Source organism: Zingiber officinale, chromosome 3B (genome assembly GCF_018446385.1).
Source record: "Zingiber officinale cultivar Zhangliang chromosome 3B, Zo_v1.1, whole genome shotgun sequence".
Lineage (NCBI taxonomy): Eukaryota > Viridiplantae > Streptophyta > Magnoliopsida > Zingiberales > Zingiberaceae > Zingiber > Zingiber officinale.
In genome coordinates this window covers 92,140,651-92,212,739 of record NC_055991.1, presented here as the reverse complement: position 1 = coordinate 92,212,739, position 72,089 = coordinate 92,140,651, and the positions used below count along the sequence as shown (strand labels likewise).

Here is a 72,089-nt window from a genome sequence, read left to right as displayed (position 1 = left end):
TCCAGTGACCGATCCAAGCTTCCTTATCAGAATTCCTGAATTTCTTTTACCCGAAATTCAGAAACCCATAAACAGTTCAAGAAAATTTCAAAAATTGTGAAACTTTGAGGATACACTCCTCATACCATATACTATCAAGGAAAAATAGTTCTCTATGAAAATAGTTTCCATTTTCAAATCTTGATACAAAATTCGAAAACTTTGAAATAGTTCAAGTTTAACTCAACTTTGTATCACAATGTTCAATGATGAATGCTATCACTAGGAAAGCTTCATCAAGGTTTTTCAAATCAATTTTAAACCCTTTAATTTAGGATCATAATCTTAGGACTATATGTACATGACTTGTACACAAGTTTTCCCTATGATCCCCAATTTCTTGAATTAGAGTCATCTAGGTACAAGGACAATGCACCTTGATCCTAACTCATGATCCTAATATCTCACACACATCTAAGGTGTATCAAACCACATTCAAGTCAATTTGATGTGAGATATGGGTTAAGATCAACTTAGGCTAAGTTCTCATGCATTTTCTAAACACCAATTTGATCTCAACATCAAATTATATGTTTGTCCTTAAATCAATTTCATTGATTATAATGCAAGAGATGATGACATGGCATATAATGATATCATAAGTAAAAGTATGTGCCAATGTCATGATGTCATGGCATAAAGTTTGAAAACTTAAATAAAGCATGACATATAAACTAGCCTAAGCATTATCATGACATTTCAAATGATAATAAACTAAATATGATGTCATGGCATGACATATGGCAACCAATCATGGCAAGTTAGCACAAATAAAATACCTAAATTCCCTATCTAAGTATCCTTAGCCTTAGCTAACTTAAAATCTAACCCTAGATTGCCCATATATCCCTAAGAGAAAACCAAAATCCCAATTATGGTATTTCTCTAGGTTTTCTTAAATTGTGCCAAATAAGATTAAAATCGATATTTTTCAAATATGGCACAATTTACTCTTCAAGGAGTAAATAATAATTCTTTTTCATTTTCAAAGGTTATCAAAACCTTGAAAATGCTCCTTGAGTGTCAATTTCCTCAAAGTTGGGTTAACTACCCTTCTAATTGGAGTTGACACTCTCTAACCCATCTATGGGGTAGAGAAGATGCTCCTAGGAACCCAATACCTATTTGAGCTCATTGGGTTCACTAAATATTCACTAGGGATAACTTCCCTAGCAACCCTCCTAATGACCCTCTTAGGCTTTGAAGCCTTGGTCATTTGGGATTCATCAAGATCAACTCTAGGGGTGACTCCCCTTGTGACCTTGGTGGTGGTCTTCCTAGCCCTAGGTTTTGTTCCATAATCGAATGGAACATTATGATAAGTGGGTTTGACCATTTGGGACTTAGGTTTGTGACCCAAACCTTTCTTGTCCTTGGACTTGGGTTTTTGACTCTTAAACCCTAGAGATGACTTCTCCATGTTTTTAAAAGCCTTTTCTAAATTATCAAGTCTTGACCTCAAGACTTGATTTTCCTTCTCTAATACCTCAAGCTTTAATTTGTCATTCTTTCTTGAGGTGTTCCTAGGCATGTGTCTAGTTGATTTAGGGTTTCTACCTAGGTTTTCCTTAACCTTAGATGAGTTAATCCTAGTGTTATCATTTCTAGCATTGTCCTTACCTAGACTAACATGCTTGGCACCTAAGCACATATATCGATTTCTAGTGTTAACATGCTTATCATTATTGACTAATGCAATAAAATTACTAGCATGTATCCTACTAGAATTGCACGAATGAGCCTTAAAAGATACCTTAGGGTTTGCCTTAGCTCCCCCTATCGATGTGCATCCCTTGTCCTTGTGAGGTTTCCTCCCCTTCGGACATTGGCTCCTATAGTGTCCCCGTTGCTTGCATTGAAAGCACACCACGTGCTTCTTGCCTTTGCGTGTTGGGGCGCCGGCTTCCTTGACCTTTGGTGCCGGTGGAGTCTTTCTAACCTTCTTTGGACATTTACTCTTGTAATGTCCATACTCCCTACACTCAAAGCACATTATGTGTAATTTATTTGGAATTGAAATGCTTGAGTTACCTAGGGTTGAGGTGGGATGTATGCTTTCTTCTTCATCCCTTCCGGAGATAGAAGCTTCTTCCTCTTGCTCCATTCTTGAAGAAGAACTCTCCTCCTCTTCTTCCTTAGATGTTGAGTAGCCCTCAACTTCTAATTCCTCTTCTCCATGATGTGAGCTACTTGGCTCACTTGACTCCTCTTCATGGCTTGAAGTGGAGTTCCCCTCATGGAACTTAGCCAAGTTGGTCCACAACTCCTTGGCATTGTTGTATCCATCTATCCTACACAATATATCGTTAGGTAATGAGAATTCAAATATTTTCATTACCTCGTCGTTGATTGTGGATTGGTGGATTTGCTCCTTCGTCCACTTCTTCTTCTCAAGAGATTTTCCTTCTTTATCCATCGGAAGAGTGAAACCTAATTGTACACAAGTCCAATTTTCAATGTTAGTCATAAGGAAATACTTCATCCTTACCTTCCAATACGCGAAGTCGTCGCGATCGTAGAAGGGTGGAATGGTGATGTCTTCTCCGAGTTGATCCATCTCTAGCTTGTGCTCCCTCGGGTGTTAATCCGGCGAAGAGCGATCTTGCTCTGATACCACTTGTTAGGATCCTTTGTACTCGGCTAGAGAGGGGGGGTGTGAATAGCCGACCCCAAATCTTTGCTCGTTTCTTCCTACAATTCGTTAGCGCAGCGGAAAATACAAAGAAATGAAAGAGAAGAAAACTAAACCTTAACACAAGGATGTAACGAGGTTCGGAGATGAAACTCCTACTCCTCGGCGTGTCCGTAAGGTGGACGAAGCCTATCAATCCGTCGGTGGATGAGTCCCCGGAAAACCGGCTAATACAATATACTCCTTGTGGGTGGAGAAACCTCGCCACAATATTCTTGCAACAGCAAGAAAGGAATACAACAAGAAATACAAGAAGACAAGAACAATGAATGTAAAAACACAGGTTTTCTTGCCTCCTCGCCGACTGGATTCGTTGAAGCAGCAGCTCCTCAGAACACCTACAACAGCAGGATATCCCAGTCGAGAAGCTCACGCGAAGCTTGCGAAGAAGAGCTCAACAAAGCTCAAGCACCAGAACAGCAGCTCTGTAGCAGAAGGGAAGAGGAAGAAGTTGTAATGCAGCAGCAGCCCTCGACCCCTTTATACCTGCGAAGAAGACAGCGAAGAAACTAGCCGGCGTCATGGCTAGAACCGATCGGTCCGCACCGATCGGGAAGAGGTGGATCGTCATCGATCGGTCCGGACCGATCAGCTCTGTCTGATCGGTCCCGGATCGATCCCAGCTCTCCCGCTCTTTGTGAGAGACCGATCGCTTTTCGTCTCGATCGGTCGTGGAGACCGATCAGCATCACTGATCGGTCCTCGGACCGATCAGAGCTTTTCAGCGTTGATCGTTGCCCGATCGGTATGTGGACCGATCAGAACCCACAGATGCTACCGAGTGGAATCTGATCGGTCACCGGACCGATGGACCGATCAGGCTCTATCCTGATCGGTCCCCAGACCGATCCAACTCCTAGGTTTAGAGTGCCCTCTCTAACCTAGTTCGGAGAACGAGCTACCGAGCCCTCTCCGACTCCATATGCCAAGCTTTACTCACTTGGACTTCTCAACACCAGATGTCCGATCACCCTTGATCCATATGGATTTTCCCTTGCCCGGCTTCACTCACCAGGACTTTCCACCTGACTTCACTCACCAGGATTTCCACACTGCCTAACATCCCAGTTAGGACTTTCTACCTGCCTGGCTTCACTCACCAGGACTTTCCAACTGCCTAACATCTCAGTTAGGACTTTCCCTCGTGCCAAGCTCCCTGCTTGGACTTCTCCGTGCCAAGTCTCCATACTTGGACTTTTCCAGTGCCAAGTTTCCATACTTGGACTTTTCCCGTGCCAAGTCTCCATACTTGGACTTTTCGCGTGCCAAGCTCCCTGCTTGGACTTTTCCAGTGCCAAGTCTCCATACTTGGACTTTTCCAGTGCCAAGTCTCCATACTTGAACTTTTCCCGAATCAGGTCAACCAGGTCAACCTTGACCTAAGGTTGCACCTACAATCTCCCAAACACCTATTCTTGTCAAACATCAAGGATACAACTCTCTCACGAGTGTCAAACATCAACATGCAACTCAACTAGGTCAACCTTGACCTAAGGTTGCACCGACAATCTTCCCACGTCAAACATCAAAATACAACTCGAGTCAAGTCACCTCGAGTCGGGTCAACCAGGTCAACCTTGACCTAAGGTTGCACCAACAAATATTACTTACATAGTTTGAAAATATAATTATTCTTTGTTTGACATGATTAACCATGTTGGAAATGTTATTCCCATTAGGATACAATGTATATGAACAAGGGTTGGATGTATAATAAGTTAGATAATGGATTTAGCAATCAAGAATTTTTTTGCTAGGTTGAAGAGTTTGTGAGTTTTACTAAGTCTCATCCAGAATATTTGAATGGTGTTTAGTTAAAGTATCTATGTAATCAACGCAGATGTAGAAATAAAACTTTCCGTGATGAGGATACAATGAAAACCCATATATATAGGTATGAGTTTATTCCAAATTATTACAACTGGTATTGTCATGGAGAGTCATATGTATTTGACCAAATTGGACCTCAGGGGATTCATCAAGGCATGTGAATGCAATGCAATCAATGGTTTATAACTCAATGAATGCATATGATTAATTGAGTATAGAGGAAACACCTACGCCCGAAGTTCAGAAAATATATAACATGTTGAAAGCTAGTGAGAGAGAATTGTGGGAAGACATTTCTTCTAGCCATTCTCAACTATTAGTCACCACAAGATTACTGAACATGAAAGCAGAACATCATTTCTCTTAACGATATTATGATGGCATCTATCAATTGATGTTATAGTTGCTCCTCGCTGGTAACTACATGACTGGTAACTTTTACAATACAAAGAAATTTATTAGAGATTTGGGTTTGCAGTAGAGAAGATTTATTGTTATATCAATAATTGCATGATCTTTTGAAATGAAGATAGTGAACTGATGAAATGCAAAATGTGTAATCACCCTCATTATAAGCAGAGTAGTCACATGTTTGGGAAGAAGAAAAAAAAAATATTCCCTTGAAAGTCATGTATTACTTCTCATTAATTGCTAAGCTCCAACGTTTGTATGCATTTGCCACAACAGCAAGTCACATGAGGTGGCATTAAAACCATGTACACGAAGGAGATATAATGTGTCATCCTTGTGACTCACCGCGTGGAAACATTTTGATATAATATTTTTCTCTTTTTCAATAGAATCGCATAATGTGAGACTTAGACTTTCTGCAGATGGATTTCAACCATTTGAAAGTTATGGACAACAATATTCATCTTGGCTAGTTATATCAACACCATATAACTTACCTCCATGGATGTGCATGAAAGACGAATTCATGTTTCTTACTATGCTTATTTTAGGTCCTAAGAATCCAAAGGGGTAAATAGATATTTTTTTACAACCTTTGATTGTTGAGCCAAACAATTTAGGAAATATAGGGTTTGAGACTTATGATATTGCAAGTAAATCAAACTTTACAATGCATGCTACTTTGTTATGAATGATTAGTGATTTTCTAGCATACTCAATGTTGTCAGGATAGAGCATGACTGAGAAGTTAGCATGCCCACATTGAATGAGTGAGTCTAATGTATTTTTATTGTTTGTAGTAGAAAGATATCTTGGTCTAATAATCATCAAAAAATTTTATTATTTGATCACCCATTTTGAAGAAATAAGAAAATTTTCAAAAGGAATGAAATGGTTAGGAAACTTTCTCTAGTATCGAAGACAGGTGAAGAAATTCTTTACGAAATTGATAGTTATGGATTTCTACTAGTATATTAGGATGGTTCTGATGATTAAATAAGTACATTGTTAGAGTGAACAAGTGTAGTTGGAGAAAAAGAAGCATATTTTGGGAGCTGTCATATTGGAAGTATTTACTCATTCGACATAATTTAGATGTGATGCATGTTGAGAAAATTTTATTCGATAACATCTTCAATACTGTGATGAATGTTAATGGGAAAACTAAAGATATAACAAAATCATGCGAGGAATTAAAACAATTAGTAAATAGACCTGAGTTGTATTAGAATAAAACAACTGGTAAATATCCGAAAGCATGTTATACATTAAACAAAGAAGGTAAGCAAGCATTATGTACTTGGTTGAAAGCAATCAAATTTCCTGATGGATATCCCTCGAATATGTCTCGTTGTGTTGATATGAATAGATTAAAAATATTTGGAATAAAAAGTCACAATTGTGACATGTTCATGCAAAAACTAATTCTAATAGCATTCCATGACTTACTTCCTAACAATGTTTGACAAGTACTTACATAATTGAGTCTCTTTTTTAGGAATTTAACTTTAAGGGTTATTATGACATTCGATATACTTCAGCTTTAGATATACATTCCAATGATACTTTATAAGCTTGAACGAATATTTCCACCTAGGATTTTTTTATTCTATGGAGCATTGACCTGTTCATTTACTTTATGAAGCACAACTAGCTAGGTGGTCTTGTGCATTACAGATGGATATATCCATTTGAAAGATTTCTGAGAAAATTAAAAAAAAACTGTTCATAACAAAGTAAGAGTTGAGGGATCAATATGTAATGCATATTTGGTTGAAAAAGAAACTTCTTTCTACTCTTATTATTTTGCTAATAATGTAAAAACCAGACATCATAAGTGTCCTCGAAATTCTGATGATACTCAACCAACAAACCCAGAGATACTTTCTATTTTAAGTTTCATGGTAAGACAATAGGTGTAACTATTTCTAAATGGTTAAATGAACATGAATATCATACTACTAGGACATATATACTCTTGAACTGTGAAGAGGTCAAACCATACATAAGGTAATAATTCAAGTATAGATATAATATAGTATTGAAGAATATTTAACATGTTATCTAATATGTCCTCAAATCACCTTCTTTGACAGCTTGTACAAATAACAACTATATCTACAAAATCTATCAATAAGTGCAAGTGAGGTAGATACCAAGTTAGAGGATGAATTTACATATTGGTTTTAAATTTATGTAAGTTAGAGATTAAATTATTTATTGCAATGCAACTGCATATATATGCATCTAATTTATATAATCACTAATGTTATAGGCAAATGACCATAGAATATCAAATGTGGAAGACAAAAGACTAAAAAATCTTGCATAAGGACCTCTCCATAACATAATAATCTATTCAAGTTATTATATTAATAGATTCAGATTTCACATGACCCAACACGATTCACAAAGGTTTATGTATATTTTTAGTGTTTGCATAAAAAGATCTACAAACAATAATGATACTCAATTTGATTATTATGATAGACTTGAGGAAATCATCGAGATTGAGTATCCAACTTTACCTTTAAAAGGTGTGTATTGTTCAAATGCTCATAGTATAATCCAACTCCAAGAACATGTACTAGAATATATCATTTCTATAATTTTGTTGAGGTTAACACAAACAAAAGATTTAACAAATTGAGTCTTTTATCTTTGCGGTACAAGCTGGTCATGTATTCTATCTTAATTACCCAATAACTAGAAGAAGACCAAATGAATGGTTAGTAGTGTCTTAGATGAAGCCTTTGTCAACTATAGAAATACTGAACATCATAACTACCCAAAACCATGATACATATCAAAATGAAGAAGTCAAGATATACTCAGTTGATTCAGAAATACAATCTGTTGGTGTAGCGGGGTCAGTAAGAAGGGGGTGAATTGCCTGTTAAAAATAAAGCGAACCTTTCTCGTTCTTTCAACTTTAGTTAGTAGCATAAGTATACTAAACAGAATAATAAAACTAAACAAAAAGTAAGAGGACAATCTATTTACTTGGTTACAACCTAGGTGGTTGTTAATCCAAGGTATTGAAGAAAGCTCCACTAGAAAAAACCCCTTTGTTGAAGGCAGAGTAGCCCCTTATAGACATTTACAGCTCATAGAATGACAAAAAAGTGAATACAAGACTTGCAATTCAGTTATTGTATTTTTCCTACCTCCAAGGGTCTTTTTATAGTCCCTAAAAAATCGTATTCGAGGCTAGAAGACGCCTTCAATAGGGTGGAAGGTGCCTCCAATGTGGCAAATCCTATCTGTGCAAAGATAAAATTTATCTTCGTAAATGGTCACTATTTGAAGGCGCCTTCCATAGAGGGGCGAAGGCGCCTTCAAGGGTTGAAGGTGCCTCCCTCCCGAAAGGCGCGAGGGTGCCTTCAATACCATGTGCCTTTAGCAATTGCTACCAAGCTCCAAATTTTTCCTTTGACTCTTCCGCTGCTCCGCTTGCTTGGGTGATTTTGACCATCCAGAATAGGGCTCACCCGAATCCATTTTTTGACCTTCTCCTCGAGCAGGCTTCCTCCCTGGCTTCTCATCCCTCGAACGTTGCTCACGTTCTTCTCATCCACCGGTGTACTCTTCCGCAGCACATTGTCCCTCGGATGCACTGAGCCCGTCAACTCCTTTCCCATGTCATCCTTCTCACTAGCTACAACTTCCACTCAACTTCTTGTGTTTCTAAGCTCATGCACACTTAGACACAATGATTAAACACAATATAACCTAACTGAACTTGATTAACCACATTAAAACTACCCCAAGGTACTTACAATCTCCTCCTTTTTGATATGCATCAACCCAAGTTCAAGTTAGGGAAAAATTATAATTAAATAAAAGTGATAACAAATTGCTTGCAAAATAAGTAAAAAAAAATTCTTGCAAATAAATAATTAAAAAATCTAAATCCTACCTCCCCTGAACTTGTACCTATTTCTCCCCCTTTGATCATATAAAAAAATAAAATTTAGACAAATAAAATAAACTTTTAGAAAATTTTGAAATATTTTTCTAGGGGTAGTCTACTCAAATAACTGGAAAGAATTTTTAGCAGAAGTCTAAGAGATAGAAAAAAATCAAGAAGTTTTTAGAATTTTGAAAAAAAAATCTAAAAATTTTTATGCCAGTTGATAAAAAAATTTAAGCAATATTAAAATTATTTTAAGTGAAAAATAAAGACTAAAAAAACTTTTATTTTAGTTAGTTAATCAAATATTTATTTCAATAATTGACTTCTAAGCTATGGTGAAACACTATGCCTTATTAGATATTGGAACAACAACCACTTCTAGGCAAAGTCTTTTTAAAAAAATTAAATATTCAACTTTCTTCCTGAACATTCTAGATCTATCTTTTAAACATAACACTTTAATCTAAGCATATTTTTGAAACCCAATATAAGTTCCTCCCTACAGCGTTAATTAAAAATTTCTGAAGGATATATTTCTATGATATTTTTTAATTTGGCCCTAGTTATTTCTAATGTACCAGTTGATTTTACTATAATTTTTAAATCTTGGTTTTTGATAGTAATTAGAACATGCATGGTTATATTTCAATCTCTCTATTTGTGTTTTTGATTTTATTTTATTTTATTTTTGAATTTCAAATTATCAAACAATTCTAGTGGACATGCATTGGCTAATTGTCTTTTTAAGTCTATATTTTCTTTTTCTAACTTTCACATATTTTTAGAAAGAATTTTGACAAATTCAAAAGATTGCTTGGAATATAGTGCACGTACCTCACTTACCTCGTATTCTGATGCTCCCCCTTAATCACTACTTTCTAAAGAGGTTCCTCCCCCTTCGTCGATGCTCATCTTTGAGGAACTTTCAATGTCCCTTTGGTGATTTGCCATCAGGGCTAGTCTGGCGTAGGCTTCAATCTTAGACTCGGAGGACGATGATTCATCCCATGTGACCTTCAAATTCTTGAGCTTCGATCTTGTTGGTCTTTTTCCCTTGTCCTTCTCCTTTTTCTGTAGTTCTAGGCAGTCATCTTTGATGTGCCCTTCTTCTTAGCAGTTGTAGCATCAGACCTTTCTTTTGCTCTGAAAGTGCCTCTTTACCTACGATTTATTAAATTTATTAGATTTAATGAATTTACTAAATTTTCTTATCATTAGAGCCGCTTCATCTTCATCAAGTAACGCTTCAGAGTCTGGATCATCCGTTCTTGCCTTCAAGGTAATGTTCTGACTAGGCTCTCTTGTCATCTTTGCACATCTAGATTCATGAAGTTCAATGGTGGAAAAAAAAATTCTAATGAACTAACTTCGAGGTCTTTAGATATATAAAACGAGTTGACTATAGAGGTCTACACGGGTGTCCTAGGAAATACATTTAAACTGTACCTTAATGAATCTCGACTCGTTACCTTTTCTTTGAGATTCATGAGTTCGGTAATGAGTTTTTTGATCCTCGAGTGTAGATGTGCAACTGTTTCTCTTTCTTCTATCCGAAGGCTCGTCAGTTGGTTCTAGAGCAGATCTCATCTCACAAGATTTGCTTCAAAAGTTCCTTCATGAAGCTCCAGAAACTTCTCCCAAAGTTCCTTTGCTGATTCGTAATCTTCGATCCGATTTACTTCCTGGGATGGAAGTACGCTGAGTAGGTGGAACTCGGCTCGTCCGTTCGCTATGAAGTTTGCTTGCTCCTTCTTGGTATGGTCATCGTTTCGGTGTTTCAGTCAGTAGTTAGTCCTTCTAAGGTGTTCTGGCTCTAATACCACTTGTTGGTGCAGAGGGGGCCGGTAAAAGAGGGTGAATTGCCTGTTAAAAACAAAGCAAACCTTTCTCATTCTTTCAACTCTAGTTAGTAGCACAAATATACTAAACAGAATAATAAAACTGAAAAAAAAGTAAGAGGACAATCTATTTACCTGGTTACAACCTAGGTGGTTATTAATCTAAGGCCTTGAAGAATGCTCTACTAGAAAAACTCCTTTGTTGAAGGTGTAGGAGCCTCTTACAGACATTTACAGCTCATAGAATGACTAGAAAGTGAATACAAGACCTGTAGTTTAGTTGTTGTATTTTTTTCTAGTTCCAGGGGTCTTTTTATAGCCCCTAAAAACTTTTATCCAAGGCTGAAAGGCACTTTCAATAGGGTGGAAGGTGCCTCTAGTGTGGCAAATCCTATCCGTGCAAAGATAAAGTTTATCTTTGCAAATGGCCATTGTTTGAAGGCGCTTTCAAGGGGTTGAAGGCACCTTCTATAGAGGGGCGAAGGCGCCTTCAAGGGTTGAAGGCGCCTCCCTCCTGAAAGGCGTGAGGGCGTCGTCAATACCATTGAAGGGCCTTCATCAATTGCTATCGAGCTATAAACTTCTCCTTGGCTCTTCTGCTACTCCACTCGCTTGGGTGATTTCTGTCATCCAGAATAGGGCTCACCCGAACCCATTTTCTGACCTTCTCCTTGAGTAGGTTTCCTCCATGACTTCTAATCCCTAGAACGTCATGCACATTCTTCTCTTCCACCAGTGTACTCTTCCGCAGCACCTCATCCCTCTGATGCACCATGCCCGTCCGCTCCTTTCCCATGTCATCCTTCTCGCTAGCCGTTTCTTCTGCTCAACTTCTTGTGTTCCTAAGCTCCTGCACACTTAGACACAAGGATTAAACACAACATAACCTAATTGAACTTGGTTAACCACATCAAAACTACCCCGGGGTGCTTACACAATCCATATCACAATTACTTTAGATGTTAATGTCATTTGTGAGGAAATAGATGATGGAGAGATGTCTAGAAGTGAGGAGGTTGATGTACCAATAGAGTCTAGCGATGAGAACTTATAAAATATTAATTTAGTTGATTTAAAATTGCATCAGATGATTAAAAATTATTAATAATGTCATAGTATATTTTATGAATTTTATTTTTATTTTTTCATCTCCCTAGTTAGAAGATAATATTATATCAAATGTGTATATCGTATACTATAATTTTTCATATATAGTCATGCAGCCAACACAGAGACCACATGGTGATCAGACTATTTTGTGAGTTGTTAGTTACTAGTAAATAATTATGTATTTAGTAATTATTTCAGTACTTTATCTTTTTTTTTAATTATCATACATATCTAATACATGATATTTTTCCATGTAGTTTTATCCCAGATGGTCACCAGGTAGCATCGTATATATCAAAAAAGTTTAAAAAATGATTGCCACCCACTAGTACTACATGGCTGCTCATAAACCAAGACATGAAGAATTTTTATTATGGTGAATTTTTTATAAGTATTTTGAATAGAAATCGTATTTGTATTTAACATCATATTAATTGTCAAAATATATTATTATAGAAGAGATATGTTTGGGAGGAGGGCCAAAAGGAAATGTTCAAAAAAATTTAGAACGCTTACTTCTCTAAACTGTACAGGGGCATGTTATATAAGTGGAGGAAGAGGAGCATCAAACCATCCAAGGTCCCTGATGTAGTTTAGTAGTCTTGGAAAGCCATTTGGGTAGCCCAGCATTGGTAGGATAATTCAGCGATTACTCGAAGAAATTGCAATTTAGAGCATATCCGATTGTAGAGTATGCCTCTGACTTGGTAAGTTTAAAATTAAGTTATATAAATATTTCTTACATATGTGGTTTTATTAGTTTTAATGTATTTGCATTTTCTATACACAAACTACTAAATTATAGAGACCTCCTACTTGTTGGGAGATATTTAACAAAACTCATAAAAAGAAAGATAGGTCATTTTTTGATTGGTGTTCCTCAACATTTAACATAAGAATATTAAATTTCATGAATATATTTATAGACTTTATGTGGAGGTTAATAAAATCATTATTTTGACATAGGAAGCAATGCCCACTAGAGTTGCTGAGGCATCTCAACTTGGGGCAGAGTGAGAGGGGTCACAACCTCTTTCCACTTAATGATATTTATTATGATGTCGTCGGTGGAAGGAAGAAGACATCCCTCTACAGGCTTGGCCCTCAGGCCAAAGTTATCTATAAGTGGATAAGGGCTCCAGGGATCAGGGATTATCCTAGTTCCTCCTCATCTAGTGAGGTACGAGAATTGCTGGAGGAAAATGAGGACTTGCTGACTCGACTATCATCATTGGTGGAGATGATGGTCAGGAGGGATGCAACAATATGGGAGATGCAGCAGCGACAAGCTCATACTAAGGCGATAGTTTGTCATAGGCAAGCATTTGCAGTGACGTTGTCTCTGGATTCATAAATGTACTGCCTGCATCGTTTGGAGCCCCAAGAGACCCAAGATCCCGACCATTCACTTGCGGAGTAGATTATTTTTAGGTATGTATCATTTATCTTAACTTTTAATTGCAGTAAAAAATAATGTTATGTACTAGTAGTTTAACTTTTAACTTAAACTCTAGTTTTTACCATATTAATGAAGGCGTAGGTTTTAATATTGTATAAGGGATTTAGTCTCATCTGCAGTATGTAAATATTCTATCTACATGATATTATATGCATGGCATAAATGATAACATGACACATTGCACACATGACATAAATGATGACATGGCACATCACACGTATGACATAAATGAAGATATGACACATCACACGCATGACATAAATGATGACATGACAAATCGCACGCATGACATAATCTAATCATGTCATAATTAATACATCTACATGACATATAATATAGCATGAATATGACATAAATTTAAATATGTTATAATTCTATTTTAGAAATAAAAATATGTTATAAATCTGATTTTAATAAATCAAGAATTATCTAATCAAATTAGGAAATTAATTTCTAAATTTAATTAACATATCTTATCTAGAATCTTTCTATCAATCAAGAATCTTTAATTATTTTAGAAATAAAGTTCTAAATAATTTTCTAATAATTTAGGAAATGAATAATTAATATTTCTTAATTTATTACAACATAATTTAAATCTAGATTTTTTTATGATTTTTCAAATCTTTTCAAATTTGATATTTCCTAACAATTTAGGAAACTTCTAAAAAATAGAATATTTTAATAAATCTAAAAAATTCTAGAAAAGATAATTTCTATAATTAAATTCATAATATCTCAAGTCTAGATTTTTAAAAATTTTAGAATCTTTCCAAATTTGGTATTATCTAATAAATTATGCAATTTTCTAAAAATATAATATTTCTTAAAATTCTAAAAAAAATCATAAATGATAATTTTTAAATTAATAGAATATTTTTAAATTTTATTTTCTAAAATTATTTCAAAAACTTTTCAAAAGTGAAATTTCCTAACAATTTAGGAAACTTCTAAAAATAGAAAATTTTTAATAATTCTAAAAAAATTTTAAAAATTTATTACAACATAATTACTAACCATAAAATAATTTTTCAATCATGTCAAAGCACGATCGGACTCTGATACCACTATTGGGATATGTCTGATACGATGTATGCTAAAAACATATTTCTTAAACATGCATAGCGGAAAACTTAATGATAAATAAATTAATTTATTATATCACAAACACCACATGCATGCAAGATTCAATTGTGCAGATAGGATTATGAAACAAAATGAAAATGAATAATAATTATTCTAGGTATACCTTACGGATGACCTGTAATGAGAAGGACATCAACTTTTTGCAACATTATCGAACATCACCTCATTCGTATCCACGTCGAGCTCTTTAAGACAACTCCAAGAGATCAAGCTTAGCCTTCGGAAGGTATTAGCCATGAGCGAAGGAGAAGGATCAAGAAGAGGAAGAAAAATGAAAAGAAAGATCTTCTTCCTTTGGGTGGCTCACGACAACAAGAGAAGACCCTCTTATTATGTTCGGCGGCAAGAGAGAGGGAGAGGGAGAGAGAGGTATTTGGTTTAGGTTTTCAAAACCTAATCAAGCCAATAATAAATTGTGTATTAATTCTCTCTTAACCATATCAATATATAGTCCTCTATAATGACTTAGATTAGAAAGCTCAAATTCAACCCATTATGCCTTAACTAAAAATTAGCACATTAACCCCTTGGTTTAACTCACAACTAAATCAAGTTGGTTCATGACTAAACCAAATTGGGTCCAACTCTTTTATAAGAGGTGTGGCCCATCCGTACTTCTGTTCCGACAAATATTTTCATATTTGTCTTATGTATGGTCCAATCAAACATTTATCTCTTGATTTGAGAATCCTATTCTCTAACTTGTTTTATGTCTTTTAGAGACTCATAGTGCGTGTGACCCAATAGATTCCCAGTATATCTTTGTCATCCATAATTAACTATTTAATTATGGAATGATCATGTGTGACACATAGCAATAGATCATGACCCCCCAATTAACCATAAAATTATAGTTAAGCTCAGAACTAATTTTGAGACTTTCAACAGCTACAGTTAGTCATGCCTCGTTCCTTTCACTAATCTTATACACATTTGGTTCAAAACATGGTCTATATGTCTGCCCCTACTAGACTGACTACATCACACCTGACCCAATTAATACTTTCTTATTTTATAAATTCAAATTACTCGTACATGTGTACAAGAGTCTCATACTTTTAACATGTGATATTTTGACCAAAGATTTTGAGTAATAATCCTAAAGAGTGGTCATAGGGTATACATCTCCTCACAAGGAGTGGTGAATTCTCTGTGGGCTATCCAAACACTTTCGGACACTTCGACTTATACCCAATCATCTCAGGTTCACACCTCTAAGAGATGTTTGCTTAAGATGTCAAAGTGTAAGTCTCCATGACCAAGCTAACTTATATACCTCAAGTCGAAGAAAACTTGCACTCGAGTTGTAGTAAAAACTTCACAGACATATCTATATATGTAGAGAACCATATGAAGTCTTACAGCAAGACATTCTAATGATCTAGTTACTATAACTTGCATTCACGTTTAACTCTCTACATCCCAATGTCTCCAGCTAGTAAGAAATAACTGCTTGGCCGAACCAAGGAGTATAACCCGTGTTAGTCTTACAAAATTGATGATGTTCGAATGCACCAATTCTATGACTAAGTAAATTCTAATACATTCATAATTGCGCATATAGAGATAATCATTAATCGTGATCCAATTACAAATTCTCTCATGTTATGAATTGTATTGCAAATATTTTGTAAATGAGTTTAAAACTATTTAAACATATAATATGTACTCAAATAGTAATCTATATTTATCAAATGAATAGTAAAATCATAAGACGATTGTCTTAAAATATTCCTCAAAATCTAACAGCACCTACAGTCCCACTGGGACTTGTCCTCACTAGATTTCTTCTCTAATTGCTTATCTGACCTTACCTACCAAATATTTAGTCCACCGGACTTGTTTGGACTTTCTTTGGTTTTGCTTAGTATCTGATCAATCTGATCAATTAAATCTTTCATATAACAACAAGTTAGTACAATAGATATAAAATATTATAGTAAATTAGTGTTAGCAGCTTTTAAGATTCGCTGGTCCGGTCAACTGTACATGGTCAGCTGGAAACCATTCAATTACACATGCTTGGAGTTTACTCCTACAAGACTTCTTATTATTTAGGGTTATTTCTCCTAGGATTTTTCACTACCTAGCTTCACTCATTAGGACTTTCACCACCTAGTTCACTCACTAGAGCCTAGCTTTACTCACTAGGACTTTCACCACCTGACTTCACTCACCAGGATTTCCACCACCTAGCTTCACTCACTAGGACTTCCACTGTCTGATTTCACTCAACAAGACTTTCACCACCTAGATTCACTCACTAGGACTTCCACTGTTTTGCTTCACTCACTAAGACTTTCTCTTGCCGAACTTCTAGTTAGAACTAGTCATTTAGTAGACTTCTTATTTATCTAACTTCCAATTAGGACTTACTCTTGCTAGTTATCTAGTCCTGACTATATTTCTTTCTTCTAATCATTAAGTCCTATTTGGATTCACCCTTGGTCAAATTGATGAGACTTAGGTATATTGTCAAAAATCAAAACCCTGGAGGCTAATTACATCAACATATAAGACTCTCTATATAAATGAGAGATGTCAAGTAGATCAACCTTTATGCAGATGGTTGTTGTCAATAACTTAAATATGACTATTCGAGCATGTATAAAGTTAAGGAATTTAAAGAGTTTGTCGAACAACAAGCACAAATTGTTGATAAATCTCTTGTTGATACCTTGATGAGTAAATTGACTAATGTGAAGTTGTTAGAGAGCTCTTAGACAAGTTCTCAGAGAGCTTTGAGCTTGAAAAGGTTGCTCGAATACATTCTCATATTTCTTTATTATTGTGCTAATAATGTTCAAAGATTTTCAAGGGCTTAGACAAGTCAAAAAGTTTCTACTTGAAGCTCTTGGTATCGTTTATGTGCTTAGTTTTCATTATTGTATTGCGAGGAGAGTATTTTAAACTTCTCTTGTAGATTGTAAGAGGTTTATCACATTACTGTCTTGTGAAGAGTGATTTAGTTGAATCTCTCTGAGGGAGACACACTGAGTGCGTGATAGGTCATGAAGTAAGAGCGAGATTTTTGAACCACGTTAAATCATGGGCTAGCATTGCTTTCATTTGTTTTGTTATTTTTGTTGCATCTATACTTGATGAACAATGCAACACATATGATCATCTCATGCAAACTAACAAGTGAATTTGTTTTTGTATTTACAATTAAGTTTTAATTGTAGATGATCCGGTGATAAGAACGGGGATCCTCTTTGGCAGAGGGTCAACAACACGTGGAGGTCAAAGGTCAAGAGATTCAACCCAGAGACCGACCGACCGGGCGAAGCAGGCCTACCGACCGGGCACCGTATGCCGACCGGCCGTGAATCCCCTGAACCGAATGAAGACAACCCGACTGGGGGTCGGATTTCCGATGCTCAGGTAAAAAGGTTTTAAGGCCGAGCGGTATGTCCGTTCGGCCGGGGCACCAGGCAACAGAGGCAGAAGCAATCTCATCCGAGCATATGGCCGGGAGTTATCCCGGTCGGACCGATACCTATAACCGGCGACAGAAGTAATACGCCTGCCGAGCGGCCGACCCGCTCGGCCCTGGAACAGACAGGAATCGCAAGAGGACAAAGGAGACAGAGGATAACATCATCATCGAGACACCTGCCGCCGACAAGCAGCAAAGTTGGCGGCGGAGCCGTACACAAGATCATACGGTGGAAGCTTCCACCGTCACATCCGGGATATGCTCGGACGATTGCGGAATGGCGCCAAAGGTACTTTTTTGACATAGGATCGTTAAGGTATGTTTGGGGAAGCGTGCACGCATCAGGAAGCGTGCCCGCGTTTCCCCGGGGCCCTATATAAGGACCCCCAGACGTCGATGAAGGTATGCGCAACTCTTTACTGTAGCCACATTACGCTGCCTCTCTCGTTGCCTGACTTGAGCGTCAGAGGGCCGCCGCCGGGAAACCCCTCCCGGCTCGGGCTCTTTGCAGGTTCGCCGGAGAAGCTACGTCACCAGTTGGAGACAGCGGAGCGTGCCACGTCCTAGCATCTATCGACTCAGCGCTCGGACAGGATCAAATTGGCGCCGTCTGTGGGAACGCACCTGAATCCGAGTCGAGAAGATGGAAGAAGTTGGACGTCAACTTCTGGTAACGCTCTCTCCCAAAGAGCTCGAAGTACTCGTCCAAGCGCGAGCAGCAAAGATCGTGGAGCAGCAGCAGAAAGCTCAGGCCGAGCGGGCAGCACAACAGGCGACATCAGCCTCAGGGGGTCGAGCGCCGCCTGAAGACAGGCAGGAGCAGCTCTCAATATGGGGGCAAAATAAGGGGTCGGCCGGCACTCAGATGGGGGCGCCGCCCGCCCCGATACCTTTCCATCGGGCTCTGTTCCAGACACCCTCGGAGGTGGCGCAAGCCAATCAAGACAAGGGATCTTCATCAGACGAAGCACCCGTCCGGGACGTCAGGAAAGGAAAGGTGCCCTGAACGGACTTGTCGCCCGAGCGGATCAACCGGCAGTTTTCAGACGTCATTCTTCGCGATCCACTGCCGAAGCACTATGCGCCCCCCGCAATCGGAGAATACAACGGGACAACTGACCTAGACGACCATCTGGGTAAGTTCGACAGCACCGCCACTCTGCATCAATACATAGATGGTGTGAAGTGTCGAGTGTTCCTCACCACGCTTTCGGGATCAGCGCATCGGTGGTTTCGGAGATTGCCGGACGGATCCATCACAAGTTTCAAGGAATTCCGAACGGCGTTCCTCCATCATTTTGCAAGCAGCAGGCGCCACCAGAAAGCAAGCGTCAACCTGTTTGCCATCAAGCAAGGCGCGAGGGAGCCGCTCCGAGCGTACATCCAGCGCTTCAACCAGGTAGCCATAGACATTCCAACGATCACCTCGGAGACTATGATGAACGCGTTCACGCAAGGGCTCGCGGACGGTGACTTCTTCCGATCGCTCATCCAGAAGCCGCCTTGGGACTACGACCACATGTTGCACAAAGCCAACGAATACATCAATGTGGAGGAAGCCCAGGCGGCGAGAAGAAAAGAAGCCCATAGCGATCACCCAATTCCCGCTGAGCGGAAGCAGCCAGTCAGCCACCAGCCCCCCAGAGGACCGCGAGTCGAAGTCGCCCGTCCTCATCAACACATTCGGCCGCACGCCGTCTAGCAAGTCGTGGTTGATCGGCCCAAACCCAGGGGGAAGGTATGGACCCCGATGTTTTGTTCACTCCATCAGTCGGCCACTCACAACACCCGCGACTGTCGGAGCCTCCCCCCCCCCCATCGCTCATCCCGACCCGAGGAGTTACCGTCGCCGATCGCATTCACCAGACCGACAACACCGACAACGGAGCCCCGTTCAAAGGATAGAAAGGAGATCCCTCGAGCGGCAGAATCGTCAGCAGCCCGGAGCTCACCATCTGGCATCACACGAACAACCTCGACCTTCCACTCGGGAGGAGGAAAATAGGGGCAACGCATCTCGGGGAGAGATCAACATCATCGCTGGAGGCCCGACCGGCGGAGATTCCAATAGAGCCAGAAAGGCACACGCACGGCAGCTGAGGATCCACGCAGTCAGCTGCAGCCAGGAAAGGGCGAGCGGACCCGAGATCAGCTTCGGGCCCAGGGACCTCGAAGGAGTTGAAGTCCCTCACGATGACGCCCTGATCATCCGAGCGGTAATAGCCAATTATACTATTCACCGTATTTTCATTGACACAGGCAGCTCGGTCAACATAATATTCAAGAAGGCCTTCGACCAACTACAAATCGACCGAGATGAATTACTGCCAATGACGACCCCCCTCTACGAATTCACGGGAAACGAAGTCTTGCCGGTCGGCCAAGTCCGGCTGGCTATATCGCTGGGAGAAGAGCCGCTTAGAAGGACGAGAACCACAAGCTTCATTGTGGTTGATGCTCCTTCGGCGTATAACGTTGTCTTGGGGCGACCGGCGCTCAACGAGTTCCGGGCGGTCGCCTCTACCTTCTGCCAGAAGATTAAGTTCCCGGTGGAAGATCAAGTAGAGGAGGTGCGGGGAGATCAACTAGCGGCTCGGAGATGCTACGTGGAGATGGTCCGAGCCGAATCCAAGTCCGCTCGGAAGGTGCCGTGGGTCGAGGTAAATACTATAACCGAGAAACCTCCTTCTTTGGTTTATTAAGAGAAAGAGGAGGTGCAAATTTACCCTTCCCGACCGGAGGCCACCGCCTACATAGCATCTGATCTAGAGGAGAAGCTGATCAAATGCCTGCAGCGGAACTGCGACGTCTTCGCTTGGTCGACCCATGAGCTGTCAGGGGTCTCGCCAAGCGTGGCACAGCATGAACTTCACGTCCGGCCGGACGCACGTCCGGTGAAGCAAAGAAAGAGGGACTTCAGCGCGGAGCAGAATGTAATCATCTGGGCGGAGGTTGAGAAGCTTCTGGAGGCCGGCCACATAAGGGAAGTACAATTCCCGAGTTGGCTTGCAAATGTGGTCCTGGTTTCCAAGCCGGGCAACAAGTGGAGAGTCTGTATCGATTTCCGGGACTTGAACAAGGCATGCCCGAAGGACTTCTACCCCCTTCCCCAGATCGATCAGCTGGTAGATTCCACGGCCGGGTGTGAGCTGATATGCATACTGGATGCATACCAAGGCTACCATCAAGTGCCACTCGCCCGAGAAGACCAAAAGAAGGTCAGCTTTGTCACGGCGGACGACACCTATTGCTACAATGTAATGCCGTTCGGGCTGAAAACGCAAGAGCCACCTACTAGCGTCTGATGAACAAGGTCTTCAGGGAGCAGATCGGACGCAACTTGGAAGTGTACGTGGATGACATACTTATCAAGTCCTTCCGAGCGGCCGATCTCTACGCGGACATGGAAGAGACCTTCCAAACATTGAGAAGATATGGCGTCAAACTTAACCCTCAGAAGTGCCTGTTCGGAGCAAATGGCGGGTGCTTCCTGGGTTACATTGTGACCGAGCGGGGCATAGAGGCAAACCCCAGCAAGATAAAGGCATTGCAGGACATGCCGCCTCCCAGAAAATCTCCGAGAGGTACAGCGTCTCACCGGTCGGATAACAGCGCTGTCAAGGTTTATCTCCAAGACTGCCGACCGGAGCTTGCCATTTTTTAAGATTCTCCGTAAATCTACCAAGTTCCAATGGGACGAGGAGTGCGATCGAGCATTCGAGGAATTGAAGACTTATCTGAATTCCTTACCCGTGTTGGCAAAACCAGCCGTAGGAGAGCCACTCCGCATTTATTTATCTTCAATTGAGCATGCTGTGGGCTCAACATTAGTAAGGTCGAGCGGCGAAGAACAGTCAGTGTACTTTTTAAGTCATATCTTAAAGGATGCTGAGTCTCGCTACACCGGTCTCGAGAAGTTGGCTTTCGCCTTGGTACTTGTTGCTCGGAGGTTGCGCCCTTACTTCTTGGCGCACACCATTATTGTGATGACGAATAGCCCGTTAGCAAGGGTACTCTTGAACCCTGAAGCATCCGGACGACTCATCAAGTGGACGACGGAGCTGAGCGAATTTGACATCCAATACCAACCCCGCACGGCGATCAAAGAGCAGTTCTTGGCAGATTTCGTGACCGAAGTACAAAAGCCCGAGCCCGAAGCTACATGGAAAATATATGTGGACGAATCGTCCACTCGGCTCGGAAGTGGAATTGGGATCATACTATTTTCGCCTCAGGGAGAGCGGATGCATTTATCCATCCGGCTAGACTATCGGGCAACAAATAATGAGGCGGAATACGAAGCCCTCATAGCCGGATTGCAAGCCGCACGGCATGTTGGAGCCAGTCGGGTCGTGATCCACTCGGATTCCCAGCTTACCGCTCAGCAACTCATGGGCGCTTTTGAGATAAACAATGCAAGACTCAGATTGTACGCGGAGGCCTTTGAGAAACTCAAGACCGGCTTTACCGAGGTAGTGGTCCAGAAGATACCCCGAGCGGAAAACCAAGCGGTAGATGAACTAGCCAAGCTCGCAAGCTCGATATCGCCGGTCGTCATCCAGCAACCAATCGAGCAGGTATCCTTGGTAGCGCATATAGACCGGATGGAAGGCCTTACATTCCCGAGCGATTGGAGAACAACCATCATGGAGTTTCTGCGCTCAGGGGCCTCACCGTCCGATCGGGATGAAGCTCAGCTACTAAGGAGGAGAGCCGGCCGGTTCACTCTCATCGGAGATCAGCTTTACAAAAAGGTTTTCTCCCGACCGCTGCTAAAATGCGTCAGCTCAGAAGACGTAGAGTACATTCTCCAGGAAGTACACCAAGGATCTGGCGGAGGTCATCCGGGCGGTCGATCTTTGGCTAGGAAGATCCTGCTGGCCAGATACTTCTGGCCAACGTTACACGAGGACGCCGCTCGGACCGTCGCAACGTGTCTTTCCTGTCAGAAGTACCACAACTTCTCACATAAGCCGACAGAAGAAATGAAAGTGTCCACAGTGTCTTGCTCGTTCGACCAGTGGGGCATGGACATCGTAGGACCCTTCCCTATGGCGACCGGACAAAGGAAGTTTCTATTGGTGGCAGTAGATTACTTCTCCAAGTGGGTGGAGGCTGAGCCATTGGCCAAGATAACCGAGCACATGGTCAAGAAATTCATCTGGCAAAACATCATCTGTCGGTTCGGCATTCTTCGTTGGCTCGTGTCAGACAACGGGCGACAGTTCATTAGAAATCAGCTCGAGGAATGGTGCAAGGGATATGGCATTGAGCAGCACTTCACGTCTGTGGTGTATCCCCAAAGCAATGGTCAAGCCGAAGTAGCCAACCGGGAGATACTCCGAATTCTTCGGGCTCGGCTCGACCACATGGGAGGAAGCTGGGTGAACGAGCTACCAGGAGTCTTATGGCCATCCGCACGACCCCTAAAGAGGGAACGGGAGTAACACCTTTCCATCTGGTGTATGGAGGCGAGGCGGTCGTCCCAGTCGAAGTCGGCGTAGAGTCCGTCCGGATCCAGAACTACAACGAATATAATGTCGAGCGGAGGCAGCTAGAATTGTACTTGATCGACGAAGAGCGAGCCAAAGCGTCCGTCCGGCTGATGGCCTATAGGCAGAGAATGAAACAGAACTACAACCGCCGCGTGATTCCTCGAGCATTCCAGGCGGGCGACTTGGTCTGGAAGAAAGTGAAGTCGGTCGGGGACATAGGCAAGCTAGAGGCTCCCTGGGCAGGACCATTCAAAGTAGTCGAGAAGCTCCGATCAGGAGTCTACTACTTGGAAGATGAGGATGGACAAAGGCTAGAGAGGCCATGGAGTGCAAACCACCTCCAGCCCTATCGGGCTGGATGAAAGGTGCGCTGATGTAATATATTTTGAATATTCCGTTCGGATGTATCATTTAGTTGCAGGAATGAAAGCTATAAGAACAAAGCAAAGACATGATTCTGGCGCACCAAGCGGGTAGCAGCATGATGCCGTGGCAAAGACCCTGTGTCGTTCGACCGGGGATATATTATTCGAGCCAAATGCTCGATGGCGAAGACCCCGTGCCATTCGGCCGGGAGTATATTATCCGAGCCAAATGCTCGATGGCGAAGACCCCGTGCCGTTCGGCCGGGAGTATATTATCCAAGCAAAATGCTCGATGGCCAAGACCCCGTGCCGTTCGGCCGAGGATATATTATCCGAGCCATAAGCTCGATGGCGAAGGCCCCATGCAGTTCGGCCGGGGATATATTATCCGAGTCATAGGCTCGATGGCGAAGACCCCATGCCGTTCGGCCGGGCGTATATTATCTGAGCCAAATGCTCGATGGCGAAGACCCCGTGCCATTCGGTCGGGCGTATATCATCCGAGCTAAAAACTCATTATTGAAGACCGTCGAGCGGCGACGTTAAACTCTAGAGTCGGACCGGTGACTATAAACACCCCGGCTTGAAGACCGTCGAGCGACGACGTTAAACTCTAGAGTCGGACCGACGACTATAAACACCCCGGCTTGAAGACCGTCGAGCGGCGACGTTAAACTCTAGAGTCGGACCGGCGACTATAAACCCCCCGACTTGAAGACCGTAATGCGGCGACGTTAAACTCTAGAGTCGGACCGGCGACTATAAACCCCCCGGCTGGAAGACCGTCGAGCGGCGACGTTAAACTCTAGAGTCGGACCGGCGACTATAAACCCCCCGACTTGAAGACCGTAATGCGGCGACGTTAAACTCTAGAGTCGGACCGGCGACTATAAACCCCCCGGCTGGAAGACCGTCGAGCGGCGACGTTAAACTCTAGAGTCGGACCGGCGACTATAAACCCCCCGGCTTGAAGACCGTCGAGCGGCGACGTTAAACTCTAGAGTCGGACTGGTGACTATAAACCCCCCGGCTTGAAGACCGTCGAGCGGCGACATTAAACTCTAAAGTCAGACCGGCGACTATAAACCCCCTAGCTGGAAGACCGTCGAGCGGCGACGTTAAACTCTAGAGTCGGACCGGCGACTATAAACACCCTGGCTTGAAGACCGTCGAGCGGCGACGTTAAACTCTAGAGTTGGATCGGCGACTATAAACACCCTGGCTTGAAGACCGTCGAGCGGCGACATTAAACTCTAGAGTCGGACCGGCAACTATAAACACCCCGGCCTGACGACCGTCGAGCCGACGTTAAACCCTAGAGTCGAACCGGCGGCTATAAACCATCCGGCCGGAAAAAGATAATAAAAAGGTAGACCCGTGAGTTGAATGGACGATCGACCAAGTTCCCAAAGGTACTTCACGAACAATCTAACGAGAACGCCATTTAAAAAGGTGGGTGTGTTCAGACGAGCGGCCCAGTTAGCGAAAATACTTCGTGAAAAATTCCGTCGGAAAACTAGGAAGGCAAGCTAAGAAACGGTTAACGAGAGGAAAAAGGGGAAGACGCGGACGACAGTAGTTCGCGCTCTGAGTAGAGGACACAAGTATTGACAGAGTAAGCTAATAAAGGATGGCATATCCATTAAAATTCAGGCCCTCAAAGCCGATTGGAAGGGTTACAAAAAACACTAAAGGAAGTCATAAACGCTCCTCACTCTATGGGCTCGAAGATGGACTCCGGAACAGCCTCCAGCAGGTCGGCCATGTCTCGAGGGGGAATAGAGGTCTCCTCAGGGAGATGGCCCTTGGCCTTCAGGTAGACAGTGGTCGCCCGAATGACCCCTTCGAAGAACAGAACTAGCCGATCGCTGAGCTTGTCACCAAATGCGTCCGATCGGAGGTAGTTCTGTTTCATTGCCTGGAAGCGATCAGCTTCTCCGTCCTGGTATTCCTTGAGCGCCGCTCGGGAGGCGTCGAGAGCTCCTTGGAGATCTTTCTTATCTGCCTGCAGTTTTGCTTCAGTGGCAGATCGGCTCTCTTTCTCAGCAGATAGCAGGTCGGTCAATTCTGTAACGCGTTGATCCAGCGCTCGGACCTGCACCTTCATCGCGTCCAGATCAGCAACGGCCCTATTTTTTCGGTTGGTGGCCACGGTGATCTGGTGGTCATGGGACTTGACTTGGTTTTCGAGTCCAGCTACCCTGGTTTCCAGGCCGGAAGACTTGTGTTGCTCGGCCGCTAGCAGTTTTTCTGTCTGGGTCAGTTCGGACCTAAGCGTAGCATACGAGGGCCCTTCAGCCGGCGCCCCTCCAGAAATTTGGAGTTTCTTCAACTCCTCCCCCAGTTCGGCTAGACGATTGCTGACCGCAATGTTCTCCACCCATTGCTGCGTTCGGATGGGATAATGTCAGGAACTTGGTGAAGTAGTCGTAATAGTGTGTTAAGAAACATACCCAGGTGGCTTGCTGCATATGGCTGTCCACCAGCTGACCGGGAGTCATCAGGGCAACCCGAGCCCTCGCATCTTCCCACGTCTTAGCAAGCGGCCCTCGAATAGTGACTTGATGCTCGGGAGCAGTGGGCTGATCTGTCGCCAAAAGGAACTCTTCGGTGGGAAGACGGAGGACGAATTGGATCACTCGACGACCGCTCGGATCCGATTGGGAAGAAGCAGCTCGGTTGGACGACTCACCGAGCGACGCCGAAATAATGTCCGAGCGCTTGAGCAAAAGGCGAACTCGGGGCAAAGAACTAACAGGTGGCACCCCAATTGAAGCTGCTGGCTGGTCGAGCTGGGAGGGAGTCTGATCAGACGAGATGGCCTCATGTGCGGCGGGTGGCAGATTGATTGCCTCTAAGGGGGCGTCGACTGGCCCGACCACCGGCTCCTCCCGCGCAATGGTCGTCCGGCGCCACTTGCGTGCTATCAACGGGGAATCACCTGTTGAGCGCTCCACACCCTCTGACGTAGGCTGCTGATCAGCCGAAGAGATAGCATCCCCGGCCGCTCCAGTTGCAGGGACCTGAGCGGCAGATCCTCGGGCCTCAGTTGGAGTTCCTCCGCTTTCGCTCTCATGCGAGCCGACCCGCTCAATGCCTCGATCAGCCATCTCCTTGGTCACCACCTCCTCCATCTCGGCAGCCTTCAACTTCAACCGATCAGCAACCTTGGCGCGCCACATGATGTCAGCTGCATAACAGAAGAATAAATCAGTTAGACCAAAAGGAAAAAGGACAAGAGAAGTGCTTACCCATGCTGCTCGGGAGCTTCATTCAGATCGGGCTCAGGCCGAATATGTACAACACCCCTTCGTGGAGTAGTTTGTTGATGTTGAACCTCTAACCGGCTAATAGATTGGCCGCATGAAGATAATCCGGCTAGCTCTTGTATCTTCCAAGGTCCGGCGGGCTCGGCACAGTGGTCTGCCACTAGGTGCGAAAGGATGACAGTTCGGGAAAGCGAAGGTAAAAATAACTTTCCTTCCAGTGCTTGTTCGAGGTCGACATCTTATCGAAGAAGACGAGGCCGATCCGCGATTGGAAAAGGAAAGTACCCCACTCGGACTGTTTGGGATAATAGAAGTAATGGAAAATTCTGGGGACTAAAGGAATGTCGTGCAGCTTGAAAAGGATTACTACACCGCACAGCAACCTAAAGGAGTTGGGGACAAGTTGGTCGAGCGAGATGCGAAAGTAATTACAAACCTCACGGATAAAGGAATGTAAAGGGAAGCGCAGACCGGCCACAAATTGGTCACGAAAGAAGCAAACGGTGCTGGTTGGCGGATTGTGGGGTCGATCGGAAGAAGTGGCCAAAGCTAGTCTATGGTCAGGAGGAAGTTCGAACTCGTTAAGGAAGCGTCCCGCGTCAGTCGCGTCAAACTGGCTTACCATGGTCATATACCATAGGCCAGGAGAGGGATCCGAAGGCTGCGAGGTGCTAGCCATCGCCGGAACAGTACCAGGGAAGAAGGGACCGAGGAAAGAAAGGTGAAAGGGTTGACGGAGAGGACAGAGAATATATCGAACGAAGGCACAGACCACCAGAAGAAAGAAAACGGAAGAAAGTAGAGATAGGAGAAGGCTTACTGGGAGCAAAGCGTGAAGGAGAGGGTCGGAAGTTCGTTGGAACACCGAAGCCAGCGAACGTCAAGAAGATGGTTGCGAGAGGAATCACCAAAAACGCGAAGGCAAGAACGATAGAAGGAGGGTCAGCGTCGGCGCTTCATAAACCTCGGACTCGGCCCACTACAACCGTCCGATCCAGGTCATCGAAACGAGTGTTAGCATCGGACCGTCAGATTTGAACCGACGCCTGTCCAATCACAGCTGACGCCCCCGCCGTACGATGACGGCAGATTTGCCAAGTGGCGACCAGCTATTGGGCGGCATTTAATGAGAGCCATTACTCGCGTGTGGGCAGCTTAATGAGGATTGCCACGAATTCCGAGGAGACCCAACGACGCCGACCGCCCCCGAAACAGTAGCGCAACAAGCAGCGAATGAAGATCAAAACTACAAGGCATAGCCATCAACTCGCCGAGCGGCCGAAGGGGCCCCCTAAAGCCGATCGGAAATACACTTTCAGGAGCGGCAAAGTGAATGTCGCTTGACCAAATTCATAGTCCAGTCAGTCGGACTTAGAGCCTCCTTCGACTAGACTTGAAGAGGAGGCATGTGATCCGGTGATAAGGACGGGGGATCCTCGTTGGCAGAGGGTCAACGACACGTGGAGGTCAAAGGTCAAGAGATTCAACCCAGAGACCGGCCCACCGGGTGAAGCAGGCCTACCGACCGGGCACCGTATGCCGATCGGCCATGAATCCCCTGAACCGAATGAAGACAACCCGACTGGAGGTCGGGTTTCCGATGCTCAGGTAAAAAGGTTTTAAGGCCGAGCGGTATGTCCGTTCGGCCGGGGCACTAGGCAACAGAAGCAGGAGCAATCTCATCCGAGCATACGGTCGGGAGTTATTCCTGTCGGACCGATACCTATAACCGGCGACAGAAGTAATACGCCTGTCGAGCGGCCGACCCGCTCGGCCCTGGAACAGACAGGAATCGCAAGAGGACAAAGGAGACAGAGGATAACATCATCATCGAGACACCTGCCGCCGACAAGCAGCAGAGTTGGTGGCGGAGCCGTACACAGGATCATACGGTGGAAGCTTCCACTGTCACATCCGGGATATGCTCGGACAATTGCGGAATGGTGACAGAGGTACTTTTCTGACACAGGCTCGTTAAGGTATGTTTGGGCAAGCGTGCTCGCGTTTCCCCGGGGCCCTATATAAGGACATCCAGACGTCGACGAAGGTATGCGCAACTCTTTACTGTAGCAACATTACGCTGCCTTTCTCGTTGCCTGACTTGAGCGTCGCAGGGCCACTGCCGGGAAACCCCTCCCGGCTCGGTCTCTTTACAGGTTCGTCGGAGAAGTTACGTCACCAGTTGGAGACAGCGGAGCGTGCCACGTCCTCAGTGTCCGTCGACTCAGCGTTCGAACAAAATCAGTAGATATTTTCTATTCATTGATCATCAATCCTAATAGTTAAATCAAACCATATGGAAATAAAAACTAAACTAAATAAATTAGGTACCTTTCTATTTGGGAGTCAACTGAAGGCAGTTCAGTGGACTAGGTTGTCCGTTGAACAAAATTCAAAAGTAAACCGCTGATCCAATCAGCTAAAGGGAATCAAAGTGAGTCAACTAAAGTATCAATTATCAAGCAAAAGCTTACGTGATCAAGAAAACAATCGACTACAAAATGCTAGTCGACTGGACTTGTGCAGAACAACAGGCTGCAGCTTGTTTGAGGGCAACTTGAAGAAGGCTCGTGGAAAGCTTGTGAAAATTGCTTAAATTCTCATTGCTCCCTTAGTTTAATTTGTAGTTTTATTCTGGTATGAAGGTCATAACCTCGAAGCTCTATTGTTAACACAAGTTGATTTTTCTAGTGTAATGTGATCGAAATTGATCATAATTTTTAATGTTTAGGTAAAAAATTTAACTTAATTAGAATACATATTGTACTTTGAGTCATGGAGACTTAGAGAAAATACACATGGCGACGACTTAATGTGGACAAGGTCGGAGGATATCCAATGACTCAAGGTCTAAAGAGATTAGAGAAAGATGGTGTAGGATATTAAAAGGACTGTAGGACAAGAAATAGTGCAACTGTGCCGGTGGAGGCAAACTGCATAGGCGGAGCATAAAGAGATTACATCTCAACAGCGAACTCGACCATTATGGTCGTAGTCAATGAATCGATCTATTGAATGGTTCGTTCGGTTCATTAACGATTGAGTTGATTGAATAACTGACTCAAAAGCTTTAGCCAACGAACAAGATGGTTCTATTAAGAGCTGCGCTTGAAGTCAGCCAACTAATGTGGAAGTTGAGTTGAGGAAGATGAAGATATCTGCTTGTAATTTGGATGTTATCTGACTCGCACCTCGTGGTTCGACTTGGAAGGCATGACTTAACCTATGCACATTATAGCAAATGTCAGAGGGCACCAAACAACAGATTCCATATTGAAAAGTTATTGTAGCTTTGACCTAAACTTGACTCTCTTCGTCACTTCGCGGCTCCAATTGTGGAAGTCAATCTTATCTCCAAAATCATCTCCGGAGTATTCCACACAAGATATCCAACAAAAGAAACTTACCCATCAAAATAAGGTCATGTTGTACTAAGCCCTTCTTCCATCACCATACATAAAATAAGGTACTTTGTAGAGTAGTCTTGCTCTAATATCATTCTAATTAAATTTAAGATGAATAGTATATATGGAATATATTCGGTAAAAATTATACGTTTATTCTGAGTATTGGTCAGCCTTTTATTTATTTATTTCTTAGAAAATTAAATAGATAATATGGAAATCTTCATAAAAATGGGTCATTGCTTTATTCCGTTACTCTATCAACATTAAAAAAAAAGTAATAACATTCGACTTGGGATGATTGAATTGATCCTGTCCTATGAAAGTTTTCACTGACCTCTAAGATAAATTGAGAAGTACTCGTAACTAGTGGTTCAAAAGGCCAATATCTCTTAATTGTGAAATCGAACTATGGATATATGGATAACAACTAAGTACCAGTGGCGTAGCCAGGATTTTAAACTAGGAGGGGCTATTTTTAAAAATTTTAAACATTAGTACTAATCAATTTTCATAATCTAAAATCTAATTTTGAATTTAAGAAGCCAAAAATGATCTTAAACTTAAAATTTTCGACCTTAGCTCTAAGGTCTAATTGAAACAACGATCCGTCAATCTCTAAAACTTATCTATATCTTAAAGTTGAAAAATCATTATGATATCGCTTTCTCATAATATTTAGCATTTCTATAGCGGTAATGACATATGACACGACAGAGGCTGCAGTGTGCGTAGAGAGAAAAAAAATATAAGATAAAATTTTCTCGAAATTATCATAATTTATTTTAAATCAATCGAACTCGCTTAAACTTTAAATTTGCTTCGGTTATAACTCAACCAAATCAATCCCAATTTAAACCAACATAATCATTATATGTGTGCCTATATGTTGGATTTAGTTCAAATCCGATCCAATTTTAATTTAGTACTCTCACTTGTGTTCTACATTTAATTTATCCATTTATTATTATATATTTTATTTTTAAAATTTAATATTTAACATTCCAAGTCACGATATTTTTTTGTAAAAATGGTACCAATGGATAGCTTAGGACAAGAGTTTTCTAAATATGTGACCAATTTCAATCTTCCGGTGACAAACAATGGTGAATCGATTGATCAAAATAGCGGCGAGGACTTTTCAAATATATACTATTAATATATATATATATTTTTGAAACTTCCAGAGGGGGCGGTCGCACCCCCTCCTCGTAATGTAGCTACGCCCCTGCTAAGTACCCTTCCATTTCCACTATACCCTAGCTCGGGACAATGGTACCAAGCCCTAAGGTATACTATATAAGGAATATAATATCACGAAGTAGTTTATAAAAAAAAATATTAATCAAGTTGGTAATATTGAGTCTGATTGATCGATCCGGTTCTACGAAATTTTTTTATTAGTCATCAGAATAAATCAGAAAACGCTCAATATCCTTTGGTTGAGTGTTTTATTTGGAAAATTTTTTTTTTATAAATTTATTATAGCTAGGGATCAAATTATATATATCTAAGTGATAATATAGATATTCATTAACAGTTTGTTAGTTATTGTTGAGTCAATGCTAAGTCTTCTTCGTCATTTCGTCGTATTTGTAGTGATCCTTTGACCAGCTGAACGGAAGCGCGACTAAGCCGCCACCGTCAGGATTTTGCCGATAAAGGTACTATGAACTAGACATACCAAGCTTTTCTCCACTATGTTCTCCAAGGAAAGAAGAGGATTCAATTTCCCCTCTTTTCCCATGCAGATCTGAAGATTGTGGAAGTGGGGGGCACGTCCATGGCGTCACTATGCGGACCGATAGGGAATACTGCTAACATTGCGCAGCTAGTGGGACTCGATGCCGTGAGACTCATCGCCCTAATTGTGAAAGCCGCCGCTAACGCACGAATGCACAAAACCAAGTGCAAGGCCTTGTCCGGTTACGTGCAGATGATCTGCGACCTAATAGAGCCGTTCAATCTTTCGGATCTGAATGATTCTCCCGCGACGAGCGCCCCATTGAAGCGGTTGGAGGATGAGCTAAAGAGGGCGTACCTCCTCGTCAAGAGTTGCCAAGACCGCAGCTTTCCTTATCTTTTTATAATGGGGTGGAAGATTGAGCGTCGGTTCAGGACTGCGGAGGAAGAGATCGATCGTTACCTGAAGCTTATTCCAGTCATCAATCAAGTAGAACTCCGTAAACTGACGAGGGTATGCCCGCTTTGTCGTTTGTTATGTTTATGTTTATTTTTATAATCCAATTGTTTGGGCAAAAGCTAGACGGTCTATTCCTTTTCCTTTTCCTGATTCATCTACTGCATAAATTCAGAATATCTCATATTTATTGAGAAGTCAACGTTCAACATATTTGCCACATTTAAGATTCAAATTGTGGTCGTCCTTTATGCTTTGTTTACTTTGTGGATTGTGAAAGGAAAGGAATTAAAGGTGGGGAAAAAATCCTCAAGGAAAAGAAAGAGAAAAGGAAAGGAAGCAAGAAGGAAAAGGAAAAAAAAAAGTGTAAGACTGCCTGTGGCCATGAGTGAGCTTGCGGCTACGAGCAAGGTCACTTGCGACCTCCCAAACGGCCGCGAACGAACTCACGGCCTCGGGCAGCCAACCTCGAGGTCGGCATCGTTGGGAGAGATTCAATGAGGGAGGAAGGAAAGTTCATTCCATCTAATTTGGGCGGATAAAAAAAAAGTCTAAAAATAGTCCATGGATGGATTCTTACGTCCATCCATTATTTGACAATAGATAAATGATGAAAAAGATAAGCAATCCATCCTTTTTTATAAAATAAACAGTGGAAACATTTCCACCATGGAAAATTTTTCCTAGCTTTTATTTTTGCTCTCCCAAGTAAATAGGGAGTAACTGCTTTACCACTCCATCACGCCTGTGGGGACTACTTTGTCGTTTGTTATATAGGAATGTCAGTTCCTTATGATAGAGAAAATACATTATACAAATGGAGAACATACATTAGTTATGCAATATGTTGTCTTCTAATACATTCACATAGAAAAGTTTTAATACTTTTAGTGTCTGATTATTAAAATCCAAAATATAATTGTATATTTTCTCTAAAACAAGTAAGTTTTTGCTAATATTCACGGAAATAAAAATAGAGATTGAACCATACAAATTTAGTTAAATATATTAATCATTATCTGTGTCATCGCTTTCATTTTATTGTTTAGTTTTCTCACAATATAACATTTTATATTTTTATATGTTTTCTAGTATTTTGGTATGTCTATCTCAACATTGTCAATTTTTCTATATGGATGTCCCATCATTCTTCTTTATTCTCCAATTTACCTCGAGCCATCGAGCTATACCAATTTGGCATTAGCAAACCATCATTCATAACTCAACCATGTGGAGCCACAAGCTCCGTGAGTTCCATGTGCATTGTACTAACTTCTGCACAAATTAATGTGCACATCAAAAACATTGACAAACCTAGCTTAAATCCTTTAGCAAACACATCAAAATAATATTGTTGAACAAGATCACTTAGGTTATGATTGCACTAATAAAATCACTAGACTATAGTAAAAAATATCCTATGCACTTGAGAAGATCTACAAACCTATCTTGTGTATAGAGTTGGAGATGGAGACTCATCATAGATACAAGTTTCCAATCTGAGCATTATGACTTATGGTTATAATCAAGATATGTTTTCTATCTAAATAGAGGTGTAATTAATTGCAAGAGTTCAAAGTAAGATTTTAAAATCAATTCAATGATAAAAGTTAAGTAGATTGCACGGGTAGCAACGTAAGAATTGTTGATTTAACTACAATGTATTATGCAAATAAAAAAAGACCATTGCACTCGCTAAAGAACCACAATTTTTATCAGTGATCCAATTCAAACAATTCCATCTAATCAAGGAGTTTATCAAACTCAGAGATATCACTATAAAAAGATTACCGACCTATGACAATCTAGTTGATCCACTTTCTAAGGTACTATCCCAACAGAGAGATGAAAGTCATAATCAATCATTTGGTTTTAGATACATGTGTTGGGAGCATTGTATTAGATGGTTAGATGGCTAGAGGAGGGGAGTGAAAAGCGTTTAATCCTCCAATCAACACTTAAGGTCTTGCTAATGACTTAGCAAGTTTAATTAACATAACGCAGTTTGGAACCCTCATTTCTACTCCACTACTTATGACTCTTCGGTGAACCACTCCTAAAATTTCACTAGGTTTTCTTCTTTTGGACTTCTTCCATATGTGAAAAAATTGCTTATAAATCTCTTTACAAGATGATTACAATTGAAAGCTAGAAGATTAAGACAAGGAGTACAAAAGAGCTTATGCAATAAACACTAGTTTTCAAATGCCAGCCGTGGTCCTTCTTTTATAATCTTCAATCATCTATAACTTCACTTATTGATCTATTTTTTTGTCACCAATTAATCATTTGGATCCACCATCAATCGGTTGTTTTTTTCTTGATTGCAATAACTCCTAGTCTTGCAATGGCTACTTCAATTAACTGGAATCCACTATCAGCCGACTGTACTACTATAGCACTCAGGTCATCGGAATGTTGTAGTTTTGCATTGTGATCAATAACTATCTCAAACATTTTTATTATGTCATCAGTTAACTAAAATTTATCATCAATTACTAGTATTTTATAAATAGTTATTAAAACAAAGTAAAAGAAATATACATTTGATGAACGATACTACAAAATTAACTCTAATAATTGATCCCAAATTACAAAATGATAATCAAGCTTTTTCATAGCAATCTTTTGGGTCTTCTCGAGCAACACATTTAATGATCCCCCGGTCAAGCCTTTGTGGAGGGCAGCAACCAACTTCATCTTGATTTTGCAAGAAGGGTAGTTCTTTTAGATTCTAGTCACTATTCTGCAGTTTCTTGGGTCTTCTCATCATGATTCTTTATCACCATTCCTCGTTAGATTTGTTCTAGTTCTTACAAATCTGCCTTTGCTTCACCATGGTTCCTGTCATGCAGTATTCCAGTGGATTCTTTGTTCGTTTTCAGCAGATTAGTACTCGGTTTGACCTTGAGGCGGAATTTTTCTTCATGGCAGACTGCTTCGGTTTCATCTTCTTCATTATCATCACCAGCTTTGCGTCAACTTCTTCCGCTAATTCTGTTCTGCCCAAATTTATTTTTCTTGTTGTACTTCCCAGACTTCTTGAGATTGATTCTTTCAATTATTGTATCAAATTCTATGGCGTGAATACTTTGGTTTACATTGTGATCAATAGAAATCTTGGGTCTCCACTAGGACTATCAAGATCCAAGTGTCGGTACCTAGTCTCTTTCTTTACCTCATTACATAAGTTCTTTATGAAAGATGCAGTACCCATGGGATTCCCAGTTGGCTAGAGGGTGACAAACTTGCTACAATGGGGCAAGAGATCAAATTCTGGCGGATGCATGCCCTCGGAGAAAAAAAACTCCTTCCACCCGATAGCCACTTTAGTGGTCGACTATAAGCTAACCCCGTGATTTACCTCCCTTTACATAATCTGGGGAAGGACTGTGAAAAGCGCTTGGGGTGAACATTATCACCTTTGCTACAATTTATGAAAGATGCTACATGTCATTTGGAATCAGTCCTAAATTTTTCTTAGTTATCTTTAGATTAGGATCAAAACAATGTGTATTTTTTTGCCATTTCTCTTGTTTTCTCCTAAGCTCAATATTCCTAGTGCATGCTCGGTTTCCAATGATTTATTTTAAAATTTTCAAGATTTGCATTTGTGATTCTGGAGGAATTCATCAGATAGTATAGCTCTACTATTAGTAGAAAATTTTCAAATTCATAATACTTGTAATTAAAAACTCCGAACACATTAATTTGTCATGACTCATCGTTTTTCCCTTCCATGTTATTTTATTTAAATTCTAGTCTCCATCACAACATTATCCCATCACGTTGTTTGTAGTATCCGTTAAATGTAATCTTCTGTGTTTATAATATTTCCAATTTGTGTGGTTTCTCAGGAAAGAAGAGGATCGGCTAGAAAAGATCAACCTCAAGATTCCACCTATGGAGACCCTGTGCAAAATGCTCCATCAAGTTCTGGTAGTCAACTAATTCTTTCTCTTATCAGAGGGTCATTTGTAGAAGTCCATCGACAATGAGATTCTCCCAGGAAATTTCATAAGCTACTCTAAGCTGGATGATAGGGTGCAAGTGAAATGGTTCTGGTTCCATCCAGCTTGATGAGAAATTCAACTAGACATGAGTTTCATGAGTGAAACTATAAAAATCTGAATCCAACGTTGGATCAAGTAGGGTCAGTGGTGTTTTGGTCTTATTACAAAAGCACATATATCTATTAGCTTAGATGGTATAGTTTCTGCCTCCCACTTTCTGATTTCTTGATTAATTGTTTCCTCGTGGCTGTACATAGTGTTTACTGTCTCCATCTAATCATAGTTAATATGCAGACATAAGAGTTCTATACTAAATAAAATGCTGAAAGTAACATTTATACATGCTATCTTAAACAATAGAAATAAACATAACATGTCCATATAAGAAAAAGATAAACAGTATCCATAGCATGAATTGAGGTGCTGAGCCATGTAGAAGTGGAAATTGGACCAGAATGAGCCCAACCTGATTACGGGTTGGGGCGGACGGGGCAGCTTGACCTGTAGTCAAGGCACAACCTACATGTTGGGTTAGCTCAATTCAGTTCCGAGGGCAAATTAAATGGCTAGAATCTTGGTGTATTTGGGTTAACTTTTACAAAATTACCAAATTATCTTTGAAAATTCCTAAAATTTTCCTATAACTATTCTCAATCCCACTCCTCATCCTTTATACATACAACTCTGATTCTCATACTCTCAACTCATTCTCTTATTCTCATGCTCTCAGCTCACTCTTGTATCTCTCATTTGCTAAACTCATGTTTACTCTATTTTCTCACTAATCTCTATAGCTTTATTATTTTATTATCTATTTTATAATAACCTTATAATTTCTTACGATGTTGCCGATAACCTTGTAAGCATATCACCACTCTGACTTAATGCATTTTTTATTAAACAAATTTTTTGTCATTATATAATTATTAATACTTTAAAATTATTTAATAGGATATAATATAATGGAAAGTTGTGGTCGTAGTTCTAATGGCCATAGACTTCATGGTTTTAGTGTTGTATCCTCTTGGGTTCACGTGTATGGATCTTGACTCATTTCGTATTCATGCCCTTAGGATATCCATGTGTCTTACATTAACCCATATCCTTGAATGATATGTGATAAATGAATTCAAGAAGGAAATTGTGGTATTGAACAAGTATGTGAAAAAAATATCTAATGGTTTTTAAATAATGAGTTAAAATCTATCAAGTGAAACAATCAAGAAAGAATTACCTCCTTAAAATTCATGCATTGGGAAACTTGCTTAGAACATGAGCAGCAGATGATTAATTAAGAAAATTAATCATAGGAAAAATATTATGTTAAGTATTAGTTGATCATGTAGTTATAAATCAATTATATCTATTTCTCTTAAATGTTTATGTAAATAAAATTTTATATTCTGAATTATTTAAAGTCTCAAATCATATCAACATGATATGGTGTTATACCCAAACTGTACCATTTTAGTTGGTCACTGAAACTCCGGCATGACACTTGAGATTTTAAACCTTATCTTGATCTTGAGGATACACTTGGCTGCTTCAACACATATCCCAAGATAGATTGACTTCTTACTTTTGAGTCTTACAATGAGAAAGAGGATAGAAAGTATTGAAAGAGGATAAAAAGTATATATTGAGTAATTAATATTAGTAGCCTAAATTAGAGGTTGAAACCATATACACAATTTATTTCTTGCAACTAGATATCTTGTATAAATCTTATCTGGTGATTTAGTTCTATGTTAGGATATACCACTATGATGTTTGTCTAAATTAAATTAATTTTTAGTGCATTGACACTAATGTTTCCTCAGGACTATCAGAAAGGGTAACAAATAGAAACCATGGGGTCAAAGATGCAGTTAGTCGAATCTTCAAATCTAGAAAAAGTCTCAAAGATCAAATAAAAGTTGAATCTAACATGGCTGAAGTTAGTCAGGAAAGACAACCCCGGATCTTCAGGCTCCACGAATTGTGGGTGGCCACAAATCACTTTGCAGTAGAGAACATTATTGGGAGAGGAGAATTCACCAATGTGTACAGAGGAATAGTGGATGACAATATTCCTGTCGCTGTTAAGAAATGGGAATCCTATGCAGATGGTTTACAGGAGTGGGAGGTGATTACCTATGCAATCCTGACTATTATAGTTTGCTCACTGTTTTTCGTTATGGCTATTGTGATTTTGCTTCTTACAGTCAGTGCCGAGGGTTTCCTAGAAGTTTGTATGCAATCTCAGCCTGATAACAATTATCAAATTTTTGCTTAATGACTATTCTGCATATGTTACTTATAACTGATCCTTGATGGGTTAAGAGGAGCCTGGTCGATGTATCATATGTTCTAAGGAAAATCAATAGCAAGATTGTCCTTGTTCTTTTATTAAATTAGAACTATGGCCATTTGTATTATTACAATTGTTTGATGTGTGCTTAAGAAATATTAAGATTAAATATTGGGCTGTTGGCTTTCTTCTTTTGCACAGAATGAGATGAATGTTTTAGGCAATACGAGACATCCTAATCTTATCAAGCTCTTGGGCTGCTGTAATGGAGACAATGAGATTATTCTTGTCTATGAGTTGATGAATAATGGAGACTTGGAACGAATCTTTGATAGACGTGAGTATAATTTCAAATCTAGTACACTTTTGTTTGCTATTACTGCATAAGAGTAAATTATCAAGATGTAACTTGCTATATATAGCTATGATCTGTTGCGAGTATCTTGTTATTTAGACAAGTAGTTAACAGAATAACGGTAGTGTCTGCAGTGGTTTGAGTTTTTGTGCCTTTTCAGGAGGATCTATTTAGTAAGACATGGATCTCCTATTAGAATTTTTTCCTTATCCCCCTTCCCAGGGCTGAATTATGAAAGAGTTTCTTTGGATGGATTAGAGAAGTTGGCTTTTCCAAAGGATAGGCTATTTTTGAAGGGGGAAAAACTTGGATACTCCAAATAATAGGTTTTGTCAGACTTTGACCGACAAGATCAGGTTCAAAACTTGTACTGGGTCTGGTCATGGTATTGTTGGGTTGATATACAAATTAGGACCAAGGAGTTGTATTTACTTTTTCATGCTCAATCAAATTTTATTTTTTTGACTTGCTTGAAACTAAGTTCCTATACGAAAAAGTTATAATTCCATTTTATAAAAGAATATATAAGAATCATACTCCAAGAAGGTTTGAATCATAACGAGTAGGGATGCACTTTGGATTGTATAATATAATTTGTTGGTTGCATAATTCTCAGGTTTTCTCAACACAAATTTATTAAAAATTGATCATATTTGCAAATCCTTAACTTTTGTAATGTTAGTATTCTAATTTCCACTTGGTTTTCAAAACTAGGAAAGTGCTAGAATGTCGTGATTAGAAATTCAATTTCATAAGTTTTTGTTATTCCAATTTCCAAATAAGCTGCAAAGGGTTCCTGATTATACTTATTGTGCTCTTTTCATTTGTACATCATTACACTTTTGAAAACTCAAGGAGGTTGCATCCCACCTCTTTATCCAATTAGGCCAGAGCTCATTCATAGCTTACCATCTCTGCTACCTTGCCAAAGATGGCGAGGTCTAGGGAGCAGGTGGTGGAGATGAGAAGGGCTGAAACGAACCAACATTTGGAGAAAACAAACCAACCAACAGGAAACAAAAACTTGAGGGGCAATGACCGAAGGAAGTGGACAGACTTGTTCTCATCAAACAGGTTATTTGCCCAAGAATGCCCTTCAATTTGTGCGACCTGATATTGAACGAGTTGCCCTGGAGATGGATGATGTGGACGCAATTAAGGCTGCAGTAGGTGATTGCTTGGTTGGACGATTCATTGGACGCTTCTTGGTTGGCCGACCGTTAATGACATGGCAAGGCGGTGGAAAGTGCAGTATGAAGTTCATATTCATAAGACTATGTGGCTCCTCTTCAAATTCAAGAATGTTGAGGACTATGAGAGAGTCTTGCTTTGTACACCTGGCTGCCCTCTAAAGAGAACCTAACGCTCTTTATCCATTTCAACCATCTTATTTGTATTCTATATAAGACATCTCTTAATCCCTCCATTCTTTTACAAAAATAATCATAAATACTTAAGTTGTCGGTTATAGACAACTCATTATTTCTTATCTTAACAATTATCTCGTTATATCTAATATTATTAAACTTAAATTTCATATATTATGTCTTTACTCTACTAAGCCTAAAACCTTTCACTTCTAGCATTTCCCGCCGAGATTCGAGTTTAACATTTACTCCTTCACATTCTCATCTATCAAAACAATATCATCTGCAAACAGCATACATCGCAGTATTGTATCTTGGATGTTTTTTAGTGAATTCGTCCATAATTAATCTAAAAAGATAGAGACTTAGGGATGATCTTTGATGTAACCACGATTGGGGTTGATGTAGTGTCTATAGCTTGCTTTCTAATTAATTGTATGTCATCTCTTCATGGTAACTCCTTGTTAAGTTCTCTTTCCAAGTAAGTCATTGTTTCCTACCGAACCTAGAACATTTGGTTGTACCTGCTTTGTTTGTGATATTCGTCCCCAGGTTACAAAACCTGATCTAAAATCTCTAAAGTGTGTTTTTCTTGAGTATTCTCGGGTTCAAAAAGGATATAAATGTTCCTATCCTAATCTTAGCAAGTATTTGATGTCCACTTATGCACTTTTCTTGAAACTACACCTTTCTTTCCCTCTATTGAATGCCTTGGTAAGGGGGAGGATGTTGATTTGCTATTCTATACCATTACATCCTCTATTTCCGATCTTATTGAATTTGTTCTTATTAAGCCTCCCATATGACATGTTTATTCTCGGCGACATTCTTCATGATCTATGTCTTCATCCAGTTTCAAGTGATGATCTACCAATTGCTCTTCGTAAAGGTAAATGCCAATATACTTATCCAATGTCTTCTTTGTCTTATAATAACTTATCATCATCTTCTTGTTCCTTTATTGTATCTCTCAATTTTGTATCTCTTCCTAAAACTACTCATGAAGCTCTAACTTATCCTAGATAACATAATGTTATATCAAAGAGATGAATGCTTTGAATGGCAATGGTACTTGGGCCCTAGTCAAATTACTTATAGGGAAGAAGACAATTAGATGTAAATGAGTGTTTATCGTTAAAGTTAATCTTGATGGGTGTATTGTTTGACTGAAAGCCAGTCTTGTTGCTAAAAACTATACCCAAACTTGTGAAGTGGATTTTTTCGATACTTTTCTCCTATGGCTAAATTTACTTCCATCCGGTTATTTATTTCCATGGTAGCCAATCATAATTGACCCTTATATCTAGTAGACATTAAAAAAGAATTTCTCTATGGACCTGGCGTAGCTAGAATTCTAGATCAGGAGGGGCGATTTTTAAAATTCTAAATATTAGTATAGATCAATTTTCACTCTCTAAAAGTATAGTTTTCGAATTCAATGAGTTAAAAATGAACTTAAATTTAATTTTGTTTTTAGTTTAGCCTTTGATTTTAGTTGAAACAATGATCTGTCGATCCTCATATCTTATCTATGACTCAAAGTCAAAGAATCATTTAGGTGGAAAAGGTAGAGAAGAAAGATGTAGTGGAAGAGGAGATGCCCTATTTGAAGTAGGTATATCTCATATTTTCTTAAAATACTCAACATTCATATTTCACCTAATTTATTATTAGCATAATATTTTAGACATATAATTACTTAATTTAATGACTAGATTTTTTCCAACCATTCAAAAATAATAATAAAATTGATAGTAAACAAATAACATACTTGACTAACAAATAAAAACATAAATTTGAAAAATTGACACTATATTTTTTTAGCACTTAAATCTGTAACGAAAAAGATCAAACAAGAAAATTTCACCATAATTAAAAGGTGTTTGCTATGGAGAATTGGTGTAGTGACGATGACGATACTCGTAGCAAACAACGGCAGCGCTGGCAATAATATCGTGTAGTGATAAAAATGTGGGTGATAGTGGCAGAGAGGAAAACACAAGGAAAAAATAAAACACGATATTGAAGACAAATACAAAAATAGGAGAGAGGGGAAAAAGAAATCAAGGGAGAGAAAAAAAATAAAACATGGTCGAATTTTCATTGGGTTTTTTATATAAAATCCATAGAATTTTAAAATTTATAATTAAGTCTTTTTATTTTTATCCCAATGTACAATTTTTTTTCTCAAATTTCAGGGGGTGCGGTCGCACCCCCAAAGCTCTTCCTAGCTACGCCCTTGTCTATGGTGATCTTTTGACGCTGAATAGAATAACAATTATTCTGGAGGCTCGTTTTCACAGAGAAATTTTGGAGAATAAACAATAAATTGTCAAACGTAGAGAAATTGTCTCTAGGTTTAACTGAAATAAATTGATTTAAAACAAAAGATATACCTAACAACAACTAAATAATTATTTAAATAGACTCGAAACTTTAAGATGTAAAAGATGAAAATAATCCTAACAAAAAGGAAAAAATTCTAATAGAAAGAAAAAAAATCATAATAGAAAAGAAAGAACTTCAGAGCCTTCGAAAAGGATGTTTTTTGGGTCCAAGACTGGTCATTATGGGTTTCACCCAATAACCAATTGTAGATCTCTAAATGAGCTTTAATTTCACAAAAAGTTATGGTCTTTCAAAGTTTTGGGCCATTTTGCTTGACGATCACATATTCTTACATCAGTCACCCTAGTTGAAAAGAACTCATCCTTGAGTTCAAAGTATTGTCATTAGAATCCACAAAACAAGGACAAGTACTTCGCATTAAAGACATCAAGAGTCTTCAAGTGACTAGGAAGGCATAACCTGTAAGTATTATCATTAATCTTCTGCATTATCTCACAAGGTTCAATCTTCCGAGCTTTAAGTTGTTGACGATGACTATGCTTCCAATGACGATGATGATGATGGTGATCAAAATCATAACTGTTCGAAGTACCTGAGTTTACATGGTGTCTCCGCTTCTGCTTGGATGCTGATTTCTGCCTCTTTTGGCTATCAGATTCAATGTTAGATGACAAAGAATCTCGATGGAAATGCTGCTTCTTGTGCTTTCTAGCTGAATGTTGCCTCCTGCTTTCCCTACTGCCTTCTGAACCAGGTGGTGAACCTTGCATTTTATCTTTCTTATTTTTGTTGGTGATGCTTCAGAGTCATCATCATGCGCGTTCTTGCTTCTATTATGAGTTCCTGATTTTCGTTTCGTATGGTTGCTTTTTTGCTTAGGAGGGTTCATAGATTTTACATGAGCTCATGCTCTCCCACCTGGCACTACAATTCTCTAGCCTCCTTGGGACTTTGGAGATATGCTAGTCGATTAGGCAAACTCGACATCGGAACAAGGTCAATTTGACACTGGATATCTCTCATAGGTGGTAGCCCAGGAGGAAACTTGTCTGTATTTAAGTCTTTGTTCAAAGATTTTACCCGGTAAGCAATAGCTGTCAGTAGCCTAGAGTTCTCAGAAAGCATAGTTTCATGAGACCCTTCATTTGGCAACATCAGAGAATTGATCGTTGGAGTCATTCTTGAAGAATCCTTAACAACACAAATATCATTATTGTTGGGGTTCAATCAAAGTCCCACATTGGAAAGATTTGGTAAAGATCATTGGTTAAAAGGATGCAAGATATTTCCATTGGCATGAAGCCTTTTGGGTAGAGCCCAAGAGCAAAGCCATGAGGGCCTAGGCCCAAAGTGGACAATATCATGTCATTGTGAAGATATGTGGACATCCTTTGGGCTCAACAAATGGTATCAGAGCCATGGTACGAACCAGATACCATGTGGGGTGGCCTTGAACGAAGTTGAGGGTGGGCCCGGAGTAGGTCAGGGTGACCGGATGTTCGTGGAAGGCCTGGAGCAGATCAGGGTGATTGGATACTTGCGCGGAAGCAAGTAGGTCAGGGTGATCAGATGCTCGCAGGGAGGCCCGAAGCAGGTAAGGGTGACCGGATACTCGCGGGGAGGCCCGAAGCAGGTCAGGATGACTGGATGCTTGCGGGAGATCTGGAGCAAGTCAAGGTGACCAGATACTTGCGGGGAGACGAGTAGGTCAGGGTGACCGATGCTCGCAGTGAGGCCCGAAGCAGGTCAAGGTGGCCGAATGCTCACGGGGAGGTCCGGAGTAGGTCAAGGTGACCAGGTGCGGATGCTTGCAGGGAGGCCCAGAGCAGATCAGAGTGACCAGATGCTCGCAGGGAGGCCCGGACCATGAGAGTAATTGTGGTCCTTCGTTTGAGGGGAGGATTGTTGGGGTTCAATCAAAGTCCCACATTGGAAAGATTTGGTAAAGATTATGGGGTTAAAAGGATGCAAGATATCTCCATTGGCATGAGACATTTTTTTCATGAGGCCTTTTGGGGAGAGCCCAAGAGCAAAGTCATGAGGGTCTAGGCCCAAAGTGGACAATATCATGTCATTGTGGGAGATATATGGACATCCTTTGGCACAATAATTATTAAGAGCCCCATCTTGAAAATTGATCATTCAGTTTATGTTCACCATGAAAATTAGGAAATGTATCACTCTGTTTGTTTTCAATTAAGGAGATTCTGAGCTCTTTTGCTCTATTGCTAATGAGTTTTACCGTTTGCTTGTTTTAGCACTTGCATTATCAGTGAATAAGTGAAAAGGATGATCCTAAATGTTGCTTTGAATAGAAATTGGACTCATCTCACAATCCTTGTTTATAGCATAGCCACAATCAACAAATGAACTAATCACTGATGAATTATCCAACTGGTAAAATTCCTCCATATAATCATCGACGGATCTTGCATCCTGCTTCAACGCATGAAGTTGTTGTAACAAAGTTTGAGTGTAATCGAAGGGAAGAAAGTGACTTCATTTTTTTTTCATTTTCTCCCAATCAGTGATCTTAGTTTTGCTTGTCTGTCACGTGATCGTCGCAATTGCTCCCACCATGTTGATACTCGACCTTTGAGTTTGATGACAATCTATTTCACTTTCACATGATCAAGCACTTTCTTATGATAAAAAATTTTCTCCACTTCGTTAATTCAATCAACGAATCTCTTTGCTTGTAACATACTAGAAAACTTAGGCAAATCAACTTGAAAACCGAGGTCTCGAAATCGTTCCTCTCGTCTACAGCATTCTCGGAATTTAGCACGATTGTGATATGGGTTTGCGAAAGTGGAATCAAAATCAAGATTGGAGATCTCACGATCTTCAAAATCCCGCGTCGTCAGATAGGATTAATTATGTGACTTTTCTCTATAAATCCTCAATCCTCACATCTTCAACGCTACGATCACAATGTGGGGCTTCCTCATTCAGAGCTTGCCCATTATGACCACGACCGTGACACCCTGCCATTGAAACTGACGAAGTTTCATTAAAGTAGATGGTGAGGCTCTGATATCAACTGACACCGAACATAATAGCAATTATTCTGGAGGCTCGTTTTCACGGAGGGATTTCATAGAAGAAATAAGAAATTGTCAAATGTAGAGAAGTCATCTCTAGGTTTAATTGAAATAAATTAGTTCAAAACAAAAGATGGTCCCTAACAACAACTAAATTTGTTTAAATAGACCCAAAATCCTAAGATACAAAAGATGAAAATAATTCCAATAGAAAGGAAAAAAAAAATCCTAATAGAAAGAAAAAAATCCTAATAAAAAGAAAAAAAATCTTAATAAAAAGGAAAAAATCTTTAGAGCCTCCGAAAAGGCCTTAAACAACTTTTTTTATCCAAGACTGGGCCATACGAGTTTCACCTAGTAACTAATTGTAGATCTCTGAATAAGCTTTGATTTTATATATTAAAAATTCCGTGGTTCAACTCGAGCCAAAAGTTATGGCTTTTCAAAGTTTTGGGACCATTTTGACCGGCAATCACGAATTTCCCTGCATCACCGTTAGGAGGAAGTTATATGGAGCAACCATCTGGCTTTATTGCTCAGGGGAAGTATAGGAAAGTTCGTTGTTTTCGTAAGTCCTTATATGGTTTAAAATAAAGTCCATGTGCCTGGTTTGGCAAATTTAGTCTAAGTTTCAATTTGATATATTAAAAATCTCATGGTTCAATTTGAGCCAAAAGTTATAGCTTTTTAAAGTTTTGGGACCGTTTTGATTAGCGATCACAGATTCCCCAACATCACCTTTAGGAGGAAGTTTATATGAAACAACCACCAGACTTTATTGATTCGGGGGAGTATAGGAAAATCTATTATTTTCGTAAGTCCTTATATGGTTTGAAACAAAGTCCTTGTGTTTGATTTGACAAATTTAGTATAAGAAGTTTAGAATGAAGAAATATAAGTCTAAGCATTTTGTGTACTATAGACAGTTTGCAGTGGACATCATCTGTAAGTGGACGATGTCGTCATTACTCAGAATGATAATGCAAGAAGTTTGTCTCTTAATTCTTTTCTTTATAGTTAGTTTCATATAAAAGATTTAGGGATTTTAAAATACTTCTTGGGTGTTGAGCTAACAAGAAGTAAGAAAAGTAATCTTCTTATCTCAAAGGAAATATGTATTTGACTTATTGTTTGAGATAAAAGAATTAGGGGCAAAACATATAGTATTCCGATGACTCCTAAAGATGGTGAATTATTTGAGAATCTTGAGAGGTATAGAAGATTGGTTGGAAAGGTAAGTTATCTTATTGTGACTTGTTTAGATATTGTATATTTAGTTAGTATTGTAAGTCAATATATGACTTCTCCAATAGTTAATCATTGGGTAGCTATAGAACTAATTTTGTGTTATTTAAATGGAATACATGGACAAGGTATCTTGTGCAGCGATTATGGCCTTACTAAGGTTGGGTATTTTTCAAATGCTGAAGAGGCAGGATCCAAGGATGATCAAATATTCATATATGGTTATTGTATCTTTGTTAGGGGAAATCTAGTTTCATTGAAAAGTAATAAGCAAAATGTTATCTCACATTCGAGTGCATAATCAGAATATAGAATTACAACAAAAGTTGTGTGTGAGATAATGTGGATATATCAACTTCTGATTGAATTAAGTCTTACAACTTTAGTACTAGTCAAATTGTGTTGTGATAACTAAGTGACTTCATATTTCTTCCGATCCCGTATTTTATGAGCGAACTAAGTATATTGAAATTGATTATCATTTTACACGTGAAAAGATTCAATAAGATTTAATCTCTACAGGGTATGTGAAGATAATAGAACAATTAAGAGATACTTTTGCAATAACTTTAAATTGAGTTCGGGTTGATTATTTTTGTAACAAGATGGACATGATTAATATCTAACAAGTTGGGCATGATCAATATTATGATTCATTTGCTTGATTGAGGGAGAGTGTTACCAAATATATAAATAAAAATAGGATATATGAGGATATGATTTAGGAATTTGACTAAGTCTAGATATTCTATATATATATGAGATTGATGAATAAAAATAATATAATATTTTTTTAATTCTTTCACAATCTTTTAACATTTTCATTAATTAAAGTGGCAATCTGTTAGTAGCTCTTCACATGAAGTGCTTTGTATGAAATTTATCGAGATCAAAATGTTAAGATGCATATACTCAAAGGCAAAACTATTATCTTAAAAAATTTTCATATAAATTGCTTATGCGGCCACCAGATTGATGCAGTGAAAGGCGACATTATAATCACTTATGACCACAACAACCAACAACCAAGCTTTATTCTACTAGGTGGGTAAGCACTTATGATCACATGAGGACTACAAAATAAACCAATCCATCCTTGTTGATATTTAGAACATATCAAGTTAATATAATTTTATTTGATTATTTTTCCAAATACACAAACCAAGACTTTGTGTTATTTAGGTCAATAATATAAATTATGCGGAAAGTTAACATGCATTGATATGTGCCCTTATCTTATATTTATTCAAGATATCTTATATAAAATTATGAATTTTTTAGAATCACTATAAATTAATTGTTAAAATTAATAGTGCAAGTATTATTTTATTGATTGTATTAAAGTGATATAGTATATAGGAGATAAAAACATAATTTTGACATGTGATGGTGCACATTATTGCCAATTTTGTTAATTAACTTTAAAAAAAATGACTACATATGCATTCATGTAAATACCCTCGTGATTTATCCCCTTCCAAAGTGTGTGGGGTCGTCTTATGCACTGTTTGGGAGGAAGGGAGGGGAGGGTAAAGAAGGGGAAGGGAAACTTGAAACCATGTTTGAGAGAAAGTGAGCTACGGAAAGGAAAGGTAAAGAAGGGTAAGCTTTAACCTTCCTTACCCATGAAACGAAACAATTTCTTACATCCCGATTTGGGGTGTAAGGAAGGGTAAGGGGAATTAAAAAAATGTGTTCCAATTTTATCCCTATTTTATTATATTAATTCCAAAAATTGTTTTAGATATTCTTTGTGTCGCGACGAAAAACACTCGCACCACTCGACTCGCACCGCCCGACGCTCACACTCCGTCGATGTCAATGCCGACGCCGACTTCGATGCCGAGTTTGATGTCGACACCAACTTTGATGCTGATGCCAACTTTAACAAATGAGCTACAAATGTTTGAATGCATAAGTCTTAATCAATAAATGTATGCAAGATGCACTAAGTTTTTGAACGCGGAAGTTTTTAACAAAAGTGAGGGTAATTTTGTAACTTTATATATTTAACCTTCATTATCCTCACTTTCCTCCCAAACACGGTAACACATGTTATGTTAATGAATCTTCCCTCCCTCTTAAACAAGGAGAATATAAATATTTTACTTCTCCTCCCTTCCCCTTCTGTTAATGAACCTTCGCTCATCCCATCCAAATAGAGGGTTAGAGGGGCCGCCTTAGAGGGCTGTTAAGGTGAACCTTTTACTGCATAGGCGCATGACACATGCATTATAGAGTAATGCTACCACATATTGTGTCAATTTCTTGAAACTTTTGACATGTCTTATGATACATTGAAAATTCACTGCCACGTTGGATACTGAATCGGATGCCCCAGTCAAAGATGGAGACTGTCCTACCACCCTTTGACCATGAAGGCTAATGAAACAATAAAAAGTAGTAGAAGTTGAAGTAGATGTAGAAGTAGAAGAAGAGAGATTAGGTTTTTCCTTATATGTATATAGAGGTGTCCGTACGCTAAACCATAGGGCTCTTGGCCTAGGGATCATGGGTTGTAGCCTTGCGAATCATGAAGAGGTTATGCCCCATTGACCTATACCCGCCCTGACTACATCTAGTTATGGCCCATCCCTACAAAGATTATGTCCAATTATGGCCCATCCCCATGAGGTTCATGTCTAGTATGATCTATTCCTACAAAGATCATGTCCGATTATGGCTCATCCCTACAATTTATTGAGAGATTGGGCCCAACATGGGGGATTTAATGGAGTCTAGAATGATCGCAAGGGAGAGTTAAGTACAAAGCTTGAGAAAAAACCCAAGTGGAGTATTTTAGGGATTTGAGTACCAAGTTGTGGGGTGTTTTGGAGTTAGAGCTACAGGAAGGACTTGGGTGACCGAGTTGTATGAGGAATTCAGGATGCTGAGATGTATGGATAACTCGGGATGCCGAGTTGTATAAGGGGCTCGGGAGTCTAAGTTGAGTTGGGAACTGAAGCTGAGACACGTGGGTGGATCTGCTCACATGTAGGAGACCCATGTAGATTGGATTGCTAACCTTGAAGGGAATCACTATCCCAATGTGGAGGTGGATTTTCGATGCATCATTCTAGAAAGTCTTATTAAGTCAATGGTATGTCCCCGTGGGCGTCCTATTAAATATTTACCCAATAAGTTTTGAAATGTTTTAATTGGCATTACTTCTTTGGTATATGCCTTTTTTATGCATTTAGAAATGATTGGGCATATACATGCACTCTTGTAGTGTTCGAGTAGAAGTGCCAAGAAAAAAAACTTCTGTTTTTGTCTAAACCTAAATGCCACATTAAACTTTGATTTTATGCAAGAATGTATATTGATTTTCTTGGCATAATGGCCTTATAGACGTGATGAATTAGAGGCAATAAGGAAAGCAAAATGTTGTGTTGTATGTTTTGGCAGGTGATGAACCACTGTCGTGGCAGCAAAGGATTAAAATAGCAACGGGTGTTGCTGGAGCTCTTGCATTTCTGCATACACCAGAGAAAAACATCATTCATCGCGTCATCAAACCGTCTGTCATCCTTCTTGATTGGGTATGTAAGGCTTAGCCTCCTTCAACCCAGCTAATTACTTCTTGGAAAAAAGTGGCACAAATAAGATGTTTTCATTTCTCTACCTAGGAGTTCAATGTAAAGCTTTCTGGCTTGGGGTGTTCGAGGGAAGGCCCAACCGATGGAGCAACTGAAGTGTCAACTCAACTCATGGGCACAGCTGGATATGTAGATCCCGAGTACGCCATGACTGGTTTGTTATGTTATTTTACAATCTTCTTTTCCAGACGATAAAACTGCATAACTAATTGATTGATAACACTCTTCAGCTTGATTAATAAGCTTCAAAGTAATAGCATCTTATCCTAATGCTTATATTGATCATTCACTGTACTACATGCGTGGTTGCTCCAATAGGTCTTAGGATCAATTTCCAACATATCATTAGGAGTGAGCATTATCACCTTTTGCTCCAACTCACTGTACACATCAAAAGTCATGCTTTATATAAGAGAACACCGTTGGGTATTAATTATTCAACCAGAATTGATATGATAATATCGCCTAGTTTGTTGAGTACTTAATTTTTTTTTCTTAACTGCTGATTATATATGTATATTTATAATCTTCTTGATCAGGTCATCTGGATGCAAAAGCTGATGTGTATGCATTTGGGATAGTAATGCTTCAACTGCTTTCTGGCCTGAAGGTGTTTGATCGTAGCCGACCACGTCATAAACAACACTTGGTCTCGTACGCTTCTGACTTCATTTATGTTGAAAGGAGGTTGCATAAATTCATGGATCCAAAACTTGGCGGTGAATATAAATCGAAGCATGCTTTTGAATTAGCGAAACTATGTGGATCGTGTACTAGCAACTCTGGCAATAGCCGACCTGATATGAAAACTGTATTGGAGGTCCTTGAGAGCATTTGCCCCAGTACAAGTTGAAGCTTGCCCTGTATCTTAGCCTTCGGAGTGATCAGATGATCTTATAGTGGTCATCCATTTAAATTCATTTCATCTACGCATCATAGATGTAGATGTAAGCTTATACAGCGAGGAGGATTCATGAACAACTTGAAATTTCTTACAAGCTTATGCTGTTTAGGATTGATGTGCAAAATTCCTAGAAGTTCCAAGTTGATGATCACTTTGATTAAAGTAACTAATCAGGACTCTAATGTCTGTATTAGGATTTTGTAATGGTGTATGTTCCTTGTAGACATCTCAGTGCTTGAATTTTACTAATAATGAATATAGTGGATTTGTTCCTATACTTTTTATTTTCTTTTGTAAATGCTCATCTGAATATTTATTCTGAACCTGTCAGTCAGGTTGGTTGGCGTGGTCCGTGGGATCAATTACTCTCATCTAGCCAGAATATTTGAGCAATGTAATGGTTTTGTATATTGAGAAAGAGATTGAAGGTAGCAATGAAAATAGTATTTTATTGAATTTACAAATTGTATTTTACACCATTTAGATTTGATGATTTTATGGGGAAACTTGTGGTTTGCATTTTGCCGATAGAGAGAGAGGATTCTCTTGGACATTTTGCCAACAACGTGCATTTGTAAGCAGTGTTACGAGTAATAAATCTACAAACAACTTGAAGCGGCTAAGCTTATAATATCCTCCTTCCGGAATGAATGCATTTTTTTCATGTTTATGGCCAACTATGAACTCACAAAAGCACAAATTTCTTTTAGCACTAATCTCAAACAAAAACACGACTAATATCGAAAGAAGAGTGATGGTTGTCAAATTAGTTCCAAGATTTGAAGGTTCCAGTTCCTACCAACCTCACTGTACCTTGCACAAGTTGAATGTTGACGACGACTGCCGTAGGCAAGCCACGGTCATGATGAGGCATAGACATCGCCGCGTTCATCGTCGCTGGAGGATGATTCGGAAGCATCAGCAAGGTCGACTGCCTTTGAATACAGTGTTGCTTGTTCATCAACCTTGGTGCTGGATCTTCCGGTCCACTGCGATCGAGCCGCCCTGAGCAAGCCCACATACTTGCGTCTGATTTCCTGGAGAGGGTGGGTAATTAGGAGCTTCCTGCCGTCGTACGCCTCCCTGAGCACAACCGTCTGCGTGGCCAGCTTCTCCGACAGGTAGAAGATGCCTGGGTGGCGCCCAAACGCCTTGGTGAACTTCTGAGGCAGACTGAGCGGCTTCCGGAGGTTGCTCACGTTCCTACGCTCCGTCTTCTTGGCGATGGTGAGATGCAGGAGCTCGTGGAACACCCCCACATTCCTTTTCTCGGACTCGTCGGTCCGGGGATCCAGATGGGACGCGTCCGCGTACGGGCTGGTGTAGGGCAGCGTCTGCCACTCCCGCAGCCACTCCATGCATTTCTTCCTCAGCCCGAACCCCTTCGTGAACTTCACCGGGAACGCCAAGCCCTTGCCCTCTGTCTCTGTCTCCGAGGCGACGCTCTTCTTCTCCAGTTCCGAGACGGCGAGGCGAGGATCCCAGCAGACGAGCCTGAGCCACAGGCGCTCGTCGCCAGGGAGGCGAACGATAGAGAAGGCCTCTGGATGGCGAGGGATGAGGGTGAGGTGGTAATCCGACGGCAGACCCATGTCCCACTGCAGCTGATCGACGGTGGGGAGGGGAAGGGACCTGTCGGCAGTCAGCATAAGGAGACGACGGAGGCGGTCCACGAGGTCCGTCTCGGCATCGGCGAGCGCTTCGACTTCCTGCTCGCGGAGGCGGATAGCGTCTTCGGAGAGGGAGAAACAAGGGGCTCCGGCGCCAGGATCGGGGGACTCGCGGAAGATGGTGGGGTAGCGTCGCATGAAGGCGACGATGTCGCCGTGGCGGTGAGGAAGGCCGAATTGCCGGCAGCGTTTGAGGAGGTTGAAGGAGGGGACGCGACCGCGGGGATGGTAAGAGAGGAGGTGGACGAGGTGGAGGACGGGGCGGAGATGACGTTCGCTGGCCACCACCGAATCGAGAGGCCGATCCTTAACCCATTTGAGTTTGACGTTCACCAGTGTCGCCCGCTGATCCGCTAGGAAGGGTAAGCGGCGGAGCTCGAATCGTGCGCGCTGCCGGCTGGGGCACAACATCGGGTAGTGTTCCCTTTGTCGACCTGTTTGCAATTTTGCCTCAATGGACATCCGATTTTGTAAAAGTATCCATTAAATCTTTATTTATTTGGCTGAAAATCAGACCACCCTAAATCCTTACTTTAGTTTTCATTAAAGAGACCCTTTGTTGGCCCTCATGCGGAGTGATGAATTATCTGTAAATTAAAAATAAAAAAATTATTCTTATTCTTTCAACGTAGATTAATAGCATAATGATCATCATAATAATAATAAATAAATAACTAATAAAATAAAGAATAGATAAAAGATCAAAAATTTAATTGGTTACAATCGTCTTAGAAAAAATATTAACAGATCTCCTTTATTGAAGATGGAGAAGCCTTTTACATACTTTGAACGTTCAGAAAGTTGTTAGAAAATAAATACTGAAGTTGTTGCATATTTCCTAGCTCCAGAAATCTTTTTATAGCTCCTGAAAAATCTTATCCGTAACTTGAAGGCGCCTCCAAAGAGATCCAAGATGTCTTCCATTAGATAAGCTTTTTCCGCTAAAGATAAAGTTTATCCGCGGCTAACGACTATCAGAAGGCGCCTTCAAATGCTGGAAGGCGCCTTCGTATTATTTATCAAAGACGCCTTCTAGCCATGGAAGGCACCTTCCACATAGAAGTGTGGGGGTGCCTTCAACTCTGTTGAAGGCGCCTCCATCAGCTCTTATAGCACTCCCTTTGCTCTTTTGCTGCTAAAATCGTCTGAATGATTTCGTCCATCCAGAATTGGGTTCACCTGTAGCCATCTTCCGGCCTTCTCCTCGAGCAGGCTTCCTCCCCGGCTTCTCGTCCCTCGAACATCATGCACATCCTTCTCGTCCACTAGTATATGTTGGAGCAATCTGGGTACCCTAGGTTTTGATGTTTGGGTAAAGGTTTAAGTTAGGTTTATTGTTGTATTTGATATGCATTGTGAGTGTGCAGGATATAGGTACAACAAGGAAAGTCCAAGTGTGATCTTGGCAAAGGAGGAAAGTCCAAGGATGAGTCTTGGCGGTGTAAGTCCAAGCATGTAGTCTTGGCAACGTAAGTCCAAGTGTGACTTGGCAATGGATGAAGTCCCGGAGGTGCGACCTCTTGTCAAAGGAAGACCCGACAATAATGACAAGGTCGATGGAAGCTCCAGAAGGCAATGTTGGAGCAATCTAGTGACCCTAGGTTTTGATGTTTGGGTAAAGGTTTAAGTTAGGATTATTGTTGTATTTGATATGCATTATGAGTGTGCAGGATACAGGTACAACAAGGAAAGTCCAAGTGTGATCTTGGCAAAGGAGGAAAGTCCAAGGATGAGTCTTGGCGGTGTAAGTCCAAGTATGTAGTCTTGGCAACGTAAGTCCAAGTGTGACTTGGCAATGGACGAAGTCCCGGAGGTGCGACCTCTTGGCAAATGAAGACCCGACAACAATGACAAGGCTGATGGAAGCTCCAGAAGGCAAGACGTGAAGGATGGGGAGGCACCCGAGGGGCGCAAGGCTGATGAAGGAGGCTAAAAGGCTAGGTCAAGGTTGGTCGGGCGAGAACGAGTGTTGAGTGAATGTACTCGGGATAAATCCCAAAATTAGGATTTACTGTAGCAGTACTGTAACGTTATTGTAGCAGTACTGTAGCAGTACTGTAGCAGTCGACTGGTGCAGTCGACTAGGAGCGAATAGAGGGCTGGTATCGAGCCGTTGGGCTGCAACGGTCGAATTTTCACGAAGGGCAGTCGACTGCATGTTTTAGCAATCGACTGGTAGGCGGAGTTTTCCAACCCGTGACCTATATAACCAAGCATTGGAAGCTTGGTTAAGGTTGACGAAATTAGTGGTGGTTAACCCTAATTAGAGTCTCCTAGTGCCCAAGTGATCTAGCGTGCTTGTACAAGGTTGTGGTGAGGTTTCTCCACCCACAAGGAGCTACACGAGCTAGCCGAAGGTTTTCCGGGGAGTCATCCACCGACGGATCGGGATCGTCCACCTTACGGACAGCCGTAGAGTAGGAGCTTCATCTCCGAACCACGTTAAACAACGTGTCATTGGGTTAGCTTTCCTTTTGTTTGTTAGTATTTTTGTTTCCGCTGTGCACTAACAAGCGTAGGAAGCGATGATTTAGATGAGACACTATTCACCCCCCCTCTAGCGGACGTCAAGGTCCCAACAAGTGGTATCAGAGCTAGGTGAGCTCTTGTTGGACTAATCGCCAAGAGAGCGGTTAGAGGAAGAAGATGGAGTCGGAGGGACCTCTCGGATGGGACATCCGAATCCCACCTCCATACGAGCGCGAGGACTTCGACTATTGGAGGAAGCGCATGGAGATGTGGTTCCAAATGAATTGGAACCAATGGATTGCGTTGGAGGAACCGTTTAAAGCTCCAACGGACAAGAAGGGAAAGCGTCTTCGACGTCGATATTGGACCGATGAGCAAAGGGAGCAATCGGAGACGGACAAGGAGGTAACTAGAATTTTAATTAATTTATTACCTCCTAATACGATATTGAATGTAGGTGAATACGATAATACAAGTGACCTTTGGAAAAAGGTAATTGCGCTTCATGAGAGTCCTACACAAATCCAAGAAGAGGAGGAACCCAAGGAGAAGGACTCATTGGTCCAAGAAGAGAAGGATCAATCGAATGTTGACACGAGCTCAACATCCAAGGAGGAGAAGGAAGATAAGGAGGTATCATCCACATCTTCAAGGGAGGAAGAAGTGGAACCGTCCACATCTTCAAGTGAAGAGGAAGAAGAGCAATCCAAGGAAGAGGAGATCTTGGAAGCTCAACCCTCCACCTCAACTACCAAGAAGAGCACAAAGGATCACATCAAATGCTTTGAGTGTGGTAAGATGGGGCACTACAAGAGTAGATGTCCTTTGCTCAAGAAGGTAAAGGAGGTAAATCCTAAACTCACTAAAGTTAATTTAGAAACTAATGTGAGTTATAGGAAGAAGAAGGAGAAGAAGCACATTAAGTGCTTTACATGTGGTGAGTGGGGTCACTACCACAGAAAGTGCCCAAGGAGAGGAGAGCTCAAGAAATTGGCGCACTTGAAGAAATGGGAAAAGAAGAGAAGCACAAGTCAAGGGGGAGCTTCAAAGGTAAAAGGGAAGGTAATCCCTATTTTGAAGTTTAATCCAATCTCCAATTCTTATATGCTTGTTAGAAATAATGTAGATTATTTACCTAAGCATAATCATGGATTTAGGTATAATGATAGAAATAGGGTTAATATGGTAGATAACCCTAAAATATCATACACTAAGGGTAGACCTAATAAGACCCAAACCACTTTGCCTAAGGGAAGGAAAGTGGGTGAAAACCTAAGCATTAATCCCAAGAAGGGGAGACACATGCCTAGGAAGGGTAGGTCTAGGAATGTCCATGATGGACATGTTGATTCTAGGGTTAGAACCCTAGAATTGGAAAATCAAGCCTTGAAGACAAAGCTTGAGGAAATGGAGAAAGTCCTAGAGAGGTTCATTATTGGACCTAAAGGACTTGACATGTATTTGGGTGGTCAAAGACCCAAAAATATCAAATTAGGTCCCTCCAAGACCAAAAGGAGGTCAAGTGCTAAGGTAGCACATGACATTGGTAAGGGAGGTGTGACCAAGGATAAGGGAGAGTCATCTAAGGCCAATAAGAAGGAATATGCTAGGGTGACATATAATTATGGCAAGGATGGGATGTCCAAGGTTAAGGACAAGAAGAAATTAACCAAAGATAATGTGTTTAAGGTTAAGAAGGTGAGTTTTGTAGGCCAAGTGTCACCCGAGGTGCATCGAAGTGGCCTAGCCATAGTGGATGAGTCACCAAGGGAGGTGACTAAGGTTAAGATTCCTAAGGTTAGGAAGAGCCTTTGGGACCCATGGTAGATGGGTTATCAAATGTGCCAAGTGGTTAGGAGACAGACTTAAGTCTCTAACCTAGTGGGTTGACACAATTGGGATATGTTTCGTGCATGGAAATATGAATTGGGTTCATATTGCATGAAAATTAGTTTTTGATGTATATATGTCATATAAACTAATGCTAGGGATGCATTATGGTTTAGTATGGGCAGATACATCAAGAGGAAGCCAAAACTAGGACTTTAGGTCAAGGTTCAATTGAACCATTTAGCTAGTTTTGAATTTTGTGTCAATCTTGGGATCTGTGATAAATATATTTTTATATATATTTTTCCCAAGTAAACATGGATAAAATAGAACTCTCCAAAAAATTTGGGATTTTTTGGAGGTCTGTGGAATTTTTGGCGCATTTCTGAAAGTGGGTAAAAAAGACTAATTTTTGCCCAAAAAGAGTACCAGTCGACTGGTACAGTTACCAGTCGACTGGTAACAATAATTTTCAGCACAGAGGACCTCTATAAGCTCATTTTGACGAGGCCAGTCGACTGCTGGTTTTACCAGTCGACTGGTAACATCGTTCATGAGCACAGAATGTCTCTGTAAGCTCATTTTGACGATGTCAGTCGACTGGTACTTATAGCAGTCGACTGATACGGTCTGAAAATGTTTTTCAACATTAGAAAATGATCAAAAGAGTGGTGAACATGTATGTAATCTTATGGGAGATTAATACATGATGTTTATGGTCATTAGAGGTCAAAGAGTCCAATAATTGGGATATTGCTGGAGCTCTTTTTGATGTATGGCAAAGGGGGAGAAATTTAGGTTTAAGTGGGAAACCTACATACCTTTGCAAGAACTCCTAGCTCAAGGGGGAGCTTAGGTGAAGGGGGAGTGATTGCTCATTTATTAGCAAAGGGAGAGAAGTTTACCTTTGTAAGAAAATCCTAGCTCAAAGGGGAGCTTAGGTGAAGGGGGAGCCTAGGATTAGGTCCCATGATTTATGCATGTGTAGATTGCATATTTATTTGCATTATTATTGATATAATGTTTCCCTAACTTAAACGGATTGCCAAACATCAAAAAGAGGGAGATTGTTGGAGCAATCTAGTGACCCTAGGTTTTGATGTTTGGGCAAAGGTTTAAGTTAGGATTATTGTTGTATTTGATATGCATTATGAGTGTGCAGGATACAGGTACAACAAGGAAAGTCCAAGTATGATCTTGGCAAAGGAGGAAAGTCCAAGGATGAGTTTTGGCGGTGTAAGTCCAAGTATGTAGTCTTGGCAACGTAAGTCCAAGTGTGACTTGGCAATGGACGAAGTCCCGGAGGTGCGACCTCTTGGCAAATGAAGACCCGACAACAATGACAAGGCCGATGGAAGCTCCAAAAGGCAAGACGTGAAGGATGGGGAGGCATCCGAGGGGCGCAAGGCTGATGAAGGAGGCTAAAAGGCTAGGTCTAGGTTGGTCGGGCGAGAACGAGTGCTGAGTGAATGTACTCAGGGTAAAATCCCAAAATTAGGATTTACTGTAGCAGTACTATAACGTTACTGTAGCAGTACTGTAGCGTTACTGTAGCAGTACTGTAGCAGTCGAACAGAGGGCTGGTATCGAGCCGTTGGGCTGCAACGGTCGAATTTCCACGAAGGGCAGTCGACTGCATGTTTTAGCAGTCGACTGGTAGGCGGGGTTTTCCAACACGTGGCCTATATAACCAAGCATTGGAAGTTTGGTTAAGGTTGACGAAATTAGTGGTAGTTAACCCTAATTAGAGTCTCCTAGTGCCCAAGTGATCTAGCGTGCTTGTACAAGGTTGTGGCGAGGTTTCTCCACCCACAAGGAGCTACACGAGCTAGCCGGAGGTTTTCCGGGGAGTCATCCACCGACGGATCGGGATCGTCCACCTTACGAACAGCCATGGAGTAGGAGCTTCATCTCCGAACCACGTTAAACAACGTGTCATTGGGTTAGCTTTCCTTTTGTTTGTTAGTATTTTTATTTCCGCTGTGCACTAACAAGCGTAGGAAGCGACGATTTGGGTGAGACGCTATTCACCCCCCTCTAGCGGACGTCAAGGTCCCAACAGGCAAGACGTGAATGATGGGGAGACATCCGAGAGGCGCAAGGCTGATGGAGGAGACTAGAAGACTAGGTCTAGATTGGTCGGACGAGGACGAGTGCTGAGTGAATGTACCCGAGGGTAAAATCCTAGGATTAGGATTTATTGTAGTAGTACTGTAGTGTTACTGTAGCAGTACTGTAGCAATCGACTGGTGGTTTTGTCAGTTGACTGGTGCAGTCGACTGGTGCAGTCGACTGGGAGCGAACAGAGGGTTGGTATCGAGTCGTTGGGCTGTAACGGTCAAATTTCCACACAGGGCAGTCGACTGATGGTTTTAGCAGTCGACTAGTAGGCGAGATTTTCTAACCCGTGGCCTATATAACCAAGACTTGGGATTTTCTAACCCGTGGCGATCGACTAGGAGTCTTTTTATAGCCCCTGGAAAATCCTATCCGTAGCTTGAAGGCGCCTCCAAAAAGATCTAAGTTGCCTTCCATCAGATAAGCTTTATCCGCTAAAGATAAAGTTTATCCGCGGCTAACAGCTATCAGAAAGCGCCTTCGTACTGTTCATCGAAGGCGTCTTCCAACCATGGAAGGCACCTTCCACAGAGAAGTGTAGGGGTGCCTTCAACTCTGTTGAAGGCGCCTCCAACAGCTCTTACATCACTCCCTTTGCTCTTTTGCTGCTCAGATCGTCTGGGTGATTTCGTCCATCCGGAATTGGGCTCACCTGTACCCATCTTCTGGCCTTCTCCTCGAGCAGGCTTTCTCCCTAGCTTCTCGTCCCTCGAACATCGCACACATCCTTATCATCCACTGGTGTACTCTTCCATAGCACCTCATCCCTTGAACGCACCGAGTCTGTCGACTCTCCCCATGTCATCCTTCTCACTAGCTCTGTGTTCTGCTCGACTTCTTGTGTTCCTAAGCTCCTGCACACTTAAACACAAAGATCAAATACAGCAGAACCTATCTGAACTTGGTTGACCATATCAAAATTACCCCGGGGTTCTAACAATCTCTCCCTTTTGATATGCATCAACCCAAGTTCAAGTTAGGGTTTAAAAAATACAATAACATAGGTAAATTACAATACAATAAATTAAAGATTTTTTTAAAAAAACTACAATTATCCAAACTCTCTTTGAACTTGTATTAATTTCTCTGTCCCTTTGATCACATCAAAAATTAAGTGAGAAAGGCAAAGTTAGATAAAAAATTAAAATTTTCTAAGGGTTAAGGAAAATTTTTCTTAAGGGTCAACCGAATTTAAATTTGTCAAAAATAAGTTTCAAGATTTTTCAATTTTAGAAATAAAGTTTTCGGCAAATAATCCATAGAAAATTCATTATTTATCAAAAATTTACCAAAATATATTTTCGAGTATTGAAAAAAAATCTGAAAATAGAAGTTGAATATATATAAGGCAGATATAAAATTTTGCACAAAGGAGTTAACTTAAGCAAAAAAAACTTTTAATTTAAAAACTACCTTTTAAAAAAAAGTATAACAGTTAGTCTATTAAACAATTATTTCAATAATTGGCTTCTAGGCTGTGGCAAGGCACTAGACCTTCTTGGATATTGGAATAGCAATCACTTCTAGACAAAGTCTTTTAAAGAAATTAAACATTTAATTTTCTTTCTGCAAATTGCAACCCTTTTAAAAATAATAATAATTTACTCTAAGTAGAATTTGGGAACCCAATATAGGTTTCTTCCTATTGGATTGATTAAGTATCTTTTAGGAACATATTTTGGTGATAACTTTCTAATTTGTCCTTTATGGTATCTAAAATATCAATTTAGACTTTATCATTTTTTTTAGATATTTTGATTAAGACATGCGGAATTTCTAGATTTTTTAATTTAGTCCTTTAATTTTTTATTTTCTTCCTTTAACTTATCATACATTTCTAAAGGGCAGGTTTTTACTAAGATTGTTTTTAATTCAACATTTTCTCTTGCTAGTTTTACTAAATCCTTAGAAAGTAATTTAATAAATTGAAATGACTCTTTAGGAGTTAAGGCACGTACTTTACTTACCTCGTGTTCTGATATTTTTTCTTCATCGTAGCTTTCTTCTAATAATCTTCCTCCTCATCGATGCTCATCTCTGAGCTGTTTTCATCTTCTCCTTGATGGTCGGCCAGTAGGGCTAGTCCGGCGTAGGCCTTGATCTCGAATTCAGAGGATGAAGATTCATCCTATGTTGCCTTTAAATTCTTGAGTTTCGCTCTTGTTGGTCTTTTGCCCTTGTCTTTCTTCAGTTTAGGGCAGTCATCCTTGATGTGTCATTCTTCTTGACAATTGTAATATCGAATCTTCCTTTTGCTTCTTAAGTCATTTTTCTTCTACAACTTAAATTTGTTAGATCTAATAAATCTATTACATTTTCTTACCAATAATGTTGCTTCATCTGTGTCGATGGATGCTTCGAAGTCTTGAGTCTAGTCCGCTTTTCTGGGCTTGTAGTGCTAGGTTCTAACTTGGTCACTTTCTTTGTTCTATATATCGAGACTCGTGTAATTTGAAAGTGGATAAGAGGTTTTCTAATATACTTACCTTGAGGTCTTTAGAGATATAATAGGAATCTACTATAGATGTCCATTTCAGTATCCTCAGGAACGCATTTAAAGCATACCTTTGCATGTCCCGATTAGTTATCATTTCTCTGAGATTTGTTAATCTGGTGATTAGCTCTTTGATTCTTCCGTGTAGATGAGCAACCGATTCACCTTCTTCTATCTGGAGGTTGCTGATTTGGTTCCGGAGCAGATCCAGTCTCATGAGTTTGGCTTCAGACGTACCTTCGTGTAGTTCTAGAAACTTCTCCCAAAGTTCCTTTCCTGATTCGTATGTGCCGATTCTGTTGACTTCTTACAGAGGTAGCATGCTCAGTAGATGAAATTTGGCTCGTCCATTTACCAAAAAATCTGCTTGCTCTTTCTTGGTCTAGTAATACTCCTCTTTATCTTTCGATACTACAAATCCATATTTTAATATTAACAATAAATCAAAATTGATTTTAAAAAATACCTCCATTTTTTCCATATCGCGAACTCCCTCTCGAACTTAGGCGGGTAAATGCTGAGTCCGACCATCGTCTTTGTACTTCAATTGACGGTTAGTTTTTCTGAAATGGTTGGGCTCTGATACTACTTGTTAGCCCCCGCGCGGCTGGCAAGAGAAGAGGGGTGAATTACCTATAAATTAAAAATGGAAAAACCCTCTCGTTCTTCCAACATAGATTAGAAGTACGATAGCAATTATAATAACAATCAATGAACAACTAATAAAATAAAGAATAGGTAAAAGGCCAGAGGTTTACTTGGTTATAACCTATGTGGTTGTTAATCCAAGGCATTGAAAAAAGCACTAGAAGATCTCCTTCGTTGAAGGCAGAGAAGCCTTTTACACACTTTAAATGCTCAAAAAGTTACTAGAAAATGAATACCGAAGTTGTTACATATTTCCTAACTCCAGGGGTCTTTTATACCTCCTGGAAAATCCTATCCATAGCTTAAAGGTGTCTCCAAAGAGGTCCAAGGCGTCTTCCATCAGATAAGCTTTATCTGTTGAGGATAAAGCTTATCCGCGGCTAACAGCTATCGGAAGGTGCCTTCAAAGGCTAGAAGACTCCTTCATACTGTTTATCGAAGGCGCATTCCAGCCATGGAAAGCGCCTTCCATAGAGATATTGGGACCGAAATGTAGCTAGAGGGGGGTGAATAGCTCGGCACGATCTCGTGCTCATCGTTGCTTGTTTCTTGAGATGATGTGCAGCGGAAAATACAAAGAAACAACACTCAAACGCTAACACTAGGGATTTACTTGGTATCCACCTTAAGAAGAGGTGACTAGTCCAATGATCCACAAACTCACGCACCCTCCACTAATAAAAACACTCCTTTACGGTAACTACCGAAGGCAGAGAAGCCCTACAAGCTCACAGTACAAGAAGAAAGGGAAGGGAGATACAATACAAGCAAAAGCTTACAAGATATGCACAAGGAACCCTAACCCTAGCTTCTTCCATGCCTCTTGACTTGGACGTGCACCAGCACAAGCCTCCAAGAACCTTCAAGATCTGGCATGAGAGCTGTGGAGAACTTCTGTGAAGATCTGTATTCGCTGGAGAAGAAAGCCATGGAAGTTCTACTGTGGAAAACGCTCTCCAACAACTATATCCTGTGCCAACGGTCAAATCCCAATCGATCGGATTGCTCCCAATCGATCGGGGAAGCTTTGGATCGATCGACCGATCGATCGACCGATCGATCCAGAGCACCTCTGTGCTCCTGGGAATTGCCTGGATCGATCGGCTGATCGATCCCGGGCTTATCGCGTAAAATCGCAGCTCCCAATCGATCGGCTGATCGATTGGAGGCTTCCAATCGATTGGAAGGCTTTCTGTTCGCGCAACACTTCTCCCCAATCGATCCACTGATCGATTGGGAGGAGCCTTGTCGCGGGGACTCACCCAATTGATCAGCCGATCGATTGGGCATGAGACAATCGATCGGTTGATCGATTCAACTCCTGTTTTTGCCCAAAAATAAGTCCAAAGTCCCCTACACCAACATCCGGTCAACCATGACCTGTTGGTTCATCATGCCTAGCATCCGGTCACCTTTGACCCACTTGGACTTCTACCAAATGTCTGGTCAACCTTGACCCATCTGAATTTTCTCGTGCCAAGTATCCGGTCAATCCCTTTGACCTACTTGGACTTCTCAACACCAGATGTCCAATCAACCTTGATCCATCTGGATTTTCCTTGCCTGGCTTCACTCACCAGGACTTTCACTTCTGCCTAGCTTCACACACTAGGACTTTCCTTCTGCCTAGCTTCACTCACTAGGACTTTCACCTAACTTCACTCACCAGGATTTTCCATTCAAGTATCCAGTCAACCTTGCCCTACTTGACTTTACTTCACAATCTACCCACATGAACACTCGCACCTGCAATCTCCATGTGTTGTCTACATGTATTTTTAAACATCGAAACTGAAACATCAAGACTCGAGCTTGAGCCAATTCAAGCTCAGTCAACCAGGTCAACCTTGACCTAGGGAATATTGCACCAACAATCTCCCCCTTTTTGATGTTTGACAATACCTTTAAGTTAGGCTAATCTCATAGCCTCAACCCTCCTTCATGCCAATGTAAGAATGATGGTTTCCTTCATTCTCCTCCTTTTCTAGAGGGCAAACTCCCTCTTAGGTAATGAAGGCCTAACTTAAACCCTACATTCTTTTCCTATTGGCACACATCAAAAACTCTCCCCCTGAAGAGTTACCCAACGTTGTTTACAACTTCATTCATTTTTCACAACACAATAACGAAGGTCTCATACCCTTCATTATTCTTAACGCTCATCCTTGAGCATATACCACTTAGTATATTCACACACGATTCAAATGAAGGTCTCATACCCTTCATTGTCATCAAAAGCTCATCCATGAGCATATACCACTTGAATAATGAAGATATTTACTCTCCATTATATTCAAATGTCCAACCTTGAGCATTTTCGCTAAAGAAGGTTAACCACCTTCCAAGGTGTATGAAAAATAGATTTTCATGTCCTTAAAGAGTAACTCCCCCTAAAGACATGCATGTAACTTCTGTCATTGCACCAACAATGATTTGGAACTCCTAAATCTTTAGGAAAACTCAAATTTAGAAGTTTTGAGGTTCAAAAAGTCAATATTGAAACCAAACCTTAACCTAAACCTCTACTTAGTCTTCCTCAACCAATCCATCCTAGTTTTTATTATAAAAACTCTCCCTAAATGAGTGAAAGTGTGTTCCAAGGGGTTAGGAATGGTTTTTTAGACTAAAAATGGTTCAAAATGCTGAAAATAAACTTTCCCAACTAAAATCAGCATCCCCAATCAATTGGAGTTGGGTCCCAATCGATTGACCCCTACTGAAACAATCCACTGATCGATTCAGACTGCGTGGATCGATCAGCTGATCAATCCAACGAGCTTCTGCTCGCGGGAAAAACTCCTCTCAATCGATCGCCCGATCAATTGAGGCACTCCAATCGATCGGGTGATCGATTGGAGCTCTGAAAAACTGAAAATTTATTTCAGTGAATTTCATAAACTCCCCTAAAATTCTACAAAAATCAAAAAATCATGAAAATTCATGTAGACATTCCTTAGGGCATATATTATCAAGGGAAAATAGTTTTTTATGAAACTACTTCCTATTTTTCAAGATTGGCACAAACTTGAAAACTTGTAAAAATTTTAGTGTTTTCTTCTAGTTTGTGTCTAACTTTTCAATGATGAATACTATCAAAAGATAGTCTTCACCAAAGTTTTCCAAAATATATTTAAAATGATTTTCAAAACCAATATTCAACCATGTTCTTTAAGCTCAATGCACATGACTTGCACATTAGCTTTCCCAATGATTGGAAAATACATAACTATGTGGTTTGATGAACCTAAAACTCATAAAAATGCACTAAATCAACATTTTGAGTTTTTTTCATCATCCTAACATCTCACTTGTATTTAATGTGTATGACACCACATACAAGTCACCTTATAGTTCTTAGTGAGATGTAAACTTTGGTTTTGCCCTAATCTAAGGGTCATGCACATCTATCTAGGCATTTTGAGGTTATGAGCATCCACCAAGGATGTTACTTGTTAATAAATGTCATTTGTCCTTGGTTTGCAAGGAATTAAAAACAATGCATGATGTGTTATGGTATACATCAACGATAAATAATTTTCAAAAGAAAATTTCCTATGACTACATGATGTGTGTATGACATGACATGGTATTTTTATATTTTTCATAATAAAACATGAATGCTAAATATGATGTCATGGCATATGACGGGCAAACAACGCATGATAAATTAGCATAAATAAAATACCTAGAATAGCTATCTAAGTATCCTTAAACCTTAGCTAACTCAAATTTTAAAACCTAGATTGCCCATTGCTTCCCAAGAAAATGCCAAAATCTAATTTTTGATACTTTTTTTGCTTTTCTTAATTTGTGTCAATTTAAATTAAGCATATTCCTCAAATTTTGGCACAATTTTCTCTTCCAAGAGTAACCAATTTAAGTTAAGGCTTAAATTACCTTTAATTTTTCCTAAGAACATACCACAATCCCAACTTGGTAGTTCTTATGATTTTTCCAAATGTGCCAATTTAATTTTAAAATCAAATTTCTCACATTATGGCACATCTTACTCTTTCCAAGAGCAAACCCTTAATCCTTATCATTTTCAAAGGTTAATAATAACCTCGAAAATGCTCCCCGAGTGTCAACTTCACCAAAGTTGGGTTAACTACCCTTCTAATCAGAGTTGACACTCTCTAACTCATCTAAGGGGTAGAGAAAATGTTCCTAGGAACCCAAAACCTATTGGTGCTCCTTGGATGCTCTAGGTACTCACTAGGGATAGCTTCCCTAGATACCTTCCTAGTGACCTTGCTAGGCTTCTTAGGGGCCTTGGTCACATTTTCTAGGTCAACCCTAGGGATTGCTTCCCTTGTGACATTCTTTGTGACTTTCTTAGACTTCTTAGAAGTCTTAGTCACGTTTGTTGTTGCAAAAATACTTCTAGGGATAACTTCCCTTGTATTTTTGACTTGACCACTAGGCTTAGGGTTAGTTCCATAGCTATATGGAACCCTATGATAAGAAGGCACATCCTTTTTGATTTTTGATTTGTATCCCAAACCTCTTTGACCCTTGGATGATGCTTGTTGTACTCCTAGACCTAGGTTGTGATTTTTGGACCCTTGTGTTTCATTTATGATTTTTCTAAGGATCCTTTCCATTTTATCAAGTCTTGACCTTAAGACTTGATTTTCCTTCCATAGTTCCTCAACCTTAGATTTTTCACTAAAATCTTGATTTTTCCTTTCCTTAGGCATATGCTTAAAACCCTTAGAATTATTTCCTAGTTGGTTATCTACCTTCTTAACCTTAGGTGTGGTAGTTTTAGCATGTAGAGCCACATGTTTTTCTTGAATGGCATCATGCTTCCTATTTTTATGGTAAATAGCATTAAAATGATAAAAATTTGAACTAGCATGCTTTTTACCATTTTTCAAAGGAGTAGGCTCAATAAATGATACATTCGTTTTACCTTGGAGAGTCCCCCTTGAGTTGTGCTTCCTCCTTGAGCCTTGACCGCCTTCTTCCCTTTAGGACATTGGCTCCGGTAATGCCCCTTTTGATTGCAAGAAAAGCACATAATGTGCTCCTTGCTCTTCTTTGTTCCGGGAGCGGTCTCCTTGGGCTTCTCCTTGCCCTTTGGTACCACTTGGCCCTTCTTCTTGGTCAGTTTAGGGCACTTGCTCTTGTAGTGTCCATGTTCCCTACATTCAAAACATATGATATGTTGTTTATTTTTATTTGAAATATTTATACCTTCACGTGTAGGGATGACAACTTCTCCTTTTGATCCGGAGGTAGAAACTTCCTCTTGTTCCGACAATGATGCTCCTCCAATAGATTTGACTCGACTTGTGGAGGTGGAAGCTTCTTCATCCTCTTCTTCTCTTGACCCGGATGTAGAGACTTCTTTTTCTTCTTGAACCGGTGTCAACGAAAATCGCTCCCCCTCAATCCTAGAGGTGGAGGCTTCATCATCTTCATCTTGTACATGGAACAAAGAGTATGCTCCCTCTTTGCTCTTTTCATTGCATTCCTTTGAAGATGAGGCTTCTTGGACTTCTTCTTCTTCAGAAGTTGAGCATCTCTCAACTTCGGAGTCCTCTTGCTCTTGGTCTCGCTCCAATGAGTTGCCCTCTTTGGATTTATCTTGATTTGGTACAGTGGAGGGTTCTTCATGAAGTTTGGCCAACTTGCTCCACAATTCCTTTGCATCTTCAAATTCTCCAATTTTGCAAAGAATGGTACTTGGCAATAAATTAACTAGTAATTTGGTTACCTTGTCATTCACCTCGAACCTTTAAATTTGTTCTTGGCTCCATTTGTTCTTTTTGAGGATTTTGCCCTTTGAATTTCTTGGAGCCTCAAAACCTTCCATGAGAGCAAACCATTGCTCTATCTCCATCATCAAGAAATTCTCGATCCTTGATTTCCAAAGATTGAAGCTTGTTGAAATAAATGATGGAGGCACCCTTGTGTCACATTCGAGTCCATCTCAAAATTCCATTTGAAGTTGAGCCTTTTGATGAAGTCTTCGACTTGTAGAATTGCTCCAACTTCTTCACCCTCTAGCTTTTTACCCCTTCCGGCGATGATTCCGGTGAAGAGCGGACTGTCTCTGATACCACTTGTTGGGACCGAAATGTAGCTAGAGGGGGGTGAATAGCTCGGTGCGATCTCGTGCTCATCGTTGCTTGTTTATTGAGATGATGTGCAGCGGAAAATACAAAGAAACAACACTCAAACGCTAACACTAGGGATTTACTTGGTATCCACCTCAAAAAGAGGTGACTAGTCCAAGGATCCACACACTCACGCACCCTCCACTAATAAAAACACTCATTTACGATAACTGCCGAAGGTGGAGAAGCCCTACAAGCTCACAGTACAAGAAGAAAGGGAAGGGAGATACAATACAAGCAAAAGCTTACAAGATATGCACAAGGAACCCTAACCCTAGCTCCTTCCTCGCCTCTTGACTTGGACGTGCACTAGCATAAGCCTCCAAGAACCTTCAAGATCTGGCGTGAGAGCTATGGAGAACTGCTGTGAAGATCTGTGTTCGTTGGAGAAGAAAGCCGTGGAAGTTCTACTGTGGGAAACACTCTCCAACAGCTATATCCTGCACCAATGGTCAAATCCCAATCAATCGGATTGCTCCCAATCGATCGGGGAATCTTTGGATCGATCGACCGATCGATTGACCGATCGATCCAGAGCGCCTCTGTGCTCCTGGGAATTGCCTGGATCGATCGGCTGATCGATCCAGGGCTTATCGCGCAAAATCGCAGCTCCCAATCGATCGGCTGATCGATTGGAGGCTCCCAATCGATCGGTTGATCGATTGGGAGGCTTTCTGTTCGCGCGACACTTCTCCCCAATCGATCCACTAATCGATTGGGAGGAGCCTTGTCGCGGGGACTCACCCAATTGATCAGCCGATTGATTGGGCATGAGCCAATCGATCGGCTGATCGATTCAGCTCCTGTTTTTGCCTAAAAACAAGTCCAAAGTCCTCTACACCAACATCCGGTCAACCATGACCTGTTGATTCATCATGCCTAGCATCCAGTCACCTTTGACCCACTTGGACTTCCACCAAATGTCTGGTCAACCTTGACCCATCTGGATTTTCTTGTGCCAAGTATCCGGTCAATCCCTTTGACCTACTTGGACTTCCCAACACCAGATGTCCGATCAACCTTGATCCATCTGGATTTTCCTTGCCTGGCTTCACTCACCAAGACTTTCACTTCTGCCTAGCTTCACTCACTAGGACTTTCCTTCTGCCTAGCTTCACTCACTAGGACTTTCACCTGGCTTCACTCACCAGGATTTTCTAGTCAAGTATCCAGTCAACCTTGACCTACTTGACTTTACTTCACAATCTACCCACATGAACACTCGCACCTGCAATCTCCATATGTTGTCTACATGTATTGTTAAACATCGAAACCGAAACATCAAGACTCGAGCTTGAGCCAATTCAAGCTCAGTCAACCAGGTCAACCTTGACCTAGGGAATATTGCACCAACAAGAGAAGCGCGGGGGTGCCTTCAACTCTGTCGAAGGCGCCTCCAACAGCTCTTACAACACTCCCTTTGCTCTTTTATTGCTCCAATCATCTAGGTGATTTCTTCAATCTGAAATTGGGCTCACCTATACCCATCTCCTCGAGCAGGCTTCCTCCCCAGCTTCTCGTCCCTCGAACGTCATGCACATCTTTCTCGTCCACCGGTGTACTCTATTAGGGGCGATTGATACTAGAGGGGGAGTGACTAGCTCGTTGTGCTTCGTTTGCTTGTTTCGGTGTTGTTGATATACAGTGGAAAGAACTCGAAACAAGACTCACAACGCTAACACGTAGATTTACTTGGTATCCACCTCAAGAAGAGGTGACTAATCTAAGGACCACACGCGAGACACTCCACTAATAAAAACACTCCTTCTCGGTAACTACCAGAGGTGGAAAAATCTTGTACAAGACTCACACAACAAGATATACAAGAAGAACGAAATACAAGCTAATACAATGGCAAATCTTACAAGATTTACAATGAAGAAACTCTAGCTTGCTCTTCTTCTAGCTTGAATACACCTCTTGACTTGCTTGGAAGTGCAACAACACTCCTCTCTAAGCCTCCAAGATCCGGTGTGTGTGTGTGTGTGTGTGTGTGTGTGTGTGTGTGTGTGTGTGTGTGTGAGCTCGATGGAGAAGAACGTGTGAAGATTGAGATAGAGCTGGCGAAAAATTAACAAAGAAATCACTTGCCAACGACTTTAACATACGCAATGGTCACATCCCAATCGATTGGGGAGGCTTAAATCGATCGGCTGATCGATTCAGAGTGCCTCTGTGGTTTGTTGAAAACTGCCTGAATAGATCAACCAATCGATTCAGGCTTTCTCGCGATCGCACGAGAAAACCAACCCCCAATCGATCGACCGATCGATTGGCGGTGACCAATCGATCGACCGATCGATTGCGTTGCATTTTATGCTCACAATTTAAGCTCCTAATCGATCGGCATATCGATTGGGTTACTGTTTATCGCAGCACTGTATCCAATCGATCAGATGATCGATTGAGCTTGGTCCAATTTGATCACTCGATCAAATTGACCAACCCTAGCTTGCCCAAGTCAAGTCTAGGGCTCCCAAACCCAACATCCGGTCAACCATGACCTGTTGGGACTCCTCGTGCCTAACATCCAGTCAACCTTGACATGCTGGGACTTCTTCACCAAGTGTCCGGTCAACCCTTTGACCCACTTGAACTTTTCTCCTCGTGCCAAGTGTCCGGTCAACCTTGACCCACTTGGACTTACCGTCTCGTGCCAAGTGTCTGGTCCTCCATAACCCACTTGGACTTCCTTCCACCAGATGTCCGATCACCCTTGACCCATCTGGATTCCCTTGTTCCAAGTATCCAGTCACTCCTTTGATATACTTGGACTTCCCAACACCAGGTGTCCGATCAACCTTGACCTACTTGGATTTCCACATGTCTGGCTTCACTCACCAGGTCTTTGCATCTGCCTAACTTCATTCACTAGGACTTTCTATCTACCTGACTTCACTCACCAAGACTTTATATCAGCCTAGCTTCACTCACTAGGACTTTCCATCTGCCTAACTTCACTCACCAGGACTTTTCATCTGTTTGGCTTCACTCATCGGGATTTTTTCAACTGCCT

The 72,089-nt window shown here is 40.8% G+C and overlaps 2 protein-coding genes across 4 annotated transcripts; one reads left to right on the top strand and one right to left on the bottom strand.

Moving 5' to 3' along the window:
- The first annotated feature begins 31,945 nt into the window (after positions 1 to 31,945).
- On the top strand, positions 31,946 to 51,996 carry LOC121967093 (probable serine/threonine-protein kinase PBL11). 3 transcript variants are annotated; one of them, XM_042517109.1, is made up of 9 exons: positions 31,946 to 32,077; positions 32,165 to 32,610; positions 36,411 to 36,492; positions 38,387 to 38,691; positions 39,058 to 39,193; positions 43,583 to 43,681; positions 50,625 to 50,758; positions 50,846 to 50,969; positions 51,355 to 51,996. In XM_042517109.1, exons 2-9 carry the CDS (start codon positions 32,197 to 32,199, stop codon positions 51,666 to 51,668), a joined length of 1,608 nt encoding a protein of 535 aa, XP_042373043.1. In that variant the 5' UTR covers positions 31,946 to 32,077; positions 32,165 to 32,196; the 3' UTR covers positions 51,669 to 51,996. The 3 variants fall into 3 exon arrangements, with proteins under 3 accessions (XP_042373043.1, XP_042373045.1, XP_042373044.1); XM_042517111.1 differs by lacking the exon at positions 31,946 to 32,077 and having other exon boundaries at positions 32,087 to 32,610; positions 50,846 to 50,955; positions 51,355 to 51,525; XM_042517110.1 differs by lacking the exons at positions 31,946 to 32,077; positions 43,583 to 43,681 and having other exon boundaries at positions 32,087 to 32,610.
- A 343-nt stretch (positions 51,997 to 52,339) lies between these two features.
- LOC121967092 (protein WHAT'S THIS FACTOR 9, mitochondrial-like) lies at positions 52,340 to 53,847 on the bottom strand. The gene has a single exon (XM_042517108.1). The coding sequence runs from the start codon at positions 53,798 to 53,800 to the stop codon at positions 52,580 to 52,582; it is 1,221 nt and encodes a 406-aa protein (XP_042373042.1). The 5' UTR covers positions 53,801 to 53,847; the 3' UTR covers positions 52,340 to 52,579.
- Between the last annotated feature and the right edge of the window lie 18,242 nt (positions 53,848 to 72,089).

What these genes read in the sequence shown, in the direction of transcription:
- LOC121967093 (XM_042517109.1), top strand. Translation starts at nt 32,197, where the DNA reads ATGGCGTCACTATGCGGACCGATAGGGAATACTGCTAACATTGCGCAG. An exon ending in AACTCCGTAAACTGACGAGG is followed by an intron (nt 32,611 to 36,410) that starts GTATGCCCGCTT and finishes GTGGTTTCTCAG; the next exon opens with GAAAGAAGAGGATCGGCTAG. An exon ending in CCTACTGCCTTCTGAACCAG is followed by an intron (nt 43,682 to 50,624) that starts GTGGTGAACCTT and finishes ATGTTTTGGCAG; the next exon opens with GTGATGAACCACTGTCGTGG.
- LOC121967092 (XM_042517108.1), bottom strand. Translation starts at nt 53,800, where the DNA reads ATGTTGTGCCCCAGCCGGCAGCGCGCACGATTCGAGCTCCGCCGCTTA.